The sequence below is a fragment of the Oncorhynchus gorbuscha genome, linkage group LG14 (assembly GCF_021184085.1).
Source record: "Oncorhynchus gorbuscha isolate QuinsamMale2020 ecotype Even-year linkage group LG14, OgorEven_v1.0, whole genome shotgun sequence".
Lineage (NCBI taxonomy): Eukaryota > Metazoa > Chordata > Actinopteri > Salmoniformes > Salmonidae > Oncorhynchus > Oncorhynchus gorbuscha.
The window spans coordinates 65,237,817-65,309,039 of NC_060186.1; the positions used below are offsets into that span (position 1 = coordinate 65,237,817).

General features: G+C 45.2%; 3 protein-coding genes across 6 annotated transcripts; 1 reads left to right on the forward strand and 2 right to left on the reverse strand.

Moving 5' to 3' along the window:
- Positions 1–368: 368 nt before the first annotated feature.
- LOC123995297 (actin-related protein 10-like) lies at positions 369–21,019 on the reverse strand. The gene is made up of 13 exons (XM_046298811.1): positions 20,840–21,019; positions 20,354–20,426; positions 6,909–6,991; positions 6,639–6,747; positions 6,029–6,204; positions 5,711–5,790; positions 4,666–4,701; positions 4,376–4,455; positions 4,121–4,194; positions 3,627–3,708; positions 1,884–2,085; positions 1,429–1,751; positions 369–1,093 (listed from the first exon to the last, which is right to left on the reverse strand). Exons 1-12 carry the CDS (start codon positions 20,914–20,916, stop codon positions 1,570–1,572), a joined length of 1,254 nt encoding a protein of 417 aa, XP_046154767.1. The 5' UTR covers positions 20,917–21,019; the 3' UTR covers positions 369–1,093; positions 1,429–1,569.
- A 361-nt stretch (positions 21,020–21,380) lies between these two features.
- Positions 21,381–33,784, forward strand: LOC123995298 (armadillo-like helical domain-containing protein 4). 4 transcript variants are annotated; one of them, XM_046298812.1, is made up of 9 exons: positions 21,381–21,739; positions 26,745–26,812; positions 27,074–28,365; positions 30,342–30,704; positions 30,890–31,045; positions 31,164–31,307; positions 31,477–31,508; positions 31,771–31,923; positions 32,211–33,784. In XM_046298812.1, the coding sequence occupies exons 3-9, from the start codon at positions 27,306–27,308 to the stop codon at positions 32,283–32,285; spliced, it is 1,983 nt and encodes a 660-aa protein (XP_046154768.1). In that variant the 5' UTR covers positions 21,381–21,739; positions 26,745–26,812; positions 27,074–27,305; the 3' UTR covers positions 32,286–33,784. The 4 variants fall into 4 exon arrangements, with proteins under 4 accessions (XP_046154768.1, XP_046154771.1, XP_046154769.1 ...); XM_046298815.1 differs by having other exon boundaries at positions 27,203–28,365; XM_046298813.1 differs by lacking the exon at positions 26,745–26,812.
- Positions 33,785–37,496: 3,712 nt separating this feature from the next.
- On the reverse strand, positions 37,497–42,115 carry LOC123995299 (N-alpha-acetyltransferase 30-like). The gene is made up of 4 exons (XM_046298816.1): positions 41,031–42,115; positions 39,923–40,046; positions 39,697–39,752; positions 37,497–39,367 (listed from the first exon to the last, which is right to left on the reverse strand). The coding sequence occupies exons 1-4, from the start codon at positions 41,886–41,888 to the stop codon at positions 39,230–39,232; spliced, it is 1,176 nt and encodes a 391-aa protein (XP_046154772.1). The 5' UTR covers positions 41,889–42,115; the 3' UTR covers positions 37,497–39,229.
- Between the last annotated feature and the right edge of the window lie 29,108 nt (positions 42,116–71,223).

Here is a 71,223-nt window from a genome sequence, read left to right on the forward strand (position 1 = left end):
ATGTGTTAGACTCATGGCACTCCATACCAGAGCAGCCAGTGACTGTTGGAAAAGAGATGACTTCAGAGATCTGTGTGTGCTGCTCAGCATGTTATTTCTTATAAGCATGATACAACTGGTGATTCTTTGGCCTGGTGTTCATTACTTTGAAAGTGACAGTGCTGGGAAATACACATAAACCATATTCAAACAATCCTCCTGACTGCCGTCTCACGGAGTGAACATAATTCAGCCAGTGTACTCTATAGTATGCGTTCTAGTAGTGGGAATATCTGTGTGAAACATCACTTAAAGGCTCTGGAGAGTGAGAAATAAGCCTCATGAGAGACGGGGCAGAACAACAAACAGACAAGACAGGAACGACAACATGCAACAGCGGGAATGTTTATTTAGCGCTGTTGAGTTGATGCATTACAGGATAAGAGCTCTGGGGAGATTGAAACTGATATTAATGTTTCACATGGCAAATAAAAAATAAATAAAACACTACATATTAGCTGAAAAGGAATGCCTGGGGGTAGCATTCACAAGGACTACATAAAGAGAAACTTGACAGCCAAATATCAAAACTGAACTGCAATTTAAATTGGTTGAACTACAATGTATCTGGTTGAAATGCAGTACACTTTCTTACTGACAGTTTCTATATACAGCTCAAGAGTGTTAACATGACAAGCCTCAGTTCAGCTGGAAAACCGAGTCAAATCCACACTTCTGCCTCAAGGGGATAGTCAACACATGGCCACAACTCTGTTCAAGACCACCTTGTGTACAAAGATCTGGACCCAGAACTTGCTCTCCCTGACCCCAGCACAGTACTCTCAATGCAAATGCTGACTACTGTACCAGTGCAATCCTTAGAAAAAACATCTAGTTAGCAATAGAGTGAGCAGAATCTGGAACACAGTGTGGCAGGAGTCTTAAAGAACAAGCACATAAAGACTGATAGAACTAAAAACCCCACAATCCACAGCCATCTGGGGGTTGAGATGCTGGGTGCATCTCTAGTCTAAAGTGGCTCCCTCGCCTTACAGATGAGGGGAAGGGCATGAGTAGAGGAAACCGTAACAGACTATTGAGACACACCCATAATGTGGCCATGCTCCTGCTCCAGTTTCAACTGTTCTGCCTTATTATTATTTGACCATGCTGGTCATTTATGAACATTTGAACATCTTGGTCATTTTCTGTTATAATCTCTACCCGGCACAGCCAGAAGAGGACTGGCCACCCCACATAGCCCGGTTCCTCTCTAGGTTTCTTCCTAGGTTTTGGCCTTTCTAGGGAGTTTTTCCTAGCCACCGTGCTTTTACACCTGCATTGTTTGCTGTTTGGGGTTTTAGGCTGGGTTTCTGTACAGCACTTTGAGATATCAGCTGATGTACGAAGGGCTATATAAATAAATTTGATTTGATTTGATTTGATAATGTCTGATATGTTCAAGTTATGTTTGGGGTGAGTTTTAGTGGTGCCACTAAAATGGCACCACTTTCCATATATAGTACACTATTTTTGGTTTAGGGTGGCACTGCATACGCAGACCAGGGGTAGACAATAGTGTCTGGTGGTTTATTTCTCTGTGGAGAAGGCTCTCTTCATGAGTGGTGGGGGGGTTTTCCCTGCATCATAGACTGATTCTGGCAGCGGGGAGCTGAGACAGCACCAGTCGGGGATACGGCCTGTCTGGTTGTAATAGTCGCGCGACACAGAACGACTACCCAGGATGTCTTGCAGTGCTCCAAAGATCGCTCCTACACAGGGAGAGGAAAGCAGGAGACACAGGGTTATTCAAAGCTGGTTTATACCTACCTGCATTACCACCCCCAACTGTTCCATACAGAGTCCAAGGACAAGGTTGGTTATCAGACTACTCTGTCTCTCACCTCCGAGCCATGCGGTGCAGTTGGGTTTGGCTGGAGGACTGTGCAGCCTGAAGCTCTTGGTGGCCAGGGCGTCGCGATACTTGGGTTTGTCCACCAGGAGGCGTATCTCAGCCAGGAGCCGGTGCAGGAAGCCAGGCAGCATGGCCGTGCCCCCGATAATGACCAGGTTTTCAGATAGCGCCTTACGAGTGTCAATGGGACACTGAGGGGGTTCATCAGATAGAAACACATCAGTATGTAACAATCTTTCGTATTTTCTCAAATGTACTTTTCACAAGATTAACAGTAAACTGGGCTTAAACTCCCAAGCTGCTTAAGACTGTCTATGGGACAGAAATAAGGATTTAATAAGGCCAAAAAAACAAACAAATGTGATCAGAAGAAATCTATCAGTCATTCAGATTTGTTTCATTTACTAAATCAGTTGTACTTGTTAAGTGGTTCACAGCAACCGGTGCCAAGCAGAGGCAACAGAGGCAAGAAAAAACTCCTTAAGGACTGGGTGCGACAACCTGTTCATCCACAGAAACCTATTCGTCCACAGTGCTGGTCTCTCAGGAGAGAAATCTCATTGACTGACTCTACACGGTAGAGAAGTGGACTGTTTACAAGCTTACTACACTGCCTGTCACACTTGTCCACAAAATACCAATGAGTGCTTATGGTACTGTGCTTACAGAGTGTAGCACAAGCACAAAGCATGCAAGAAGAGTCATGGAAGCTGCTCTGCCTATTAAGATGAATGGTCTGTCATTGGTCTGATCCGACTTGTTGAGAAGTTGCCTAAACATCAAGACTGTTCCCATGGATATCAGTCTGAAAAAAAATATGCCAAAAATATGCAATAGCATCTACAAGGCAGAATGTTGAATAAAATTATATTTACACTTACTTTACCAGCTGTACATGCTGTTGGTCATTTTGGCGGTAGGAGGTGGAGATGGGGTATCCACAGGGAATTGTTTACGGAACCAGTAGGTTCTTTCACTTGTATATCCATTATGCTGACGCATTGCACATGATGCACAATAGTCGAATGTAGTCAACCGAAGCACTTTTTTGTTGTTGCAATCAGCTGGAAGTGTTTGCCGTTCAGTTAGGCTCAATCATATTGTGCACATGTTTGTCACGTGCGAATTGCATCAGTATTGAAAATAAAAACTGAAATACAAACGATATACAGACCAGCATACTGAAGGTCGGGTTGATATTACTACTCTGTGGACATTTTGTCTCACATTCCTACCTGCAAAAGGACCAACTACACAGACAACAAGTAAAGTATAATTTTATTCAGCATTCTGGCTTGTAGAGGTCGTGAGAGGAAACTTTCCTGATACAAATGCTAGTTTCTGCCCAAAGTAGAATTCTATGCAATTCAACATTGGGTCTTCAGGCAAATTGAGAAGGAACCGAGACGATTTCACCTCAGTGAACTGGAGAGTCCCGGGAGGCTGGGACTGTTGCTATGGTAACAGGGTTAAAGTCTCTCCCCGTACGTGTTGGTGAAATGCGTTCGTCATTACAAAATGGAAAAAGGAATTATGAAATAGCTGACGATTTTAATTAGAAGATGCAGATGTCTGATGAAAGGTCGTTGCGAACAAAACATTGTCCAGTAATTACTGACGAAGTAACATGAATTCCGTACCCATTTTGGCAGCATCTCATCTCTTGCGGTTTGAGCAGAAAGAAACCCCAGATTAATACATTGTATTTTTCAATTATGAAAACGAATGTTACCTTGACCAGAGTGTCAAGCACTAGAGTGGCCACACTCTTCTCCTCATTGTCCTGCTCAAACAGCATCTCCATCACAGAGTCCCTTCAAAACACAACAACCCACACGTCACTCAGAGTCCCTACAATACAGAACCAACACATCAATCAAGAGTCCCTGCAATAAGTTGGCAAAAATACAGTCTTGATTTCAATTCAATTTGATAAACGTTTTTGTGGCCCAAAGGAGCAATTGTAGGTTCATTAGCCGCCCCTGAGAAGAGCATACAGACAGACATGATGAAAACCTTGCAGAGACAACCCAGATTCAATAATAGAAGAAGGTGACCCAGATATTAAAGAGGAGACACAGAACCAAATATCTAGGTTTGAAATGTTCTGGACATGAATGAAATGGACACAGATTACATCAGTAAACACAATCCTTTGGCTGTGTTTTGTAATTGTAACACATTTCAGCTGAGAAGATATATATATATATATATAAAAACAGCTACCTGATTGTTCCCTTGATATGCAGAATCTTCTCCCCATCCAATGGGTAGTCAACATCAGGGGGTGGTGTTGGTCGCTATAAGGTGGAAGAACATGGATGTAAGGGTCTCAAATGCACTGGACTATAACACTCACCAAACTAACTTTAATAAATGGCATTTACTGGAAGAACACAGCAATAGCTACTGCTTAAATATACCAGACAATGCAAATATAGAAATGACTGACTGCCCAGTTGGGGGTTAAAGGTCACTGACCTCAGCCGTGCCCTCTAGGTTAAACTTGGCCTCCTGGATCTTCAGGCCTCTCTTTAGGTCACTGACAAAACAGGTCCTGACTGGACAAGAAACAACACAAACAAGAGGGTCTATGAGAGTGTGCTACCGCCAACATATATGAATGGGGCGAAGATATCTTTTTAAAAATGGATGAGCTTTAGCTGCCTTTTGTAGCCAAATCCATTTACTTTAGCTGCTAAACTGGAATCCCAGCATTGTCTGTAATAAAGGCAATAAAAACAAGTGGTTTCAGTTTCTTTTGAACATACCCTTGATATCTTCCACAACTTCCTCTGGGATGGAGCCTAGGAACAAAATACAGGATGAAAAGTGAGATCTATTTACCAATGACCCACTTATCCTCCCTCGCATAGAGCCCTTCCTTTCACGCCAATGGTTCTATTACTGTAATAAATGATTGTGTCTCATTGTAGTCAAATGGTGTGTGTCCGAGACAAGGAGAGGACACCAGAGGTGCACTCATTGGTTGAGGAAGTATGGAGAAAGTGAAGAAAGTAGATTATATCAAGTCTTGATAAGTTTAGAGCAGTTTACTTGTCCCAATTTTAATACATACTTTTTTTTGCTTCCCTTGGATACGTTTGCTACAGTTTAGTGTTTGCTTTCACAACAGTCTCATGCCATTAATTACATAGGCTACATCAGTCATTTGACTTTAATAGTGCATTCAGTTGTGCCGTGGTACTGTAGTGGTGTGGTTCAGTAGTGCTGAGAGAGAGATGGTCTAGAATATGCCTGTTTAAATGATTTATGCCCATCAGGCCTGCCTTGCCCTGCATCAGCTAGCTAGTGAGCTACTGCTGCTCTACATAGGAATTCACTCTCGGATCAGAAAAGAACAGTACTTCCAGGATACAGTACACAAGGAGAAAAATAACTAAAATAGGCCATGTGTGTGTGTGTATATATATATATATATATATATATATATATATATATATATATATAAAAAAGACAGAGCAGGTCCTTCCCTTCTTTCACATCAGGCTATAGCAACGACTTCTGAATACAAAATGTTGCATGATTGATTCACCCAGAGAGAGCATTTATACATTCCTTCCTTCCTCTACATATAACAATAGAACACCAGCATCATTATGAAGCTAATTAGGAAAATAAATTCACAAGATTGCCAACAACAGCTATTCACAAAGCATGATATAGCCACAGCAAGAAGACAAGAGGATCCATGGGACGGCTGAGACAGTTTATACAATGACAAAGCACTGCGTGAGTTGTATGGTAAGTTGTTTATGTTTTTGACAAGTAGGTTTCTGATGTCGTGGGTCTTACCAATGACTGTAGGGAGACTCTGTCCAGTACTGGAGTCTGAGTCTACTGTACACTGTTCCACCAGGAGCCCATCCAACTCCCTGAGGGTTAGAACACACACAGCCACTTAGAACAAAGGGGGCAAGTACCCCTGAAAGCACACACATTGATACACTTGATTCTGTCAGTAGTCAAGAAACTGGGGCTTGAAACACACAGCTCTAAAGAGGTGAACAAAAGGTTGTTTCCCTGAAGTTCAGTACGTGACACAAGCAAAGTAGCACACACGGCAAAATCTTTACATAATTACACCATCTCAAACACATGCACACGACTTACTTATGAATGGCCTTGCCACCCAAAGGCAGGGCTTCCCAGGCTGACAGGATGGGGATGCACTCATACACAGGCAGCACCAGTGTCTCAGTGTAGCCACAGTCCATCACCAGGCCTGAGTTGATGCCCAGAGACATGATGGACATGAGGTGACTGGGAGCAAACAGCACTGAGGGCACCTGGGAAACACAGAGGCATCCTCCTAAACATCCATTGCCTGATCATAAAATATAAAATCCATGCCCCTTTGTGTTCCAACTACTGTCAGGTGTGAGCACTATGGAGATGGCTCCATCGAGCCTCCCTATTGGCTTAGGGGAGCATTGCATTCACCATTTAGCTTACACCCATCTAGTTTGGGTTAGGAGAAGGGGATAGCATTTTTGTACCATGTAAAGTGGTTCTACACATAATAGGCTGAGTTTACAAAGGCAGCCCATTTCTGATATTTTTTCCAATAATTGGTTTTGACCAATCACATTAGATCTTTTCACATCAGATCTTTTTCAGAGCTGATCTAATTGGTCAGAATAACAATGAGTGAAAAAAAAGAGATCAGAATTGGGCTGCATGTGTAAATGCACCCACAGACATAGATCATTGGTCTCAGTACCTCAAACTGTTTGAAGAAGACTTTGGTGAGGGTTTCTCTGAAGTGGGAGGGACAGAGGATGGACTCGATGATCAGCACTCTCCTGTCACGGGGGTTCACCAGCAGATGCCTGGGCAGGACAGAAAGGTAGTAGACAGACATTCAATCATTAATTTTATTATGGCCTGGGGTGCATCTCCAAAATGGCTGACTCCCATGGTTGCTTTAATGTTATTGCCACTGATGTGTCAGTCATTACACACACTACTAGCTTTGTCAAAAGCTCCTTACCTGAAGTAGAGCGTGTGGATGAACTCCTTGAGGTTGGAGTAGAGTTCCTCTGTGTTGATGTTGTACTGAACCACTTTGATAGACTGTGAGAAAAGACACGCCGACAGAAATGGTTATAGATGAGGCTGTCCATTTCTATACTTTGAGTCGGTATTCATGTCATATGAAGGAATTCCCCTCAACCACAAATTGGGGAAAAAATATTATTCTTTCCCATTGACCCCCATTGTAAAAGAGCCAACTTTGTAAATGATTTTATTATACAGAAATAACAAAACATGCCGAAAAGCTGCTGTGTTGTTCAGTGCCTTCGGAAAGCAGTCAGACTTTTCCCTCATTTGGTTACGTTTCAGCCTTATTATAAAATGGATCAAATCAAATGAATTCATCAATCTACCCACAATACACCATAATGACAAATCGAAGAACAGGTTTTTAGAAATGTTTGCAAATGTATAAAAAAAATGAAATACCTTATTTACATAAGTATTCACACCCTTTGCTATGAGACTCGAAATTGAGCTCAGGTGCATCCTGTTTCCATTGATTATCCTTGAGATGTTTCTACAACATGGTGTCCACCTGTGGTAAATTAAATTGATCGGACATGATTTGAAAAGGCACACACACCTGTCTATATTAGGTCCCACAGTTGACAGTGCATGTCAGAGCAGAAACCAAGCCATAAGGTTGAAGGAATTGTCCGTAGAGCTTCGAGACAGGATTGTGTTGAGGCACAGACCTGGGGAAGGGTACCAAAAAATGTCTGCAGCATTGAAGGTCCTCAAGAACACAGTGGCCTCCATCATTCTTATATGAAAGAAGATAGGAACCACTAAGACTCTTCCTAGAGCCAAACTGAGCAATCGGGTGAGAAGGGCCTTAGGGAGGTGACCAAGAACCCTGACAGCGTTCTAGAGTTCCTCTGTGGAGATGGGAGAACCTTCCTGAAGGACAACCATCTCTGCAGCACTCCACCAATCAGGACTTTATGGTTGAGTCGCCAGACGGAAGCCACTAGTCAGTAAAAGGCACATGACAGCCTGCTTGGAGTTTGCCAAAAGGAACCTAAAGACTGACCATGAGAAACAAGATTCAGACTGGAGGCGACGGTTCCAACAGGACAACGATCCTAAGCACACAGCCGAGACAACACAGGAGTGGCTTCGGGACAAGTCTCCGAATGTCCTTGAGTGGCCCAGCCAGAGCCCAGACTTGAACCAAATTAGCAATCATTTCTAAAAACGTTTTGCTTTGTCATTATGGATGATTGATTGAGGAAAATAAACAATTTAATACATTTTAGAATAAGGCTGTAACGTAACAAAATGTGGAAAAAGTAAAGTGGTCTGAATACTTTCCAAAGTCACTGTATATGTAACCTGGTCAAAAATCCCAACCTACGGTTCACAATGCTCCCATGTAGGGAAATGGAGCCTGCGAGAAGCGCCCTGTGGCTTCAGGCTATTCAGTGTGTAAGAGTGCAAAATTATGGGGACCCGGTGTCCAAGCAGGCTACACACAGCTATGTGTGTGCAAACATTTAATCACAGGTAAGACATTCAACTTGTGTAGTAAGGTCTAACTCCACCCACTACTTGTAGCATTATAGTCGGTTTGTTTGGGTGTTGGTCTTGGCTATCTTAATGATGTTCTGATTGGTAGCTAGCTAACATTCAAGTGGCTAATCTACATGAAAAGTGGCATGAGGGAAGCCCTACAATATTAGGTTTTTCTAAGTAATGAGAATACTTTTCAACATTGCCTGCCACCAAGAAATCTTTAGACATGTTGTACTTTTCTTTAATGTAGTTTTGTAATGGACTTAAACAAGCAGAAAATAAGAAAATGTTGCTTGAAAAATGTCAAGTTTTTGCTATGAGCCAATGGGGTAATCAAGGTAACCATGGGTTGTTTTACCCACAGGCAGCACTGATGCGCGTAACGATGGTGACAGGAGGTGTGCGTAATGATTAGCAGCCTGGCGACCTTAAGCGCAAGAAAGGGGGAGCGCGAGCAGACGTGATAGAATTTGTCCAGTCTGTGGCTTCAGGTTCATGCAATGGTGCTTGGAGAGCAGGCCAGCAGCGGAGAATATCCTCTCTACACTGGCAAAGCCACTGGGAATGCTAAACACCCCTTTGGCCACTCTTGCCAGGTAGAGATGCAGACTTATTTTTATTTGTCTATAGGCAGGCCTAAAGGTTTTTAGGCAAAATAATCCAATCAAAACGGAGAGCTTCTTGAACGTGGGAATATTATTGGGATCAAAATCAATGATGGCCTATTGTATACAGATAACAGAACAAAAATGAACCAAACGTTTAAGAGATCAGATTTTTTGTTTATTAATAATTTGCTATCATGACAGTTATCTACAGCAGCACAGAAGTAGACTAGAAATGCATGCTGGGCTGGGCATGGCATGAGCTAGTGAAGTGAGCGCTACTGGGAAAAATTGGAGCAGGTGAGAAGGCCGACGCTCAGCTTTTGGGAATCTTGCGCCGCGCTCCAATCAAATTGGTATCGCTCTGCTCCGCTCACATATTCTGGACCATACTGCCTGTCCAAAGTTAAAATGGAACTAACAGCATTTTAGCAACATTAAATCTTATTAAAATCTGTCATTCAAGGCAGCATGACACCTTTAAAAAAAATATTAAAAAATAAAAGATTTTGACAAGCAACCGCTTAGATATGCTCGTTTTGGGAATGTTTGGGAATGATGTATAAGGTATTTGTGAAATCAGCCATGCGTTTGGACAATTAATAGACCCTGCACTAAATTAAACATCCGTCTCATCCAGGACCAGACTCTACGCAGACTGGTGCACCATAGGCAATCAAAGCTACAGTAGGCCTTTACGCAAAAGTAATTTAATATATGCCATTTAGCAGACGCTTTTATCCAAAGCGACTTACAGTCATGTGTGCATACATTCTACGTATGGGTGGTCCCGGGGATCGAACCCACTACCCTGGCGTTACAAGCGCCATGCTCTACCAACTGAGCTACACAGGACCCACACAAGCCTGCCATCATTCACTTTGAACTGAATGTTTACAGGCAGTTCTAACAGCGCGACTTCAGATCAGTAGAATGCATTCGCCAAAAGCCACAATGCACCCGAATGGTTCTCTGCAAGTATGTAAATACCACAGGAGTTCTAGTACATTTGGAACTTTACAGTCCTATTGATCAAACAACCATGAAAAAAGGTAGGCTCTCTCTCCCTCAGTTATGCACACCAACAACTAATGCTAGCCAGAGCAAGATGAGCTAAAATCTAACGATGGCACATTAAATAAACCCTCTCAACTTTTACTGCTAGTTGGCCGTGAAAATTGCACTGATAAACGATGGGGAATTGCAGCCTACTCATCCTTCTGCAGCTGCCTTGTCCCAACCAAGCACACAAGTTAATTGGCTAAAGTTGGCTAGCTAGCTACTTCCAGACACAAACGAGAGAACGCCACACTGACCATTTTACTCGCCCTAGCAGAGCTGATGAGAGTGTTTTCATGTTAGGCTGAGAGAGGATCTCATGTCAGATGATGTGGAAACAATATGGCAACAGGTTCATGTGCCTCACCTAAAGCCTATTCTCGTAGGAAGTTGCTATAGACCACCATGTGCTACAAGTCAGTATTTGGACTTGGTGTGTGAAATGTTGGATCATGTTTGTGATATCATAAGAGAGGTATATTTTCTGGGTGTCCTAAATATTGACTGGTTGTCATCAAACTGTCCACTCAAAAATAATCTCCAATCGCTAACCAGACTGCAATCTGGTTCAAGTCAGTCAACCTACCTAAATCATCCATGTGCATTGATCAGGTCTTTACTAATGTTGCAGAAATCTGCTCTAAAGTTGTATCCACACCCATTGGATGTAGTGATCATAATATAATAGCCATATCTACAAAAAACAAAGTTCCAAATTTGAGACCTAAAATTGTGTATAAACAATCCTACAAGAGGATTTTCAATGATTCCTATGTGGAAGATTTGTTGGTCTGATTTGTGTAATGAGGAACATCTGGACACTGCACTTGAAAAATGTATGAAACTGCTTCTTCTGGTTACTGATAGGCTCCCATCAACAAACCGACTGTTAGAACTGCCAAATCCCCATGGATAGATGATGAATTGAAAAACTGTATGGCTGAGAGGGATGAGGCAAAGGGAATAGCAGATAAGTCTGACAACACTGCAGACTTGAAAACATACAGTAAATTGAGATATCACGTAACTAAATTAAACAAAAAGAAGAAACTATACTATGGAACACAGATAAATGATATAAAGTATGATAAGAAGAAGCTCTGGAGTACGGTAAATGAAATTCTAGGCAAAAAAAGCAAACAACTGCATCCTGCATTGAAGCAGATCAAATCAAATGTATTTATATAGCCCTTCGTACATCAGCTGATATCTCAAAGTGCTGTACAGAAACTCAGCCTAAAACCCCAAACAGCAAGCAATGCAGGTGTTGAAGCACAAGCAGATGGCTTGTTCATAACAGAACCCTTTAATCACTTTAATAACGTTTTTGTTGACAATATTAGTGGACTTAGGTATGACATTCAAACAACAAATGCTGAGCCTTCATTTCATGCATAATGGACCAAATAATGAAAGACAAGCACTGCAGTTTGGAGTTCCACAATGTGGGTGTGGAAGAGGTGAAAAATTGTTGCTATATATAAATAAGGACAAACCACCTGGTACCGACAACCTGGATGGTAAATTGCTGAGGTTGGTAGCGGAATACATTGGGACTCCTGTTTGCCACATCTTCAATTTAAGCCTAAAAGAAGTGTGTGCCCTTGAATAGCAGAGCACCCTTTAATGGTTAATGGAACTGACACAAATTACTGATTTCCTGAAAGAAATTGATAGTAAGAATGTTGTGGGAGCTGTTTTGTTAGACTACAGTGCAGCTTTTGATGTCATTGATAATAACCGATTGCTGACTTTTTTTGTTTGTTGCTGTTATGGATTTGGATCCTCTACCTTATTATGGATTGAGAGTTACATATCTAATAGAATACAGAGGGGTTTTCATGAACAGAAGCCTCTCTCATGCAAATTCAGTTGAATGTGGTGTACCGCAGGGCAGCCGGCTAGGACCATTATTGTTTTCTGTTTTTACAAATGACCTTCCACTGACCTTGAATAAAGCCTCTATGTCTATGTACGCTGACGACTCAACAGTATACGCATTGGCTGCAAAAGTAAAATGAATAACTGAGATAATTAACATAGAGCTTCAGTCAGTTTTAGAATGGGTAACTAGCAATAGGCTGGTGCTAAATATTTGAACTAAAAGCATAATTTTAGTGACAAATCACTCGCTCAACGCTAAACCTTGTTTAGATCTATTATTGAAAAATGTGGCTATTGAGCAAGTTGAGGAGACTAAACTACTGGGTGTAATCCAGAAATCTGGCAGTGGCTTCTGATTAAATTCAATTTTCACAGAACCACTTGTTGCAATTTTGATGAGGCTCTCTTATTCAGATATCAATAAGTGGACTGGAGGCAGGGCATGATAGGGATAACGAATCCAGTTGCTTGTGTCATCCGTTTCGGGAAAGTACCTGGCTCATTCCAAGATGGCGTAGCAGTCAGACGTCTTTGTCTTTGTCCTGTCGTGTCCCTTGTGTATATCTTTTTCTTCGCATATCTTTTAAAAATATTTTCCTAAACCTCAACTTCTAAATACTCTCCTGCAACCCGCCTCACCCAATGTGGCATGGATCTGTTTTTTTTCTGAAGTATTTCTATTTACTTCGGATCTGGAATCCCTCAACTGAAGCTAGCCAGCTAACTAGCTACCAGCTATCAGTCAGCAAACCACTGCTAGCGGTCATCAGCTAACCTTTAGCTCAGAAAGCTCTCGCCAGTTCATACAACGTGACTCAAACCAGAGCATAACGGACCTATTTTTTCTTTCCATATCCCTGGATTCCTACTTCAAACTCTGAACATTTTGATCTGGATCTTTGCAACTAGCTAACCTCAATCCCGGGTGACTACTCCTGGCTAGCGTTTCCTTCCCGGAGCAAGCACCAATTAGCCTGAAGCTAGCCCGGCTAGGGCTCCTGGGCTACCACCGAAGCCAACTCCTGGTCTACAATATCCAGACCCCTTCTACTGCCGGTACGGGGCATGGAACCCCGCCGATCCTCTAAGACTGGAATACCGACATAATCTGCCCGAGGATTCCAACAGGCCTCTCAGGCGCGACGTCCACTGAAGGCCCATTCTGCTATCAACGGCCAGCTAGCTACCTAGATCAACTTGGAACCCTACTAATCCACGACTGGTCTATCAACGTCACCGCAAGAAGAGGCAAAAACAGACTTAACTCCATCGCAACGTCCCCCAAAGGCCATTCTGCTAGCTTGCTAGCCCTGGTCTGCTAACTGCTAGCTTGCTAGCCCCGGTCTGGCAACTGCTAGCTTGTTAGTCCCGGACTACTAACTGATAGCATGTTAGCCCCGGCTTGCTAACTGTCTGAATCACCGTGTCCCCAGCCAGCCCAACCAGTCACTGGACCCATATGATCACTTGGCTACGCATGCCTCTCTCTAATATCAATATGCATCATCCATTACTGTCCTGGTTAGTGATTACTGTCTTATTTCACTGTAGAGCCTCTAACCCTGCTCAATATGCCTTAACCAACCATGTTGTTCCTCCTCCTACATATGCAATGACATCACCTGGTTTAAACGTCTCTAGAGACTATATCTCTCTCATCATTACTCAATGCCTAGGTTCACCTCCAATGTACTCACATCCTACCGTACCTTTGTCTGTACACTATGCCTTGAATCTATGCTATCGTGCCCAGACACCTGCTCCTTTTACTCTCTGTTCCGAATGTGCTAGACGGTCAGTTCGTATAGCCTTTAGCCGTACCCTTATCCTACTTCTCCTCTGGTGATGTAGAGGTTGATCCAGGTCCTGCAGTGCCTAGCTCCACTCCCACTCCCCAGGTGCTCTCATTTGTTGACTTCTGTAACGGCAAAAGCCTTGGTTTCATGCATGTTAATATTAGAAGCCTACTCCCCAAGTTTGTTTTACTCACTGCTTTAGCACACTCTGCCAACCCGGATATCTTAGCCGTGTCTGAATCCTGGCATAGGAAAACCACCAAAAACCCTGAAATTTCCATCCCTAATTATAACATTTTCCGCCAAGATAGAGCTGCCAAAGGGGGCGGTGTTGCGATCTACTGAAAAGACAGCCTGCAGAGTTCTGTCTTACTATCCAGGTCTGTATCCAAACTATTTGAGCTTCTACTTCTAAAAATTCACCTTTCCATAAGCAAGTCTCTCACCATTGCCACTTGCTATGGACAAGCCTCTGCACCCAGCTGTGCCTCGACACCATATGTGAATTGATTGTCCCCCCATCTGTCTTCTGTGCTCGTGCTACTAGGTGACCTAAACTGGGACATGCTTAACACCCCGGACATCCTACAATCAAAGCTTGATGCCCTCAATCTTACACAAATGATCAATGAACCTACCAGGTACAACCCCAAATCCGTGAACACAGGCACCCACATAGAGATCATCCTAACTAACACGCCCTCCAAATATACCTCTGCTGTTTTCAATCAAGATCTCAGCGATCACTGCCTCATTGCCTGCATCCGTAATAGGTCTGCGATCAAACGACCACCCCTCATCACTGTCAAACGCTCCCTAAAACACTTCTGCGAGCAGGCCTTTCTAAATCGACCTGGCTGGGGTATCCTGGAATGACATTGACCTCATCTCGTCAGTAGAGGATGCCTGGTTATTCTTTAAAAGTGCCTTCATCACCATCTTAAATAAGCATGCCCCATTCCAAATTTTTTAAAACTTGGAATAGATATAGTCCTTAGTTCCCTCCAGACCTGTCTGCCCTGGAACAGCACAAAAACATCCTGTGGCGTTCTGCATTAGCATCGAATAGCCCCCATGATATGCAACTTTTCAGGGAAGTTAGGAACAAATATACACAGGCAGTTAGGAAAAGTAAGGCTAGCTTTTTCAAACTCAAAAAGGTTCTGGGACACTGTAAAGTCCAGGGAGAATAAGAGCACCTACTCCCAGCTGCCCACTGCTCGGAGGCTAGGAAACACTGTTACCACTGATAAATCCACTATAATTGAGAATTTCAATAAGCATTTCTCTACGGCTGGCCATTTCTCTACCTGGCTGGCCACCTTGCTACCCCTACCCCTATCCCGGTCAACTGATGTTCTGAAAGAGATGCAAAATCTGGACCCCTACAAATCAGCCGGGCTAGACAATTTGGATCCTCTCTTTCTAAAATTATCTGCCGAAATTGTTGCAACCCCTATTACTAGCCTGTTCAACCTCTCTTTCGTATCGTCTGAGATTCCCAAAGATTGGAAAGCTGCAGCGGCCATCCCCCTCTTCAAAGGGGGGACACTCTAGACCCAAACTGCTGCAGACCTATATCTATCCTACCCTGTCTTTCTAAGGTCTTCGAAAGCCAAGTCAACAAACAGATTACCGACCATTTTGAATCCCACCGTACCTTCTCCGCTATGCAATCTGGTTTCAGAGCTGGTCATGGGTGCACCTCAGCCATGCTCAAGGTCCTAAACGATATCTTAACCGCCATCGATAAGAGACACTACTGTGCAGCCATATTCATCAACCTGGTCAAGGCTTTCGTCAATCACCACATTCTTATTGGCAGACACGACAGCCTTGGTTTCTCAAATGATTGCCTTGCGTGGTTTACCAACTACTTCTCTGATAGAGTTCAGTGTGTCAAATCGGAGGGCCTGTTGTCCGGACCTCTGGCAGTCTATGGGGATGCCACAGGGTTAAATTCTCAGGCCGACTCGCTTCTCTGTATACATCAATGATGTCGCTCTTGCTGCTGGTGATTCTCTGATCCACCTCTATGCAGACGACACCATTCTGTATACTTCTGGCCCCTCTTTGGACACTGTGTTAACTAACCTCTAGACAAGCTTCAATGCCATACAACTCTCCTTCCGTGGCCTCCAACTGCTCTTAAATGCAAGTAAAACTAAATTCATGCTATTCAATCGATCACTGTCCACACCTGCCCGCCCGTCCAGCATCACTATTCTGTTCTAGAATCGGCTTCCTATATCGCAACAAAGCATCCTTCACTCATGCTACCAAACATACCCTCATAAAACTGACCATCCTACAGAGCCTCGAACTCGGCAATGTCATCTATAAAATAGCCTCCAACACTCTACTCAACAAATTGGATGCAGTGCCATCCATTTTGTCACCAAAGCCCCATACAGTACCCACCACTGCAACCTGTACGCTCTCGTTGGTTGGCCCTCGCGTCATACTCGTCGCCAAATCCACTGGCTCCAGGTTATCTACAAGTCTCTTCTAGGTAAAGCCCCGCCTTATCTCAGCTCACTGGTCACCATAGCAGCACCCACTCGTAGCACGTGCTCCAGCAGGTATATCTCACTGGTCACCCCCAAAGCCAATTCCTCCTTTAGCAGACTTTCCTCCAGTTCTCTGCTGCCATTGACTGGAATGAACTGGAAAAATCACTGAAGCTGGAGACTCATATCTCCCTCACTAGCTTTAAGCACGAGCTGTCAGAGCAGCTCACAGATCACTGCACCTGTACATAGCCCCATCTGAAAACAGCCCATCTATCTACCTCATCCCCATACAGTATTTATTTATCTTGCTCCTTTGCACCCCAGTATTGCACTTGCATCTTCTGCACATCTACCATTCCAATGTTTAATTGCTATATTGTAATTACTTTGCCACCATGGCCTATTCATTGCCTTAGCTCCCTTATCTTACCTCATTTGCACTCACTGTATATAGACTTTTTGTTTTATTTTTTTTCTACTGTATTATGTATGTATTATGTATTTGTTTATTCCATGTGTAACTCTGTGTTGCTGTATGTGTCGAATTGCTATGCTTTATCTTGGCCAGGTCGCAATTGCAAATGAGAACTTGTTCTCAACTAGCCTACCTGATAAATAAAGGTGAAATAAAAAAATAGTAATTGGGCACCCAACTCACTCAGGTGCTTCGCTATATCACATTTGACATTGTCTGTAAGCTTGACTTCATTTGCACACAAAAAAATATACAATGATGGAAAGACCTGTGTGTTGTCCTTCTTAATGCATACAGAAGAGCTCCAACTTCTCAATCATGGCCTCAATTTTGTCCCACACATTGAATATAGTTGTGGAGAGTCCCTGTAATCCTAGATTCAGATCATTCAGGCGAGAAAAAACATCACCCAGATAGGCCAGTCGTGTGAGAAACTCGTCATCATGCAAGCGGTTAGACAAGTGAAAATTATGGTCAGTAAAGATAACTTTAAGCTCGTCTCTCAATTAAAAAAAAGAAATGTGTCAATACTTTGCCCCTTGATAACCAGTGTACTTCTGTATGTGGTAAAAGGGTTACATGGTCGCTGTCCACATCATTGCATAGTGCAGAAAATACACAAGTTCAGAGGCCTTGCTTTAACAAAGTTAACCATTTTCACTGTAGTGACCAAAACGTCTTTCAAGCTGTCAGGCATTCCCATGGCAGAAAGAGCTTCTCGGTGGATGCTGCAGTGTACCCAAGTGGTGTCGGGAGCAACTGCTTGCATGCACGTTACCACTCCACTATGTCTCCCTGTCATGGCTTTTGCGTCATCAGTACAGATACCAACACATCTTTACCACCAAAGTCCATCTGGTGTCACAAAGCTGTCCAGTACTTTTAAAATATCTTCTCCTGTTGTCCTGACTTTCAGTGGTTTGCAGAAGCGGATATCTTCCTTAATTGACCCCCCATAAACGTAACAGACATATACCAGGAGCTGTGTATAGCCTGCTACGTCTGTTGACTCATCCAGCTGTAATGCATAGAATTCACTGGCTTGTATGCAAAGCAGTAATTGTTTCAAAAAATCTCCTGCCATGTCACTGATGCGTCATGAAACAGTGTTGTTTAATGAAGGCATTCGTTTTTGGGGCCTTTTCCCCCAGCCATATCCGCAGCAGCAGGGATATTTAAGTCCTCCACAATAGTAGTGGAACAAACTCCCTCACGACGCCAGGACAGCGGAGTCAATCACCACCTTCCGGAGACACCTGAAAACCCACCTCTTTAAGAAATACCTAGGATAGGATAAGTAATCCTTCTCACCCCCCCCCCCCTTTAAGATTTAGATGCACTATTGTAAAGTGACTGTTCCACTGGATGTCATAAGGTGAATGCACCAATTTGTAAGTCGCTCTGGATAAGAGCGTCTGCTAAATTACTTAAATGTAATGTAAATGTAAATAGTATGAGACCTGACTGTCCTAGCCACTCGGTAGCTCACCATATAAGACGCTTCTAGCCCCTTCTTATTAATGGTATCGGTTGCTTTTATACATGTCTTAGTACTCGAAAGTCATCTTAATTCTTGCTCAAAAAATCCAGTGGCCAATTTTCCAAATTGGCATGTTTTTTTCTAAATGTCTGCACAAGTGTGAAGGTTTCATCAAGTTGTGAGATAGTACTTTTGCACATATAACACACTGTGGCTGAGGAAAGGCACTACTCCCAATATAAGTGAACCCCAAATCAATATAGTTCTCATCATATTCGATGGTCCAATTTCCCTGTCTTTTATTTTGCTGCTTTCCCGGGTAAGGGGGCAGTAGCTCTTCGGCTGCATCAGATTCACAACTGTCAGTGCCCATGCTAGCTGGGCTAACAACAAATATAGAATTACTGATGCTAGCATTGGATGTGCTCGTGGAAGCAGAACAATTTGTGTCGTCAACAGGTGCAGTACTGCTGGTAAGTACTTAAAAAAAAAAACATTTATCAATTTCCGAGTAAACGGAATGAGCAGCAGCTACTTTTGGCTACATACGGACCGTTAGTGGAATTACCGCGAGAGAGTAACGGTTGAGGTGATTGGATGTTAATTATTTGACTAGGATACCTGTATTTGACATTGTGTTGTTATTTCGCTGAACACTAGATGGTTTAATTTTCTTTTTGGCAGTGAAATGAGGCTACTCAGGTGAGAAAAAAAACTCACCCAAATGTATAGCCCCATTGGAAAATATAAATGTACTGTATGAAAATGTGGGGGAAAAATGTAATATATATATTAGCAATAAAACCAGTTTAAAAAAACAGATAAAATAGCACCTTACTGCACAATGGGGACTGTGAAGAGACACATCCATTTTATATATATATTGTATTGTAATTTGCACTGTACTATGCATTAGACCTAGATATTGTGTGTATGTACTGATATGTAGGCTGTGTGTGACATTATAAAATGTATTTCAGTCCTTGACTAATAATGTTCCCTACTATGTATTATGTCATGTTTCATGTGGACCCCAGGAAGAGTAGCTGTTGCAAAAGCATCAGCTATGGGGACCCTAAAAAATACTAAATCTAGGACATTCGTGACTCAGCAGATGTTGCATGTTTGTAAATTAAACAGTTATTCTGCGCTCTGGCAAACAGGTGAGAGTGCTCTGAAATTGGAGTAGCTAGCCAGAGTGAATTTGTGAACGCAAGAGATATGATAACTGTATAATACAGTGGTTCAGGTTCTTGCTAACTAACAAAATGACACCTGCATCTCTAGCTGTGTATAGCCACCGAAAAACAATGATTGTGAGAAGTCACTCACCCACCCCTCCAATGACATGATATCCTCCTAGCAGCAAGCTAGCTAGCTAACGGTATGCTCAATGTTTTTATCTTGCTACATAAATAGATACCCTAGCCTATTAGCACATTATGACTGACTTTGCCATTATACTGATCATTGCCATTGCTAGTTTGATTATATTGACATTCCCAATCTTAGTTACATTCGCCCATTTTTGTCAAAAATATTGAGTAATTGAAACAGAATCAGTGCACCCCGGGTGGAGGCAGCAAACAATGTACAAGGCCAGCTGGGATTTACAACCTGATAACCTTTGGACCACCAAGTAATGTATTGGTGAATTATATTAATCATGCACTGAACTGCATCCATCTAATCTATTCTGCCAACAATGCCTTAGTGTTCGTCATGGAAAAAACTTTTATAAAGTTGGTTTTGTAGCATAATCTGGGAATTTGATATATTTTACTGATATTATGATTGTCTGTTTTGTTTCATATCTGAAAAGTAGTTATAACGCTGTCAGTTCCACTTTAAAGAGCACTAGCCATTATTTATCTCTCTCTCTCACACACACACACACACACACACACACACACACACACACACACACACACACACACACACACACACACACACACACACACACACACACACACACACACACACACACACACACAGAGAAGAGATAGTCGATTTCAATAATGCCTGTCCATAAGTTAAAGAGCACTTGTCATTCATTAATTCGCTCACTAACCTGCTGTTGTCCCGGCTTCTGTATCTCACTAGGAATGATGAACCTGGGCCCCGTTTCTCCAGCAAAGCCACACCTGCATCATCATACAAAACCATTTAGTTTGTGATGAGTGAAATCATTGACACTTGTCAGAGAGTGCTCAATGCCAATGAATGTATATGTAATGAGTAAAGGGCCTTAGTGTGTCCGATTCTCATATGATCTTCCCCAGCCCAGGCACTAGACTGCTGCTGTTCCATACATCGCTAGCTAGCTAACATTAGCCAGCTAGCTTTCGTTAATATCGCTAGCCCTTTTTCAGAAAAACACATATTTAACACATAGTGACCAACTATGACGTGCTTTAAACATTGGATAGTCGGTTTATATTTGCTTACATCTCTGATGTTCAGTACTTAACATGTGTGACTGGTAGTGGCCAATGTTGTTAGCATGTAAACGTTAGCTCTGCTAGCTAACGACATATCTAGCTAGTTAAATACTTACTTTGTGTAGGCTGCTCCTAAATCAATGACGACTGCAGTTTTTTCCCCTCCACTCCCCAACCCTTCAAACAAGGGCATTTTATATTTTATATTTACTTAATCGTTTCCAATATACAACATGAAAACGCAAATAAATGATTTCCTGCTGGGTTTGGCAGGGTCCTTTCTTTCAGTTTGAGGAATAACGTCTGGGGAACTCGCCTGATTAAAAATAGTTTGTCCCTGCTGTAAAATAGTTTATGCAATTAAACTTGTATGTTATAAATCAAACGCAAAATAAAAATACATCACGGTCTATACTAGTCATATCCAAACATTTATAGAAGTAATTTTTACACACCAGATATGGACTGAGAATTTGAACGATCTATAAAGAACATGAAATTGTTTGGGCAATATTTTATGCAATCAATTTCATGTTCTTATAGATCGTTGAAGAGTAGACATGAAAGGATGAAAGGAGAGAAATTCGGCGTTTGGAGCTGTCCATTCAGCACCGCCTCGGGAAAAACAAAATCTGAGGTTCAAATAGAATTTGAAAACATTTTCCCACACTAAAACAATGGCCTGTTATGCAACGCATTGGACATAAAATATTACTGAATGTTCTACATAAATCATATCTCTACACGCGCTCAATCACAGAGCAGATCGAGGCACTCTGCCAGTTGAGGCGCGCGCATGCACACGCACTCCGAAGCGTAGTCTACATTGTGTGATCAGCACATTAATAAAGACTAGGCTATTCCTTAAGCTTGCTTCCGGATCGATATTGGCAGCTTATTGATATGATATTGGTACAGTTGTAATATACACCCGTTATTTAAAGGAAAGGCTGGGGAGAAATATATACCGCCCTGTGCAATGAGGTGAACATCATTCCCGTCTACGACTCCGGCAGGTAAGGACAATGCATTATACAGTGCATATTTTTTGAATGACTTTTTATCTAACATAACCCATTTGTTTAAAATGTAAAACATTATATATTGATAGACCATAGAATATGGTTAATGACAGGCTTCTAAGATGAGAAGCGCCGTCTCTACTGTAGCCTATGTGGCATAGTCACACACGCACATATGAATACACGGATTTGAATGCACTAGAAGACGAGGCTACTTAGATCTCTTGGCATTGAATCTGTACACTAAAGCGGTTTATGCCTGCGCCACAGCGGCGTGGCGTGGATGTGGATCTGGATGATGATGTTTGTTTACCGGATGGAGGTCTATTTTAATCCTCATAATTGGTTCATAACTGGTATTGTGAGTGTCAAGCAGCAGGCGGCTCTCTTGGCTCATGTGTACATTGATTAGCGATGGTCAGCTGGGGTCGGTAGTGTTTGTTAGAGTAAGAAGGTGCGTGTGCGTGTGCGTGTGCGTGTGTGTGTGCGTGTGCGTGTGCGTGTGCGTGTGCGTGTGTGTGTGCGTGTGCGTGTGTGTGTACAATGCACTAACTGGAAGTCGCTCTGGATAAGCACACATGTTACTAAAATGTAAAATGTGTGTGTGTGTGTGTCAGGTTTTGACGTTGATGTCTGTGAAACGCCTGTCTGACGTCTGACACCAACCTGCTCTCAGAGCCTTTTGTATTATTGTGTACGTAAATTAGCGACTCCATTTAGTATGATATGTTATGTTTTGTATGGTATGTATTCATTTTTGGATGGCTGTAATCCATTTAGTATATGCTACAAATTACAAGTGGTATGATATGTTAGGAATATGCTAGGTGGCTAACATTAGCTAGACTAGGGGTTGGGGTTAAGGCTTAGTGTTAAACTTAGGGTTAGGAGTTAGGTTAAGGTTACGGGAAGGGTTAGCTAAAATGGTTAAAGTTAGGGGAAAGGTTAGCTAACATGCTAAGTAGTTGCAAAGTAGCTAAAAAGTAGTAAATTGTGCTAATTGAAAATGTGCTAATTGTCTAAAATGCTGAAGTTGGTAGTGATGAGATTTGACACACAACCTTTTTGTTGCTAGACTTTTGGATTATAAGCCCACGCCCACTTCGACCAACCACCTTTCTTTAGTTTTTGCCTTACGTAACTTTTTGTCTTATATAACCATACCTAACATATCATAGTAATTTGACTGAACTGGATTTACATTTACTTTGTTACGTCTAGCCTATGAGACCAGGCTGCTGACACACTGCAGCAACGCAGGGAACCTGAGGGAAGCAGGGTGTCTTCCAGGCAACCCAAGGGAACAGAATTCTCTGTTTACAAGTCAACTCCATTTGCCAAGAAAAATGCCCCTTGCAGATTACCAAAGTATTTGTGCTTCCTCACTTGATATTTAAATATGTTCTTTCTGTTATTATAATGGTATTATCTATTTGTATGGTCCATTTTACAAAGTGTACTGTGTGTGTGTGTGTGTGTGTGTGTGTGTGTGTGTGTGTGTGTGTGTGTGTGTGTGTGTGTGTGTGTGTGTGTGTGTGTGTGTGTGTGTGTGTGTGTGTGTGTGTGTGTGTGTGTGTGTGTGTGTGTGTGTGTTAATTTCGTCAACAAAGTGTTAATTTCGTGACACAAATATTTGGCAAACACTTGTTTTTCAGTGGCAATTGCCGAGACTATAACTGACTAAATAGACCCAGAAAAACTATAACTAAACATAAATTATTTTTAATTTCAGTAGACTTGTCACGTTCTGACCTTTATTTCCTGTGTTTTGTATTTAGTTAGTATGGTCAGGGCGTGAGTTGGGTGGGCAGTCTATGTTTGTTTTTCTAGGTTTTGGGAATTTCTATGTTTCGGCCTAGTATGGTTCTCAATCAGAGGCAGGTGTCATTTAGTTGTCTCTGATTGAGAATCATACTTAGGTAGCCTGGGTTTCACTGTGTGTTTGTGGGTGATTGTTCCTATCTCTGTGTTTGCCCCAGATAGGACTGTTTTGAGTTTTCACATTTATTGTTTTTTTTTGTAGTCAGTTGTTCATGTGTACCTTAACGTATTAAAAAGAACCATGGACACTTAACCACGCCGCGTATTGGTCCTCTGATCCGTTTCGCCTCTCCACTTCGGAAGAAGAGGAGGAAATTCATTACAGAATCACCCACCCAAATCGGACCAAGCGGCGTGGTAAAGGACAGCGACGACAGCAGCAGCAGCATCAACAACAGAGGCAAGCATCACAGGACTCCTGGACATGGGAGGAGATACTGAACGGAGAGGGACCCTGGGCACAGGCTGGGGAAAATCGCCGCCCCAAAGCAGAGCTGGAGGCAGCGAGAGCTGAGCGGCGGCAATATGAGGAGCCAGCACGGCAGTGCGACAGGTACGAGAGGCAGCCCCAAAACACTTTTTTGGGGGGCACACGAGGTGTGGTACTAAGCCAGGTAGCAGACCTGAGCTCACGCCTCGTGCTTATTATAAGCAGCGCATTACTGGTCAGGCACCGTGTTATGTGGTTAAGCGCACGGTGTCGCCAGTGCGTGTCCATAGCCCGGTGCGCTATAGGGCAGCCCCCCGAAAGTGCCATGCGAGTGTGGGCATTGAGCCAGGGCGTATGGTGCCTGCTCAGCGGGTCTGGTCGCCGGTACGCAGTTTTGGTCCAGGTTATCCTGCGCCGGCTCTGCGTGCTGTGTCTCCGGGGCGCTGGGAGGGTGCAGTGCGTCCTCTGCCTGCGCTCCGCTCGTGCCGGGCAACTGTGGGAGTGGAGCCTAAGGGAGAGGTGCGTGTAGTAAGCACAAGATCTCCCGTGCTTACCCACAGCCCGGTTCAACCTGTGCCTGCACTCTGGAGGGTCCGGGCTAGAGTAGTTGTCCAGCCTGGGGAAGTGGTGCCAAGGTTGCGCACCAGAGCTCCAGTGCTCCCCCACAGCCCGGTCTTTCAGGCTCCTCCTAACACCAAGCCTCCTGAAGGTCTCCCCAGCCTGGTGGTTCCTGTGGCAGCCCCACGCACCAGGCTGTCTCTCTGTCTCCTCCCTGCAGGTGCTCCCGCCTGTCCGGCGCGTCCCGCCTGTCCGGCGCCGCTGCCGGAGCGTCCCGCCTGTCCGGCGCCGCTGCCGGAGCCCCTCAGCCCAGAGGCGCCGGAGCCCCTCAGCCCAGAGGCGCCGGAGCCCCTCAGCCCAGAGGCGCCAGAGCCCTTGCCCCTCTGTCCCAAGCTGCCCCTCTGTCCAGTGGGGTCATTGAGAGGGGTTGCCATGGTGAGAAAGCCACGGAGGCGGACAATAAGGCGGACTAAGACAATGGTGAAGTGGGGTCCGCGTCCCGCGCCAGAACCGCCACCGCGGACAGACGCCCACCCAGACCCTCCCCTATAGGTCAAGGTTTTGCGGCCGGAGTCCGCACCTTTTGGGGGGGGGGTACTGTCACGTTCTGACCTTTATTTCCTGTGTTTTGTATTTAGTTAGTATGGTCAGGGCGTGAGTTGGGTGGGCAGTCTATGTTTGTTTTTCTAGGTTTTGGGAATTTCGATGTTTCGGCCTAGTATGGTTCTCAATCAGAGGCAGATGTCATTAGTTGTCTCTGATTGAGAATCATACTTAGGTAGCCTGGGTTTCACTGTGTGTTTGTGGGTGATTGTTCCTATCTCTGTGTTTGCACCAGATAGGACTGTTTTGAGTTTTCACATTTATTGTTTTTTGTAGTCAGTTGTTCATGTGTACCTTAACGTATTAAAAAGAACCATGGACACTTACCACGCCGCGTATTGGTCCTCTGATCCGTTTCGCCTCTCCTCTTCGGAAGAAGAGGAAATTCATTACAAGACTAAAATGAGACGAGACAAAATTATCTCTGTGACCTGACTACTAAGTGGACTGGACAAGAGTTTTTGGAGAAATTGAGAGCTTTTCAGTGATAACATATTTAATATTAGCAGCACAGATGCACAGCGCAGTTCTGTTCAGCAGTGGGAAGGATGCACCATGCCCGGCACACACAGCCCACATCAGCTGGAGCAAGCAATGTGTGTGGACAGACAGACAGACAGGCTCCGCCTTCGTTTATACACATCGGGCAAATTACCCTCTTGCTTCCACATAGCTAACCAGTCACCCACCAGCCTTCTCGTTAGCTACCCTTTGCCTGGTTAAGAAACACAAGCTGCCGTACGAAATTAAAATCAATAGCAGCATTGAGTTTAATAGTAAAACCACAGTGTAGCTATGCTTTTCTCTCCATTGAGTATAGAAAAGAAGGCTGTCTTTCAATTTGTAATCTCGTTCAACCCTCTTACTTTCTCCACTGCATTTCATTGCCAGGCGCTACGTTTTTTTTCTTTCGTGTATTGGTGGGCCACATTTTACATTCATAAAGCATATTGCAGGCCAATTCTAAAACTAGGCTACTTGCGGACCGGACCATTAACCATTTGTTTAGGTTACATCTTGTTCAGTCTTTTTACCTCATAAGCTAGCTATAGCTAACAACCTAGGGTGCATTCAGCAGGACTTAACGTTTTGGAACATTCAGATATGAAATATGTTTTGTAGAACTAACAAATGTATTTTGCGTTAATGGGGACCAAATGACTCAGACTTGAGCCCTTGGATCAGGACTACTGTACAAAAATGTGTGACTCGACCACATCACTGGGCGAAACAGTCATTAGCCCCCATTCTAGTGTTAGACACCAATGTGGCTGCGGTGTCAGTGAAACGTGGATGACCATGGCAATGACATGACCGAGTGACGGATGTGCAACCAATAATTGCCAATACTTTCTCTCTTTCTGTCTCTCTATGTCCCTCTCTTTGTATCTCTCTGTCTCTCCGTGCTTGAGAATTTACATGGACAGATCATTCTTATATATTCTTATATACTGTATGTTTGTCATTTTTCTGCTGTTGGGAAGAGAATAGGATGTTATTCAAAAAGTACAAGGCTATGTATTTTTGTGCAAATTTTGTTACTTTATCCCTCAAACTCAACTTTTTTCATTATTCCCATCTAATCAGGGAATGATTTAGACCTGGGACACTAGGTGGGCGCAATGAATTATCCGGCAGGCTCTGGACCTTGTAGGGTAAGAGTTGAATACTCCTGCAGGGTTAATGACGCAAAACAAATGTGATGTGACTACAATGAAAGGGCATTTAGTTGACTGAAATGGCCCACTGTTGTCGTCATTTTGACAATAACTAAGTCATTATTCAAATGACAAAATGTGATTAAGACTTAATTATATTTTAGTCAAAATGACTAGACTAAATGTAATACTGTATAAAAAATAGTCACAAAATTAACACTGGTGTGTGTGTGTGTGTGTGTGTGTGTGTGTGTGGAGGAATGGAGTAGAAGTACAACAACCGGAGAGAGGGCTCAAAAGTCCACATTTTCCACAAAACTGCCAGACTGCAACATCAAAGGAAAGGCTTACACAAAAGCTAAATAAGTGGTGAAATTCTTTCCTCAGCTGAATCGCCATACCATCTCCATACCTGCCCCCGTCATCTGACCACCCCATTCTAGCCACTGCGACCCTTCTCTACGTCTCCATGTTTACTTTGTGGTGAGAGATGGGAAAGATGCTCTTCCCTGCAACTCTCCATCACCTCCTATTGGTAGGGGTCTGTCTCTGCGTCTACAGCACCCCAGTCCCGCCCCTCCACGACTACGCACCCGCCTCACAGGACAGTGGCTGTGATGGACAAGCTGGGGAGCCAATGGAGGGAGAGGCCTGTGTAACACCAGCAACACCTGCCAGTGTTACATCAACAAGTGTCCAATCTGGGCCCTCTGATCCTGGCAGACTGTCCTATGGGATGGCAGAACACATGACTGGCAGCTGGACTGACCTATCAGAGAATGTTGGAGCAGGCGGAGGCACTGGCCCTGATGTGATGGGACGCAAACCAGGGGGGATAGAGCCGGTGATGCAGGCACGAAACGTGGACAGTCATGAGGGTATATCTGGACCGGGAGGGGCTAAGAGCCACGGGAGGGAGGCAGAGACAGGGGTTGCCTCTGAGAGCTTCTCTGAGGGGAAGGAGACTCACAGACTGCCTGTAGAAGCTCCAGAACTCTACACAGACAAAGAGATGAAAGTTGGGCCCGAAGAGGATCCTATGGAGGATGTACCTACTATCACCACTGGTGCCATGATAGCTTCCCTAGGAGAGAGGCAAGGGATGACAGTGGCCATGAAAACACTCAGAGTTGCTCTACATGGTGCTTCCACAGCAGCCAGAGCCCCAGAACCAGATAGCCAGACAGGGATGCACCTTGCTGGGGATAGAAGAGACATCATCCTGGAAGAGAGGCCAGATCTCCAAGGAGGAAAGGAAGGGGAACTCAGAGAGAGCTTGCCCGACCTCGGAGCTCCTCTTCTGGGGCAGGAGACAGACTCCCCATTGACCTCGATCCCTCCGTCAGTATGGAGATCCAGCAGAGACGCTTCATCGCTGCCCCCTAGTAGTCTTGAGGCCGCTGGCCCTGCATCTCCACACCCCCAAGATGGAGCGACAGCGTTTGCTCTCCCAGACCCCCTCCTGCCTGACCTTGGACCAGCCCTGACAGGATCCTCCAGACAGGATGACCCTGACAGCCTCTGGACTGAACCACTACAGCAAAATGGGGGTGAGTATGCAGTATGCTATGGTCCAATGAGTACATACTGGATATGTTAGAGAAAGCCACTGGGATCTCAGCCACCTGGACTGAGTCTACTCTACAGATGCACTTGAGGGCCACATTCTATGTTGAGTTTTTGCACATGCACACACCAACACACTTGCTCTGCCTCACAACAAGGTAAGGTGCTGCTCTAGCTGTTGTTGTGTCACACCATAGAATTCCATTACACGGGTTGCCTGTTTGCCTTTCGCTGGGTTTCAATAGGTTTCATTAAAAAGGGAAGGGAAATGAAAGTGACATGTCTAGCTGCAGAGATCTCCTTTGATGATCGGGGGGGATGGTGAATGCTTGGTTTTCCACGCTTCACTTTGAACCTTACCAGGCAGGGTTCCAGGGAAGCAGTCTAATTACTTTCTATTTCTGACGGTGGAAATAAACCTCACATGACTGCCAGGAGACAGCAATGACAGGGACTGTTATACAAGTCTGGGGAATTCACTCATCCTTTATCTCTATCTCCCTCCCTCCATCAGAGAGGAAAAGTAAAGACCTGGGCACTGGCAGGGCCAGCCAGGCAGTTTATTACTGTGTGATGCAGTAGAATAGAGGAGTCTGTCTGAGCCAATATGTGTTCCAGACTGTTCCTGCCTGTCCGGCGTCCCTCTAAGGATCGTCTGTTAGCGCTACAGGCAGCCTGTTAGCATCCATCAGGGATGTGTGCGTGTATGTACATATACGTATGTGCGTATATTTGTGTGTGCGTGTTCCAGCTTCTCTTTGGGGACCTAAAGCTTCCCTACAAGGGAAACCAGGCTACCTTGATGAGTAGTATGTAGAAGGAAGGATTTTATTTTTGGAACACCCTTTTCAAGATGAAAAAAATAAATAAAACTTCATCAAATCAAATGTATTTATATAGCCCTTCTTACATCAGCTGATATCTCAAAGTTCTGTACAGAAACCCAGCCTAAAACTCCAAACAGCAAGAAATGCAGGTGTAGAAGCACGGTGGCTAGGAAAAACTCCCTAGAAACGCCAAAACCTAGGAAGAAACCTCGAGAGGAACCAGGCTATGAGAGGTGGCCAATCCTCTTCTGGCTGTGCCAGGTGGAGACTATAACAGAACATGGCCAAGATGTTCAAATGTTCATAAATGACCAGCATGGTCAAATAATAATAATCACAGTAGTTCACAGTAGTCAAGGGTGCAGCAAGTCAGCACCTCAGGAGTAAATGTCAGTTGGCTTTTCTGGGACAGGTAGCACGTCCGGTGAACAGGTCAGGGTTCCATAGCCGCAGGCAGAACAGTTGAAACTGGAGCAGCAGCACAGCCAGGTGGACTGGGGACAGGAAGGAGTCATCATGCCAGGTAGTCCTGAGGTATGGTCCTAGGGCTCTGGTCCTCCGAAAGAGAGAAAGAAAGAGAAAGAAAGAATTCGAATTAGAAAGAGCATACTTAAATTCACACAGGACACCGGATAAGACAGGAGAAGTGCTCCAGATATAACAGACTGACCCTAGTCCCCCGACACATAAACTACTGCAGTATAAATACTGGAGGCTGAGACAGGAGGGGTCAGGAGACACTGTGGCCCCATCCGATGATACCCCCGGACAGGGCCAAACAGGCAAACAAACATGACTGAAAGAGATGCAGAAATAAACATTTTGATTGAATCTTCATCAACAATTACAAGAATAACCTGTCCCAGAAAGCTGCACCATATGGTGGATCCCTTCCATGGTTATGTTATATGGGATTTATACCTTTTTTTGTGTGTGAGCAGAGCAGTTAGAATGTAGTTGTGAACTGGAAGCAGAGCTGTGGGTCTAAAACTCCTCTCTCTTCACCAGTACATACCATCATGTTTCTAGTCACAGGCTGATATCTAGCAGTCACTGAGCCTATACGAATTGCCTATGGACCATCAGTGAGTCCTGAACCAACATCTGTCGGTGTGTGTGTATTTTACTAACAGCCGTGGATGCCAGTGCCCCTCCCTTGCAGGACGCGTCCACAGAGGGCACAATGTCATCGGAGGACCTCCCTCTCATCTTCGAGCCCTTTGATGATGTCACACCTGAAGGGGCGGGGGTAGCGACAGCCGTTCTCGCGGCCGGCAACTCACAGCTGTCTGTCTCCATGTCTACCACGGGGATGCTACTGTCAGAGGTGGAGTTCGACCAGGTGGACACAGGTGACACGGGGCCATCCCGTGTCCCACCACTGGTGCTACCAGATTGGACGTCACCATGGCAGACATCCGGGGCTGAGATCTCTGAGCCTATCTGTCCTTCTGGTCCACCCATAGACCCCCACCCTTCAGAGACAGAACAGCCAGGTGAGACATCTTTCTTATTAATCTTCCTCTTCATTATTCCATTCGTCCTCTTCATCTTTTCACCATGTTGCTTACACTCATCCATTTAGATCTAGAAGTTTCTACAGTAGTATCTAAGGACTAGATGTTGATGTTATACTTCACTATATCCACTATAATGATACAGCCGTGATGATTATATTTAGGTGGTAGTGAGACCATACAGAACCCAGAGGAAACCCCGCCCACCTCCGAACCCAACCCTACAAGCATCGCCTCCCAGCAGATCAACATGACAACGGTCACCAAGACAACCAATCTGCCTGTGGTCAAATCAGGTCTGGAGGAACTGGAGTCTGAAGGTAGGAGTCACACTAACACATAATGCGCACACATTGTTTACATAATGTAAAGATGAAAGTTCACAATTCAAATTGAAAGGAAGTTGAATCAGCTGTTTTCCTTCTTTTCATCCTGTAGAGGAGCCAGAGGTGGATGAGAACACAGAGGAGTCAGAGGACAGCGAAGAGGAACAGAAGGAGACCCCTATCCCAGCCCCCACTCGACCTCCCTACAGCCTCATCCCCCCGCCTCCTGTCTGGGTGCAGCGCAATCAGGGCCTGAGTGAGAGACACATACACGAATGCATGCGCACATAAAACTAACTTTGGCTCTTTGTGGCCATCAAATATGAGATATTTTCAATTAGGAAAGAAGTGTAATTGAAATAGTGGGTGACAATCTTGTGTGGGTTCAATGTGCTTCAAAGCCGCTATTCCTCCCTTTTTTTCAGTGCGTAGCTGGGTGGAACTGATCAGAGAAAAGGTAAGATCGCCATTAATGGTCATGACAGAACCATTCTATCCTCATTATAGGAAAGTGTGGTCCTTTAGGCTGTTTGGTTATGTAGCAGAGATAATATTGACCCCTATTACCCTTAAATTAGTCAAAAAACATAAACTGGAAGAGTTGTCTCTAAGACACTCTGGTCTACGAGTGGTCTGTATTTCCTGTGTGTGGCTAGTTTCTTCTCCCTGCTCGTCCCTCACACAACCCTATCGTTCACCTCTGTCCCCCCTCCCTACAGGCAGGGTATGTGTCTGGGATGTTGGCCCCGGTGGGCATTGGCATCATGGGGGCCCTGCTCATCGTTGGGGCCCTCTACAGCATCAGGATGATCCACCGTAAGAGGAGGAACAGCTTCAAACACCAGCGCAGGAGGAAGGCCAGGCACACGGAGGTTAATAAGAATATGCTCACTAGCGCTACACTATTCCTAAAGGATGCATATATCAGCTTGTGGTAGAAATTGCCATTAACCAAGAATGTGTCATTAACCAGTAGTTTAAAGTGGCTTCCTCATCTCTACACCTTCATCTGTACTGATTTAAAGACATTGGACAGTTTCTTTCACATCAGTGCAGATGAAAGGAGATGGAAGAGATTTTGGACTTATTGAGCTTTATACAACCTTTAACTCCATGTAATGAATGTCCTGACTTTTGATATTTGCCGTCTTGTCTCCAGCAACCCAGGGAGCCAAGCAGCAACGGCCAGGACCAAGCCATGCTATTGGCTGACAGCTCTGAGGACGAGTTCTGATCCTGCCCACAGCGCTGTGCCTGTAACTGATGAGACTTGGCCCGCGTCGCCCGCGTCGTCGTCATCACATCTCCATGACTACCACATCTCCAATCACTGTGGGACGATTGGCTATAATTCATCAGAGAGTATTTGACTGTCTAACCAAAAAGACGGGTGGGTATTTGACATGTAAAACAGGGTTGAACATTTTAACACCTATGTAGTTACAGGTGCATAGAGGGAAAACAATACAATATTTGAAAAATAAACTCTAGGCTATTGACATTCTTGTATGATCCAAAATGTGTTTGAGATCCTTTAAACCAACAGTGTGTAGAGCATACAAGAATGACCGTGTGCTGAAGCCTCTTTTTCAATTACTTTCTATGTAATAAAAAGGCTAGAGCAGAATCCATTTAATAGGATCTCTGTTTATGTAGCTGACGAAGAGTGCATTTCAATAGTATGAAGTGGCTTCCTCTTCTTGTCTCCTTTCCTACATTTAGGAAGCCACTTCAGAAATGAAGCCACTACAGGCTATAGAGATGCACTCACAGTTACTGGAGTAAGATTGTCACACACTATTGAGCTCATAACACATCAGACACTGAAAAAAACGTAAGCTGTCAACACCAGTGTGCATTAATGCACTTTAGATACTTTCATAGACAGCCATTGCTTGATTCAGCCTTGTCGACTGTTTAAGGCCAAATGAATATCATCCTCCTTTAAAAGCATTCAGCAGGAAATCAGCTCTCTCTGCGTGTAGTTACAGGAAACTGATAATTCTATTGTTTCTCCTCCTGACAATGTTTTTCCTCCAGTGCGTGGCAGGCAACCTCTTTTATGAATGTATATACCAGGCTAATACTTATTTAATCATCTCCATATCATTTACTATTAAATAGCCGACTCTACAGAAAAGTCCAAGTCATTCAGAATCATTACATCCCATAGCCATGCCGAGGGATTTTTTAAAGGGAGACTACTTGTATTTTCACTCAACCTCTCTCTTCTGTACAGTTGTTTCTCCTAATTGCCTAACAATCCACTTTTCTTATTTTGCACTGGGACCTGAAAGAAGTGAAAGCCAAAACTCTAAGGAGAAACAGGACGCTTGCTGCTAGTGTACACACTTAATGTTGACAAAGGTTTCCATTCCCCTGGTTGATGTCGTTGTGATCCAAATGTATATATTTATTCATTTCTGTGGTTGATGCATCTAGTGTCTGCATTTTAGCACTAAATATTAAAGGTGTTTTGAAAAGTCTAATTCAATGTAATTGAGTAATCTTGCATTGTATTGTAGTCATTCAAGTTTGAAATGTGTCACATTTTGCGTGACCATCCCCTGGTAGGTTGCTTGAGATACATCGCCTGTGAATATGCAATAGTAATGTAATGTACGGGTTCTTCTGTAAAATGATGGCCACATTTCGGGCTTTCGTTCTGTAGATACTAAATGTGCAGTGCTACCAATAAAGCTCTCTTACCCAGAAGGATCTCTGTTTGTGGGAAGGGTTCACTATTTTTGTTTCTATTGCTAAACACAGTTGGAAGACAAAATGCCTAATCATGAATGAATCACATGATGCAATGTAAAATACTGCAGTCTTTCAGATGAATGAATCACATGATACAATGTAAAATACTGCACTCTTTCAGATGAATGAATCACATGATACAATGTAAAATACTGCACTCTTTCAGATGTGCCGTTTGCTTGCTTTGGAACCAAGATAACCATCAGACAACCAATCCACTTTACAGCATAAAAAAACCTAATAATTTATTTCTGTGTACGATTCCCACATTAAATAAAAGATATCGTTGGACAGATTGAAATCAAAGAGACAGAGGAAGAGGGGCAGGGGAACAAAACTCTGACATGCAAAAATACTGTTCTCTCTTCCCTTACCACACCTTACAGATCACAGGGGTCCAGGGCTAGTCACTACAAAAAACAGAGACCCCCCTTTAGCTGGTCCTGGTGGGGGTTGGGGGGCACAGTGTGTGGGGTCCCCAAGTGGAGTGGTAAGAAGAGAGTAGATGCCCACTGAGCTAAGGTCCGTTTGCATCCCCCATCTGTAATGGTGAAGGTTAGGATTTGGACAGGGTAAGCTAATCCTAGATCGGTGTACCAAAATAGAGAATTTTAGCCAGAGCAAGAAACCAACTGGAATATCTAATAAAAAGCTTGACACCTCTTCCTCTCGTACAAGGAGATGGGAGAAGAGCGGTTGGTCTCTGGGGTGAATGGTAGCTAGGCAACCAGTGGGATGGTGGCCCTCCAAGACCAGTTTAAGTAGCCTTGTCATGTTCTTTGACCCCAAACTCTGAAATGGCAAGACAACTTTTGATTTCTCTGTAGTGAAGACCATTCATTGACTTACTTTGAAGCCACAAGGGATGGGAAGGTATCAGCTAACCTGGATGCCAGTCTGTTTCTTCTTTAGCTCACTCCTTTGTCAAAACAGACCAGAGCCATAGATATACATTACATAGATGTCAATGTCTTTTGAAATCACACCAGACTCTGGCCACAAACAGACTGACGAGGAAGCCCTTCAACTGGGGTGCATTCAATGAGGTGCAAAGTTAAGAACAATGCAGCCAGAAAGATTTATATCTAACAGGACACCCTCATGAATAGACCTCCGGTGTAGATGGTCAAACGGAGCGGTCTAGCCTAACATGGCAGGCAATAATGTCCATGGTCCCTACTGGCACTGCCAGGGGTTCACACTTTGAAAAACTAGGGGAGAAATAAAGACGTTCTATGAGAATGAGGAAAGCGGGTTGGACCAAAACAAAGACCAATTTAATTTGAAATGGGACAGGAGCCCCCTCACACCTCTAGACTGAAGCAGGATCAGAGTGATGTCAGAAAGAGTCAAGATTCAACAGAAAGTGTATCTGCACAGAGAGCCAAATGGAAGTCTTCCCAGTGAATGGAACAGAGTGCCATTGGAACAGTTCAAAGCAGTATGGCTTTGGAACAGCTAGCCTAGCTCCCATCTGTGCTTCCGGATCTCTGATGACATCGTTGCTGTCCAATCCTTCATTCTTATTCTAGTCCTAATAGTCTGGATCGGTGAAAATAAATTAGCAGAGAAAAGAAACAAAAAACCTAACTAATCAATCCCTCCATAAACACAATACACAAAAAAAGATGCCCTCGGATGTCAAATGAATAGAGCGCAAACACTCTGTATACAAATAGTCAAAAAAAACAAAAGGTCATCTGATCGGTGTTTTCAAACGCACTCACACACATACTATAACCACCCACACAGCAGCCTGTGTAAAGTATCTGTCGACATCCCTTCTCACTTCCTATTCTGCAATGTTAGCCGGTTGAATTGAAGAGACGTTGAGTAACAGCTCCTAACTGTTTGCATCGGTTTTATTAAAGCTGCAAACTCTGAAATAACAGCTGCTAAAACTTTACAGAGATGCAGACACTGAGTAAACCTGGCCCATAATGTGTTGTGTTTGCTAGTGTACACCTCTTATAGCTGCTCTCTCAGCCTATGGGACTTCATCACAGCTCAGCAGTACAGTACATTAGTGTCTCTGCTAGACAAGCAGCAGATCTTTAGTAACTACTACCACCACCACCGCCATTACTACTACCACCATTACTACCACCACTGCCATTACTACTACCACCATTACTACCACCACCGCCATTACCACCACCACCGTCATTACTACCACCACCGCCATTACCACCACCACCGTCATTACTACTACTACCACCACCACCGTCATTACTACTACTACCACCACCACCGTCATTACTACTACTACCACCACCACCGTCATTACTACTACTACCACCACCACCGTCATTACTACTACTACCACCACCACCGTCATTACTACTACTACCACCACCGTCATTACTACTACCACCACCACCGTCATTACTACTACTACCACCACCGTCATTACTACTACTACCACCACCACCGTCATTACTACTACTACCACCACCACCGTCATTACTACTACCACCACCACCGTCATTACTACTACTACCACCACCGTCATTACTACTACTACCACCACCGTCATTACTACTACTACCACCACCACCGTCATTACTACTACTACCACCACCGTCATTACTACTACTACCACCACCACCGTCATTACTACTACTACCACCACCACCACCGTCATTACTACTACTACCACCACCACCACTGCCATAACTACTACTACCACCACCACCGTCATTACTACTACTACCACCACCACCGTCATTACTACTACTACCACCACCACCACTGCCATAACTACTACTACCACCACCGCCATAACTACTACTACCACCACCATTACTACTACTACCACCGCCGCCATTACTACCATCGCCACCATAACTACTACCACCACCACCGCCATTACTACTACTACCACCACCACCGCCAATACTACTACTACCACCACCACCGCCATTACTACTACTACCACCACCACCGCCATTACTACTACTACCACCACCACCACCGCCATCATTACTACTACAACCACCGCCGCCATTACTACTACTACTACTACAACCACCGCCGCCATTCCTACTACTACAACCACCGCCACCATTCCTACTACTACAACCACCGCCACCATTACTACTACCACCACCACCGCCATTACTACTACCACCACCATTACTACTACTACCACCCACCATTACTACTACCACCACCACTTCAACCACCATTATTACTACTACTACCACCACCAACACCACCATTACTACTACAACCACTACTATTACCACCACCACCTTCTATACCTAGCTCCTGGTGTCCCTGTGTCTTTACTATACTTCAGGGTTATCTAGAGCCTGAAATAACCAATTTTACACCATCAGTCAAAACACACACAGCCGACCTATGTTAATTAACTCTGAAAAAGAAAATTATATTTTTTAATTAATTTTTTAGACAAAAAGCAGCCACAAACACATATTGTCTTTGCATTGATTGGAGTAGATGGGAACTGCCTGGTGTGCCTGTCTTTCCCAGACAGAGGAGCTCTCAAATGTTACCGGAGTGTACGAGGGGAGTGAGTGTATGAGTGTATAATACACAATCTAAATAAACTTAGAGAGCAAACAGGAAATAAGTAAACTGCAAACAATACCTTTGCCCTCCTTTAACCAGAGGTCAACCAAAGATCAACACACGGACTCAAACACACACACAGAGCGAAGCCAACAGGAATCCAACATATTTAATAACACTATTACTCCAGCCTGACACTTTGCCATACTGAAACAGGACTCCAGTGCTCTGCATGTTGTTAATTCATAGACAACTGTGATGATTGAAAGACAGAGGGGTGCTTGGAAAAAATAGTCTCCAAGTTAGGAGGAATTTGAATGAACAACCTGCAATAGAGAAATAGTTTCCGAGCCCAAACAAACTTCTCCTTTGTCAATAATTATTTATCTTTCTCAGGAGATTTTTGAGCAATGTTCCAGTGGCTGGCAGTGCATTTTGGGAAAATTAGCTTTGATCTGCAAAAAGGGCCAACACAAGTGCCCAATCTCAAATAGGCCCCTCATTCTTACCCCTCTAAGCACTTACCAAGTATATCTGAAATTATTGAATAGGTTTTACTAAAATGGAAATAGCTCCACCTTTCCCTCTGACAGGGAGGAAGAATTTGCACCATATTGCTTACACCTATCCAAACCTTTCAGATATACACAAGTGCCTAGGAGTTAGGACTATGGGTCTGTTTGGAACTGGGCAATGTTCCGAGTGTTAATCAACACACACTCATCACTCATACCACCACTCTTGTTAAAATAAATGCATGCATATCTTTACAGGCTCCAGCTCTTGGTCTGGGGCACGGGGTGAAAACTGAGCAGCAAGCATCTGGCGTGTTCGTCTCACAACATAGGGTTAATGAAAACACAGACAGGGGGAGAAAAGCACACTAACACGCACAACTCATGATTCCCACCAAGCATGCGTGCGCACACACCCATCCACTACATTACTTCACATCCCTTACTTCACGTCCCTTACACATGTACACAATAACCTAAACACTTCCTTTTCCAAACCCCTAGGGAAAACACACACTCTCACGAACACACACACAATAGCTTTTCCAACCCCCTGTTGAATCATGAGATTAAAAAATATACACAAAAAATAAACTCCACAAATATTTCCTTCGAATCTGTCGTTTTCCCACCTTCTTCCTTATTTTCACCCTGTGTTTTTATTCTTCTTCTGTTTTCCTGTGGGTGATTTTGCGTGATGCATCGCCCTCCGGGGGTTTGTGGGTTCACCCTCGACATCATGCCTTAGATACTGCTCGTTGGAAGGGGGAGGGCAATGTTCTGAGGTTAAAGGTCACCAGACCACATCACACACTCCTCTTCCTTCCCCCTCTCACAGGATCCTACAGCTAACAGGGCAAGGGCCTCTTCATTAAAACATTGTGGGATTTCTGTCTGTCCAGTTTAGTCTTGAGCTGTTTTCCAAGATGTCAAAGATCAAAAAGGGAGGGTTGTATGTACTGTGTGTGTACTGTGTATGAGTAGTGTGCATGTGCGTGTGTCTATGTATATGCAAATGTAGGTGAATCTATGCTTGTGGGTGTATGACGATGTGTGTGTGCATATGGGTGTATGACTGTGCGTGGGTGTAACTGTATATATGGGTGTGTGTGTGTATGTATGTGTATGCACACACACACACACACACACACACACACACACACACACACACACACACACACACACACACACACACACACACACACACACACACACACACACACACACACACACACACACACACACACACACACACACACACACACACACACACACACACGTGTGAGACAAGGGACCAGGGCAGGGTTGAGAGTGAGACTGGAGCTGCTTCAGTAAGAGGGCAGCACCTGTCATGCTCCTTCTCCTCTCTCTAGCGGAGCCACAGTTTGAGCCTCAGTGCGTCCACACCGTTCAGGTAATATCTGAAGAGCCGCTTGTCTCGGACAAAACCAAGGTTCTCATACAACTTTAGAGCTGACTTGTTAGTGATCTCAGTCTCCAGAACCACCTAGGAGTGAGCGAGAGAGAGAGAAGAGAGAGGGAGGGAAGGAGAGAGGGAGGGTGGGGAGAGATACTGCTTGTCAGAGCTGAAGCAATACAAGTAGTCTTTGTATCATTTTGTGGGGGTTTGTCATAAGATCATATTGTTATATTATATCCCCATGTTATTCACTAGAGCACTTAATTTTCTATACTAGAGTCCACCTAGTGTGGATATATAATATGTGGTTAATACCTCAGCCAAGTACAGTCAGGGCCACTAGCTGAGTGAAGGCCCCAGAGGGACAACAGGGCCTTCGGACGTCACCATCAGACAGACAGTACCAGTCCGCTTACCTCATCACAATCCCCCTCCACCATGGCATAGATGGCCTTCTTCACCAGGTTAGTACCTGCAACATACAGGCAACAGAAAATCAATTCAGCGGGATGGTACGCATAGAAGTTTGTAGAGGTAAAGAAAATGGAAGTACTTTGAGATCAAATATTTTTTTGCAAAAAGGGCTATTAATAAAATGTGATTGGTCGTCATGAGAAAATGAGAGAGCATGCTGGTTCTCACCAATGCTTTTCCTCCTGTGTTTCGAGTCTACAGCCAGCATGGCGATGTAGCCACGACGAAACATCTTCTTGTGCATGTCCAGCTTACAGACAATGGCCCCCACACACTCCTGCTCCACCATGGCCTGGAAATTAATAAACAGTGAGTCATGTTAGTGCTGTGTCCAACCTAAAGCTTTTGAAGCCTTCTTAAGACCAGACATAACCAAGGAGTAAACAAAATCCAATGCTTCTAGCCAATGAGCATCAAGAACACATCTACCCTGACCTCTAGTTTGATTACACTGCACATAGCACTTCCTCCTTCCTATAGGTCACTGAGGGCAGTAGACTGAGAAATCATATTGAATAGTAAGTATCATGGTTACAATGATGAATGGCTCATTCCGTTATGGAAAGGGAGACAGATCAACAGCAAGGACTTCATTGAATTTGTGGACACAACTTGTTTCGTATTAGCCCAGTTCACCTCAAAATACCAAATTAATTATCAAGACTAGAAATGTAAAAAACTTGACACTTGCAAGTGTTTCAGTCAGCAAGCCTCAGAGGTTGCAACACTATGCTAGGGTTAGGCTGTCAAAGGGGGTTTATTTGTGTGTGTGTGTGTGTGTGTGGTGTGCAAGCGCATGTACATGCCACTTCATGTTCAACTGTATCTGTGTGACACCTCCAGATGATTAAATATAGACATAGTGAACAAGTCTACACTAGCAGTCACACCAAGACTAACCAACCCTTTTAGCCCAACTTAAAAACTAGTTTCACTGTCAGACAAGACAACAGGGAGGAATAAGGGTGTGTTATTGTCTGGATCTACCTAAAGAGAAGCCTACCCTTTACCTAGAACTTTAGGAACATCAAATGAGCAGGTCTGCTATACAGAAAGATAGGAAAAAAACACAATTGAAGCAGACACTAACAGTATCTAGGCCTAAATCAAAACGGTGGTAAGAGACAATACTGGCCTCTTAGGGTCAGCGGCAACACCCCCAACAAACTCGCGTTGTTGCCCCAGAAGCTACTGCCCTCTTTTTATTTTGCTAATGTTCGCCAACCAAAACCAAGTCAAGAAGGTGTTTTACTAGATAGCGCTATGTCATACTCACCAGAAAGCAGAGCTGAGGCCAGTTGTGGATGAAGTACCTATAGGTATAAATGGAATACGGCTCAGACAAGTCCTTGGTGATCAACCTCATGATTCCTGGCATCTGTAACTCGGACTCGTAGCGGACATAATGAATCCCCTGGCTCTCTTCCGCTTCTCGGTCAGGCGAACAGTTCAGATCCAGCCTCGCTAATTCTGACACCGGCGGCTGGTGTATGACGTCGGGTTCACTTTCTACTCCAGCCCGGTGCTCGCCAAGGCCTTCGCAGTCTGGGGGCTGCTGGCTCGGTGGTCGAGGGGCTTCTGTGGGGTCACATTCCCTTTTCCTAGCGTTACCACCGGGGCTGTGTCCGGTTACAGTGTGGCTTTGGAAAGCCTCAGTTCTTGTGATAGTCAACATACCGTTCATGCCATTGTTGTTCAAGTGAGGGTGGCGGCTGCCTTTCGAACACGGACTGTGGTCCTCATGTTGCCAGCAATGGTCGCTATTATTTTTGTCACTCGGGTCGTCTCCAAAACTGCTGCTGTCACAGAGCTCCATGGACGGTCTCGGACTGTCGGATCGGTTTTCCGTTGTGTGGTTGTAGATCTCACAGTCTTCAGACGGACTGACCAACCCGTTCAGCTGCTGTTCCTGTGGGGCCTGCGTTTTGAGGTGTAGCGCAGCCGGGTTAGCATGCGATAGCATGTTTTTCTGTTTTTTCTTACTTGGCCGTTTGTCCTCGCTGACCCGCTGCTCCTGTCGTGTTACAGAGCCCTCCCAACCGCAGCCGGGCTGCTCCCCTTCCCCGGGGAAGGGAGAAATTTCAGCCGGGGATGCTGGCAATGCGCTGCTAGGCCCAGTCGGCACTGCAGCCATCCCACCTCATCAAGGGGGCAATGCACGTTAGAAAAAAAAGCTCTAAATATAGTTTCGTCAACGGGTTTATAAACAAAGCTCACTTCACTAAGGCGATAATTGTATAAATCCGAGGGTTTCCGAAACAATTTCGTCTTTACTTCCAACGCCTGTCGTTGCTTTCTCCTCCGTTTCCCCGCTGCCGGAAAGTGCTGTCGCAGCAAACGCCATTGCAGCCGAAAGATGGTTGTCATTACTTACTACAGCCACAAAGTCAGAATTGGATTTAACGTAAAAATTAATGAAAACAAAATTTTGCTTTTTGGTATTCATTTAAGGTTAGGGTTAGGAATGCGGTTAGCAGTATGGTTAAGGTTTAAAATTATATTTTAAGAAGCTAAATTGTAGAAATAGGCGGGGTTTAGACAAAAATATGAATTTGTGGCTGTGATAAGTAGTGACTACCATGAAAGCGGGTGCCGCTTTACGACAGTGATGAGAAGCATAATCTATGCGCGGTTTGCACAACTTTTTTTGTGTCTCTCCCTCGAGCATCAGCGAAACTCACAAATTAATTTGAGTTAATCGACGGTGCATTATTTGGTGTATCTAGAGACCGCAGTTTTAGGCATAAATAGACAATTCAAACCTCTGCAAATCTATTAAAATTATGAATGGGCTGGCTATTACCAAAGTAAATAGTGACCAAATAAAAAATCTAGAATTTTGACGTTTTACAAATGTATTCCCTTTCACACCTTTAAATCAAATTCATAAATTACGCAGGCCATCTCCGGATCCAATACTCTCTTGCCAGCAGAGGGTGCTACTGTTATGCACATTGCAATATGGTGCAAATGTCCAGTTTCTCCCCAAGTATTATGCATTAGGCTCTAATAGTGAAGTAATGTCAAGTGTAGTGCTTGACTTGAACTGAAATAGGTTCCGGTGCTAATTTTGGGTGCCTGTACCATTTATATAGTATTTAGGTGCAGGAGCTGCTCCACAATATCTTTGAGCTAATATTCAATAAGAAGAACAGGAGCTCAAGCAGTAGAACGTTTGAGGTGCCGGTACTCAGCTCCAGTGAGCTCCTGCCAAAGTCAAGCACTGATCAAGTGTGTAACGGAGAGAGAACTATAATATACAGGTGAAAAATAATAAACAAAAGTAATATCTCTGCAAATGCGTTAACCCTAATCATAACTGCTTGTAATATTATTTTCATTGACAGACAGTGACTCTATGTGCATACACACACTGCTGGACTCCTAACACCGGGGAAGACCTTGGCAATGCTAGGCAGCAGACGGGGCACAGAGTGGATGTAGTAAAGGGGAAGGGGGTACACACTCCAGCTGGAGCACGGTTAGGGGGTGGCAGAGCCCAACTGGGCATCAGAGGGGGATGGAGCACTCCCAGCCGAGGGCAATAAGGGGGAAGCTGGGAGGCGTATGTGTGTTTAGGGGGTGGGGGTGTGGCCTGGACTGTTTGGATGTTTGAGCAGGTGGAGGGATTAGATGAACTGGAGAGGCTGGATAAGGGTTCACCAGATTATGATGTAAACACACACAACCAGAGTTCCACCCCATTCAGCTGAATTCCTGTCAGATGGATTGGACATGGAATTCTCTCCAGGAAAATAATTCAACTCTAGAATTGACTGGAAATTAGATTGTGTTGACATCAACTCTGGTACAGGCACACACGCATGCACTTACTAACTGGTTTGTGTAGTGCTCTTTTAAAATAGACAGGTGGCAGTGTTGCCCTATAACTTTGTCAACTCCTATCTCTCCAGCAGCCACGTACTGGGGCTATGGATGGATATGTACATACAGTTGAAGTTGGAAGTTTACATACACAGTAGCCAAATACATTTAAACTCAGTTTTACACAATTCCTGACATTTAATCCAAGTAAAAATTCCCTGTCGTTGTTCAGTTAGGATCACCACTTTATTTTAAGAATGTGAAATGTCAGAATAATAGTGGAGAGAATGATTTATTTCAGCTTTATTTTCTTTCATCACATTCCCAGTGGGTCAGAAGTTTACATACACTCAATTAGTATTTGGTCGCATTGCCTGTAAATTGTTTAACTTGGGTCAAACGTTTCAGGTAGCTTCCCACAATAAGTTGGGTGAATTTTGTCCCATTCCTCCTGACAGAGCTGGTGTAACGGAGTCAGGTTTGTAGGACTCATTGCTCGCATATAATTTTTCAGTTTTGCCCACAAATTCTCTATAAGATTGAGGTCAGGGTTTGTGATAGCTACTCCAACACCTTGACTTTGTTGTCTTTACGCCATTTTGCCACAACTTTGGAAGTATGCTTCGGGTCATTGTCCATTTAGAAGACCCATTTGAGACCAAGCTTTAACTTCCTGACTGATGTCTTGAGATGTTGCTTCAATATATCCACATAATTTTCCTCCCTGATGATGTCATCTATTTTGTGAAGTTCACCAGTCCCTCCTGCAGCAAAGCACCCCCACAACAAGATGCTGCCACCCCCGTGCTTCACGGTTGGGATGGTGTTCTTCGGCTTGCAAGCCTCTCCCTTTTCCTCCAAACAAATCGATGGTCATTATGTTCAAACAGTTCTATTTTTGTTTCATCAGACCAGAGGACATTTCTCCAAAAAGTACAATCTTTGTCCCCATGTGCAGTTGCAAAACGTAGTCTGGCCATTTTATGGCAGTTTTGGAGCACTGGCTTCTTCCTTGCTGAGCGGCCTTTCAGGTTATGTCGATATAGGACTCAATTTACTGTGGATATAGATACCTTTGTACCTGTTTCCTCAAGCATCTTCACAAGGTCCTTTGCTGTTGTTCTGGGATTAATTTGCACTTTTCACACCAAAGTACTTTCTTCTCTAGGAGACAGAACGAGTCTCCTTCTTGAGCCGGTATGACGACTGCATGATCCCATGGTGTTTATTCTTGCATACTATTGATTGTACAGATTAACATGCGTTTGGAAATTGCTCCCAATGATGAACCAGACTTGTGGAGGGCTACAATGTTTTTTCTGAGGTATTGGCTAATTTCTTTTGATTTTCCCATGTCAAGCAAAGTGGCATTGAGTTTGAAGGTAGGCCTTGAAATACATCCACAGGTACACCTCCAATTGACTCAAATTATGTCAATTAGCCTATCAAAAGATTCTAAAGGCATGACAACATTTTCTGGAATTTTCCAAGCTGTTTAAAGGCACAGTCAACTTAGAGTTTGTGAACTTCTGACCCACTGGAATTGTAAGTGAAATAATCTGTCTGTAAACAATTGTTGGAAAAATGACTTGTGTCATGCACAAAGTACATGTCCTAACCGACTTGCCAAATCTATAGTTTGTTAGCAAGAAATTTGTGGAGTGGTTGAAAAACGAGTTTTAAGGACGACAATCTAAGTGTGTGTAAACTTCCGATTTCAACTGTATAACTAGGAATAAAGTGACTGATAATAAACAGTAGCAGCAGTGTATGTGATGAGTCAAAGAAGTTAGTGCAAATAGCCTCAATTTAGATATTCCGGGTAACTATTTGGTTAACTATTTAAACACCCATTTAGCAGTCTTATGGCTTGGGAGTAGAAGCTGTTCAGGGTCCTGTTGGTTCCAGACTTGGTGCATCCTTACTGCTTGTTGTGCGGTAGCAGAGAGAACAGTCTTGGGTGGCTGGAGTGTTTTACAATTTTTAGGGCCTTTCCCTGACACTGCCTGTTATAGAAGTCCTGGATGGCATGGAGTTCGGCCCCAGTGATGCCTTGCGGTTGGATGCGAAGAAGTTGACATATTATGAGGTGATGCAGCCAGTCAAGATGCTCTCAATGGTGCAGTTGTAGAATTTTAAAGGATCTGAGGGACTATCCCAAATTTTTTCAGCCTCCTGAGGGGAAGAGGCATTGTCGTTCCCTCTTCAGCTTAGGTTTGGTACTTTTCCTTGTTCAAAAAGTCAAATTATGGTCATTGCATGCAAGGTCAGGATTTTATGAAAAGCTATTAGCAAACAGCAGCTAATTCACTTGAAAGTGCCTACGAGTGTGAATTAAAATCTAATCAAATGTTATTGGTCACGTACACATTTAGCAGATGTTATAGCGGGTGTAGCGAAATGCGTGTGTTTCTAGCTCCAGCCGTGCAGTAGTATCAAACTAAATGCTTGTGTACCTAACTCCAGCAGTGCACTAGTATCTAACTAAATGCTTGTGTTCCTAGCTCCGGCAGTGCGGTAGTATCTAACTAAATGCTTGTGTTCCTAGCTCCAGCAGTGCGCTAGTATCTAACTAAATGCTTGTGTTCCTAGCTCCAGCAGTGCACTAGTATCTAACTAAATGCTTGTGTTCCTGGCTCCGGCAGTACAGTAGTATCTAACTAAATGCTTGTGATCCTAGCTCCAGCAGTGCAGTAGTATCTAGCTAAATGCTTGTGTTCCTAGCTCCAGAATTTCAGTAGTATCTAGCTAAATGCTTATGTGCCTTGCTCCAGCAGGGCAGTAGTATCTAACTGAATGTTTGTGTTCCTGGCTCCAGCAGGGCAGTAGTATCAAACTAAATGCTTGTGTTCCTGGCTCCAGCAGTGTACTAGTATCAAACTAAATGCTTGCGTTCCTAGCTCCAGCAGTGCACTAGTATATAGTTAAATGCTTGTGTTCCTAGCTCCAGCAGTGCTGTAGTATATAGTTAAATGCTTGTGATCCTAGCTCCAGCAGTGCAGTAGTATCTAGCTAAATACTTGTGTTCCTAGCTACAGCAGTGCAGTAGTATCTTGCTACATGCTTGTGTTCCTAGCTACAGCAGTGCAGTAGTATCTAGCTAAATGCTTGTGTTCCTAGCTCCAGCAGGGCAGTAGTATCAAACTAAATGCTTGTGTTCCTGGCTCCAGCAGTGCACTAGTATCTAACTAAATGCTTGCGTTCCTAGCTCCAGCAGTGCACTAGTATCTAACTAAATGCTTGTGTTCCTAGCTCCAGCAGTGCACTAGTATCTAACTAAATGCTTGTGTTCCTAGCTCCAGCAGTGCACTAGTATCTAACTAAATGCTTGTGTTCCTAGCTCCAGCAGTGCACTAGTATCTAACTAAATGCTTGTGTTCCTAGCTCCAGCAGTGCACTAGTATCTAACTAAATGCTTGTGTTCCTAGCTCCAGCAGTGCACTAGTATCTAACTAAATGCTTGTGTTCCTGGCTCCAGCAGTGCAGTAGTATCTAACTAAATGCTTGTGTTCCTGGCTCCGGCAGTGCACTAGTATCTAACTAAATGCTTGTGTTCCTAGCTCCGGCAGTGCAGTAGTATCTAGCTAAATGCTTGTGTTCCTAGCTCCAGCAGTGCACTAGTATCTAACTAAATGCTTGTGTTCCTGGCTCCAGCAGGGCAGTAGTATCTAACTAAATGCTTGTGGTCCTGGCTCCGGCAGTGCACTAGTATCTAACTAAATGCTTGTGTTCCTAGCTCCAGCAGTGCACTAGTATCTAACTAAATGCTTGTGTTCCTGGCTCCAGCAGTGCAGTAGTATCTAACTAAATGCTTGTGTTCCTAGCTCCGGCAGTGCACTAGTATCTAACTAAATGCTTGTGTTCCTGGCTCCGGCAGTGCACTAGTATCTAACTAAATGCTTGTGTTCCTAGCTCCGGCAGTGCAGTAGTATCTAGCTAAATGCTTGTGTTCCTAGCTCCAGCAGTGCACTAGTATCTAACTAAATGCTTGTGTTCCTGGCTCCAGCAGGGCAGTAGTATCTAACTAAATGCTTGTGGTCCTGGCTCCGGCAGTGCACTAGTATCTAACTAAATGCTTGTGTTCCTAGCTCCAGCAGTGCACTAGTATCTAACTAAATGCTTGTGTTCCTGGCTCCAGCAGTGCAGTAGTATCTAACTAAATGCTTGTGTTCCTAGCTCCGGCAGTGCACTAGTATCTAACTAAATGCTTGTGTTCCTGGCTCCGGCAGTGCACTAGTATCTAACTAAATGCTTGTGTTCCTAGCTCCGGCAGTGCAGTAGTATCTAGCTAAATGCTTGTGTTCCTAGCTCCAGCAGTGCACTAGTATCTAACTAAATGCTTGTGTTCCTGGCTCCAGCAGGGCAGTAGTATCTAACTAAATGCTTGTGGTCCTGGCTCCGGCAGTGCACTAGTATCTAACTAAATGCTTGTGATCCTAGCTCCAGCAGTGCAGTAGTATCTAGCTAAATGCTTGTGATCCTAGCTCCAGCAGTGCAGTAGTATCTAGCTAAATGCTTGTGATCCTAGCTCCAGCAGTACAGTAGTATCTTGCTACATGCTTGTGTTCTTAGCTCCAGCAGTGCAGTAGTATCTAGCTAAATGCTTGTGTTCCTAGCTACAGCAGTGCAGTAGTATCTTGCTACATGCTTGTGTTCCTGGCTCCGGCAGTGCACTAGTATCTAACTAAATGCTTGTGTTCTTAGCTCCAGCCGTGCAGTAGTATCAAACTAAATGCTTGTGTTCCTGGCTCCAGCAGTGCGGTAGTATCTAACTAAATGCTTGTGTACCTAGCTCCAGCAGTGCACTAGTATCTAACTAAATGCTTGTGTTCCTAGCTCCGGCAGTGCGGTAGTATCTAACTAAATGCTTGTGTTCCTAGCTCCGGCAGTGCGGTAGTATCTAACTAAATGCTTGTGTTCCTAGCTCCAGCAGTGCGCTAGTATCTAACTAAATGATTGTGTTCCTGGCTCCGGCAGTGCAGTAGTATCTAGCTAAATACTTGTGTTCCTAGCTACAGCAGTGCACTAGTATCTAACTAAATATGCTTGTGTTCCTAGCTCCAGCAGTGCACTAGTATCTAACTAAATGCTTGTGTTCCTGGCTACGGCAGTGCACTAGTATCTAACTAAATGCTTGTGTTCCTAGCTCCAGCAGTGCACTAGTATCTAGCTAAATGCTTGTGATCCTAGCTCCAGCAGTGCAGTAGTATCTTGCTACATGCTTGTGTTCTTAGCTCCAGCAGTGCAGTAGTATCTTGCTAAATGCTTGTGTTCCTAGCTACAGCAGTGCAGTAGTATCTTGCTACATGCTTGTGTTCCTGGCTCCGGCAGTGCACTAGTATCTTGCTACATGCTTGTGTTCCTTACTCTGGCAGTGCACTAGTATCTTGCTACATGCTTGTGTTCCTAGCTCCTGCAGTTCAGTAGTATCTTGCTACATGCTTGTGTTCCTAGCTCCTGCAGTGCAGTAGTATCTAACTAAATGCTTGTGCTCCTAGCTCCAGCAGGGCAGTGAACACCATCCACATGACCAGATGTCCTTACTGGATGCCATGGATGCGAGGTGTGGCGACACTTCTCCTGAAGACTGCCCGGGTTGGATATGATATTCCAGAAGATACTTCCCCAGAGAAAACATAAGATGTGATGTTGATGAGAACTTGTGGTCAAATGCAGGAGAGAGGGAGAACGAGAACACTCACAGTACTTTGCAGTATGAGGGATTCTACTATACATGTTGTTGATGGGTTTTTTTTTCAATTATTGCAGCCCTGGAATTTGTTTTGTTTCAGCTTTTTGTTTTTCACAAGTAAATTATTATATGCAAAAATATAGAAAAAATAAAGGCTATTGAAGCAAATTGCTACATTTCTGATGAATTATTGTTACATACAGTTGAAGTTGGAAGTTCACATCCACTTAGGTTGGAGTCATTAAAGCTTGTTTTTCAACCACCCCACACATTTCTTGATAACAAACTAGTTTTGGCAAGTCGGTTAGGACATCTATTTTGCATGACACAAGTAATTTTTCCAACAATTGTTTTCAGACAGATTATATCACTTACAATGAATTATATCACAATTCCGTTGTCAGAAGTTAACTTACACTAAGTTGACTGTGCCTTTAAACAGCTTGGAAAATTCCAGAAAATGTTGTCATGGCTTTAGAAGCTTCTGATAGGCTAATTGACATCATTTGAGTGCCTCTTTGCTTGATATCATGGAAAAATCAAAAGAAATCAGTCAAGACCTCAAAGAAAATTGTGGACCTCCAAGTCTGGTTCATCCTTGGGAGCCATTTCCAAACGCCTGAAGGTACCATGTTCATCTGTACAAACAATAGTACGCAAGTATAAACACCATGGGGCCACGCAACTGTCATACCGCTCAGAAATGGGTTGAGTGGTAGTCGTCTGGTGATGGTTATTGAAAGACTGAAAAACAGCTTCTATCGGTCCCAGCTTTGATGCACCTGTTCTGACCTCACCTTCTGGATGATAGTGTGGTGGTCAGGTGGTGGATGTCCTTGATCTTTTTTGCCTTCCTGTGACATCGGGTGCTGTAGGTGTCCTGGAGAGCAGGCAGTGTGCCCCCGGTGATGCATTGGGCAGACCGCACCACCCTCTGGAGAGCCCTGCAGATGGGGGCAGTGCAGTTGCCTTACCAGGTGGTGATACAGCCCCACAGGATAAACGGGGAGTACAGGAGGAGGCTGAGCATGGGGCCCCTGTGTTGAGGATTAGCGAAGTGAAGGTGTTATTTCCTACCTTCACCCCCTTGGGGCGGCCAGTCAGGAAGTCCAGGACCCAGTTGCACAGGGCGGGGTTCAGACCCAGGATCCCGAGCTTAATGATGAGCTTGGAGGGTACTATGGTGTTGAAGGCTGAGCTATAGTCAATGAACAGCATTCTGACATATGTATTCCTCTTGTACAGATGGAATAGGGCGGTGTGCAGTGTGATTGCGATCATCTGTGGATCTATTGGGGCTGTAAACAGATTGAAGTGGGTCTATGGTGTCAGAGAAGGTAGAGTTGATATGATCCTTAACTAGCCTTTCAAAGCACTTCATGATGTCATTCGGGAGTCTCAACTTTTTCAACGGGACCTCCCTATGTGTGAAATGTTTTATACTAAAGACATGTAATTTAACTGTAAAAATGTATGACCTTTTAATGTGTCATGAACACAACCAGTCATGATTGTCATCTGGTTGTCAAACAATTCACTTAAAAAAGTAGGTTAAGTAATAATAATAATAATAATAATAATAGGCAGTAGGTTACCTGCATAAGTTCTTCTACTCCAAAATAAGTCCAGCATCCGATTAGTGCCCCCCATTTGAATGGAATGGGACATCTATTACAAACACCATATGTGTAGTGACATTCAACCTACAAAGTGGTGTATATTCCTGCATGGCAAGGGAAGCCAGGCTTACCAAAAAATGTTTACATTAAAAAAAGAAACAAATATATACAAGTTATTTCTCGTTCTTGTCTATCGTTTCATACCTTTAGTTCAACTCGCAAGAGGCTGAACCTATTTCACCAGAGAAAGCATCTGAGCGAGGCAAACAGTGACCCTCTTTCTTAGTATCTGTAACAAGTATGAATAAAGTGGTTTGGATTTAGAAAAGAAAACCGAGAGAGAGAGAGCGAGAGAGAGAGAGCGAGAGAGAGAGAGAGCGAGAGAGAGAGAGAGAGAGAGAGAGAGAGAGCGAGAGAGAGAGCGAGAGAGAGAGAGCGAGAGAGAGAAGCGAGAGAGAGAAAGAGAAAGAGAGAGAAAGAGAGAGAGAGAACCAGTCCTTTGAAAGCTATAAGCCTTGGGACTGAGAACTCTCTGAAGAGCTGGAATCAGACGTGCACAATCAGTTCCCCTCTTAAATCTCCTTTCCAGACCCATCTACTTCAACATTCTGCTCTTAATTACCTTCTATATCTTCTATAGCAGGGTCACAGCCAGTACTACCATCCGCCATCTCTATCTATCTGTCTGTCTCACTGTTTCTCCATCTTTCCACTCTCTCTCACTTATTCTGTCTCTCCTGCCTTGCAAAAGCTGCATCATATTCTGACTGTATAGGTAAGGGGTTAGATTGGTGGCGTAAATGCAGTGTCTCCCCCTCCCAAACAAAGCAATCATCTGCTCTTAAGAGGCCAATCGTGCATGGCTGCATGCTGAATGGGCTGCAGAAAATTAGCCTCTCCACACACCACTCTGTAAGCAACTGTGTGTTCAGAACACAGTAATTAAAAAACAATGAGTTTCACACAAAGCCTCCAGAGAAAGCCTGCCTCCTCTGCCTAGAGACGCCAGCCACTGCCAAATGCATTTACTCCGCTCCTCCCATCCCTTTGCTACACCTTAGCTCTCCCAAAGGAAAAAAATGCATCTCCTTTCAAACCCTGAGCACCTCTCTCTGTCAAACCCTCTCTCCTGCTATCCTTCTCTCTCTTTTCCTAACCCTCTCTCCTACCCTCCTTCTCTCTCTTTTCTTCCTTTTCTCCCTCTCTATTTGCCTCTCTATCCCTCTTTCCAGTCTAGGCCAACTGTGTAACATCCTGCACCTTTCCTCAGAAAACAATAACCTACAGCTCTCTCTCACCCTCCTATTCTCCAGTCTTTTTTAGGGGCCAGGGCCTCAGTGGGAACACTGTTTCCGTTTCTCCACTCCTGTCTGTTACTTTGGCTTGCTCCCTGCTTTCTCTCTACCTCCGCTCCACTCTCATCCCTCCTTCCCTCGCTCCCTTTGTTTGGTGCCTGGTCCAGAAGAGCTGGGTTTAATTAGTTTCTGTTGGATTAATTAAGGGGGAAAAGTTAGGGGGTTGGACGGGAACAAAAGCAGGTCAGACTGGCTGGACGGACGCAGTTGCTCGGGAGCGGTTGCCAGATTCCAGCGTTTAGATTAAAATGGCCTCTCAGCGCCTGGAGTGGACCTAGCTGTCAGACAACCAGAAACTCACTGTCTAGGGACAGATTTCACTGCACATGTAATGGTAACCCAATGTAGAAATGTTAGAATAGATTTTGGGATTTACTTTTAGACTGCAGTGGATGGAATAAATGATTATGATGAAGTATTTATTTTAGAAACATGGCATGTTGAAGAAACGAGCTACAATGTCTCTATTTTTCCACAGCTACTTTATAAACAAGTACAAGTAAAAACACAGAGTCACTATAGCTGGCTAATTTCTTAATTTGAGAGTGCCCTGTGTTTCTCTTTTCTCTTTCTCATTTCTCAAATGCTGGTTCACATCTCTCTCTGTCAAGAATAGGAACTGCCTCCAAGCCATTGTGAATACCTGCTCTAAAATCACCGGGGTGCCTCTCAGAAGTTTGGCCTCGTTCTTTGAGCTGCAGGCCAGGAGGAAGGTCAATGACATCCTGGTGGACAGCACCCATGTCCTCAACCCGCAGTTCAAACTGCTCTTCCTTGGACGCCTCCTGCGCTGTCTCAAGTGCTCCACCAATAGGTGCAGGGCCTTGTTTGTGCCCGAGGCCATCCGCCTGGTTAACAGAACCATCAAGGAAGATCTAGGGACTACTCTAGAGATAGTTTAGACCTGAAATTAACTAAGAACTGTGGCTACCATTAACTTTCTTAAATTGCACCATGCACTTTTAATTGATGCCTTAAGTGTTCATATTACATTTTTTCTACTGTCTGTCTGTGTGTTTGTCCTATTGAAGCACCCTATCAGCCCTGAAAGAATTGCCCCTCATGGATGAATTAAGTTGTATTGTTTCTTATTTTCTCCATTTTTTTCTTTTTGTTATTTGGAGTTTATGTGCATTGTTTTGTATTGCTAGGTATTACTGCACAGTTGGAGCTAGAAACATTTTGCTGCACCTATGATAACATCTTCAAATCTGTGAACTCAACCAATAAACTTTGATTTGATTTGGAGGCAGGTTGGCTGGAATCAACTGTATCTAGTCTTTCCTGGGGTGCTGTTTTATGTTTATTCGTCTTTGGATGCTGCATTAGTTAGTGATGAGCCAGTAGTGCTGTGTTTGCCTGGTTGCCAGTCTTCTTCAGCTGTAGCCAACTCTTCTGTCTTTTGCTGTCTTGCCGACATGGTGCTGTGTTCATGCCCAAGTACTGCAGTAAGACCAAAGAAAGATCATTCTCATACATTCATTATTTTTCCCATTCTGCAAGGGGTGTGATGCACACATCAAACGATGAGAGTTAGGACTACAAACTGTATTTGCCAGTGTAATTATTCAAACAGGACTGCAGGATATCCTCAAAACATCACATTCTCTTTTAACACATGAGAAATATGACAAAGCAAGTATTGTACTGAATCCATGACCTTGAACACCTTGGCCTTGAACGGGAATGAGATGAAGAGATACAGTGGCTCCTTTTGACACATCTTGTGGAGTCAGGCTTTAACTGAGAGGAGGAAGGAGAGGGCTTGGGTGAAGTGATACGAGTCATATGATATTGAAGTGGAGAGAAAGGGATTGGCATGATAAGGAGATGACAGAGATGAATAAGAGGAGAGGAGAGGAGAGGAGAGGAGAGGAGAGGAGAGGAGAGGAGAGGAGAGGAGAGGAGAGGAGAGGAGAGGAGAGGAGAGGAGAGGAGAGGAGAGGAGAGGAGAGGAGGAGAGGAAACACATTTGGTTTAATATACAGTAGAGATGTAAAATATACATATATGTAAAATGTGTTGGAGAGGAAAGATGAGGAAAAAATGTAAAGTATGACATGGCGATTTGAGCCGATATGGAGATGAAAACGAGAAGGATGAGAGGAGGATGGAGGAGAGCAGTGCAGTGGGCAGCTCTGGCAGTGTAGCGGCCCCTCACAGTGAGACGGTCCCGGGGCCCTTTAGACAGGCGCCAACACAGCAGGGAGGAGAGACACGTACAGAGATGGTGGGATGGATGAAGGGGGAGAAAGGATGGAGGGAGAGAAGGAACACTGAAAGAGGGGGTGGAAAAGGAAGAGAGGTGAGTGGGAAGGGGAAGGGGAGAGTAAAAGGGAAAGAAGGGTGACATTGAAAAAGAAAAGGAAGGGAAGGTATGGTATGGGTGAGAGAGAGAGAGGGGGAAACAGAGTGAGAGGGAGAGGGAGGGAGAGAGAGGGACAGAGAGAAGGAGAGAGAGAGAGGGGGAGAGAGAGAGAGAGAGAGAGAGGAGAGAGAGAGAGAGAGAGAGAGAGAGAGAGAGAGAGAGAGAGAGAGAGAGAGAGAGAGAGAGAGAGAGAAAGAGAGAGAAAGAAAGAAAGAAAGAAAGAAAGAAAGAAAGAAAGAAAGAAAGAGAGAAAGGGTGTACTGGCTAGTCTTTATCAGCACTCCGAATCGAGGCGTGTGAACAGTGATCCAAGTCAACCATCTGCTGAGGACAGATAAGCCTGGGAGAGACGGCCATTGAGCTGTCACTCAGGGTGCAGGAGAGAAAAATAAATAAAGAGAGAAAGAGAGATGGAAAGAGAGAGAGAGGGGAGGGGATAAAAATAGAGAGAATTGAAAAAGTGAGTGGGAAAATCAACAAAAAGGTAGAAAACAAGGGAAAGACAGGGTGAAAAAACAGAAACAGTCATTATAAGGAGGAAGCTGGACGAACCGTGGCATGATGATCATTTTCATTATCAGGGATCTAAATATCAGTCAGTCAGGCAGAGGAAGTCTTATCTCTCCCTTCGTCTCACCTGTTTATCATGTTATCATCCATACATTATCCATATGTTATCCATATGTTATCCATGTCCTCCAAAACTGGTACACTACTGGTCCCAGTCTGCAGACGCAACAGAAGAGAAGTGTTGATACACTCAGTAAGCATATGTGTTCCGACCCACTGACCTTAACCCTAATTTATTACACCCTAATACCCTCTCTCTACACACAAACACACACATATAAAGCCCATACACTTCTCTTTGTAACAGAATAATGATGGCAGGTTGGTCTCAGCCCAGGGGAGTATAACTAGCTAACCAGCGCTCCCTTGAAAAAGAGATTCATATCTCAATGGGACTGACCTGTTTAAATCGAAAGGTTGCTGGATCGAAACCCCGAGCTGACAAGGTAAAATTGTGTCGTTCTGCCACTGAACAAGGCAATTCACCCACTGTTCCTTAGTAGGCCATCATTGTAAATAAGAATTTGTTCTTCAGGATTGGTGGGTCCCCTGCGGGACAGTTGAGCTAACGTAGGCTAATGCGATTTGCATGAAGTTGTAAGTAACAAGAACATTTCCCAGGACATAGACATATCTGATATTGGCAGAAAGCTTATAGTCTTGTTAATCTAACTGCATTGTCCAATTCACAGTAGCTATTACAATGAAATAATACCATGCTATTGTTTGAGGAGAGTGCACAGTTTTAAACATGAGAAATTATTAATAAACACATTAGGCACGTTTAGGACACAACATTTTGAACAGAAATGCAATGGTTCATTGGATCAGACAAAAACTTTGCACATACACTGCTGCCAGCTAGTGGCCAATATATAAATTACACCTGGACTGGAATAATACATTAATGTCTTTCTCTTGTATTTCAAAGATGATGGTACAAAAGAATTTAACAAAAGTTTTTTATTTGTCTTATCTTTTACCAGTTCTAATGTGTTATATTCTCCTACATTCCTTTCATATTTCCACAAACTTCAAAGTGTTTCCTTTCAAATGGTACCTAGAAAATGCATATCATTGCTTCAGGGCCTGAGCTACAGGCAGTTAGATTTGGGTATGTCATTTTAGGCAAAATTGAACAAAAGGGGCCGATCCTTATTAACTGACTTACCTAGTTAAATAAAAAATATATATAATAATTGAGGATGAATACAACCAGTCATATCTGAGCTGCAGGTTGATATGGGATACATCCCAAATGACACCCCGTTCCCTACATTAGGGATGGGCAACTGACGGCCCACAGCCTCCCTTTTGAAGTCCCTCGAATCAAAAAGTATATACAGTACCAGTCAAAAGTTTGGACACACTTACTCATTTAAGTGTTTTTCTTTATTTTTTAAAACTATTTTCTACATTTTAGAATAATAGTGAAGACATCAAAATTATGAAATAACATATATGGAATCAAGTAGTAACCAAATCAAAAAAATCAAAATATATTTCATATTTGAGATTCTTCAAAGTATCCATCCTTTGCCTTGAGTGACAGCTTTGCACACTCTTGGCATTCTGTCAACCAGCTTCATGAAGTAGTCACCTGGAATGCATTTCAATTAACAGGTATGCTTTGTTAAAAGTTAAGTTGTGGAATTTCTTTCCTTCCTAATGCGTTTTAGCCAATCAGTTGTGTTGTGACAAGGTAGGGGTGGTATTCAGAAGACAGCCCTATTTGGTAAAAATCGCAAGAATAGCTCAAAAAAGCAAAGAGAAACAACAGTCCATCATTACTTTAAGACATGAAGGACAGTCAATACAGAACATTTCAAGAACCTGTCACTCCCTGACATTAGAGATCCTTTTTATGTCTCTATATTGGTTTGGTCAGGGCGTGAGTTGGGGTGGGCATTCTATGTTTTGTTTTCTGTTTTCTATTTCTTTGTGTTTGGCCGGGTATGGTTCTCAATCAGGGACAGCTGTCTATTGTTGTCTCTGATTGGGAACCATACTTAGGTGCCCTTTTTTCCCACCTATGTTTGTGGGAGGTTGACTTTGTTTAGAGCACTTTGCTTGTGAGCTTCACAGTTGTTTTTGTAGTGTTTATTGTTTTGTTTGGCGTCATTTGGATGAATAAAGAAAATGTACGCTCACAATGCTGCACCTTGGTCCGCTCCTTCCAACAGCCGTGACAGAACCTCCCACCACCAAAGGACCAAGCAGCGTGGTGAAAGGGACTCCTGGACAGGTGAGCAGTGCTACCTGGACTATGAGATAACCTGGGAGGAGATAGAGAGGTGGTCGGTCGACCCAGGGAGAGTGCCGGAGCCCGCCTGGGATTCTCTAGAACAGTGCTAGGAGGGATACCGGAGAATGGAGTTGGCGACATGAAAGCCCGAGAGGCAGCCCCCAATTTCTTTGGGAGGGGGCACACAGGGAGTGTGGCAGAGTCAGGTAGTAGACCTGAGCCAACTCCCTGTGCTTACCATGGCGAGCATGAGACTGGTCAGGCCCCGTGCTATGGGGTGATGCTCACGGAGTCGAGGCGGAGCATTCACAGGCCGGTGTGCTCGGTGCCAGCGTCCCACATTTGCAGGGTGGAAGCTGGCATCCAGCCAGAACGGATGGGGCCAGCTCTGCGCTTGAGACCGCCAGTGCATCCGGTGCCTCGGCCAAGGAAGAGGCCTCCTGGATGTCTCCCCAGCCTGGTTAGTCCTGTGCCTGCTCCCAGAGCCAGGTCTCCTGTATGTCTCCCCAGCCTGGTGAGTCCTGTGCCTGCCTCCTGTCCGGCGCTGCCAGAGTCGCCCTCCTGTCCGGCGCTGCCAGAGTCGCCCTCCTGTCCGGAGCTGCCAGAGTCGCCCTCCTGTCCGAAGCTGCCAGAGTCGCCCTCCTGTCCGGCGCTGCCAGAGTCGCCCTCCTGTCCGGCGCTGCCAGAATCGCCCTCCTGTCCGGAGATCTGCCAGAGTCGCCCTCCTGTCCGGCGCTGCCAGAGTCGCCCTCCTGTCCGGCGCTGCCAGACTCCCCTCCTGTCCGGGGCCTGCGGCAAGGGTCTCCAGTCTGGGGTCGGACTGGAGACTGGCCCGTTCCAGAGGCGCCACCTAAGTGGGTCAAGCCTGAGGTGGAGCGGGGTCCACGTCCCGCACCAGAGCCACCACCGTGGATAGATGCCCAGGAACTTCAGGAAAGAGTGCTGGCAGACAATATCACTTTTGGGAATGTGAATATTGTCAGCACAACAACAATTGCCAGAGTACGCATGCTTAGCCCGGTGCGGTACATTGCAGTGCCTCATATCGGCCGGGCTAGAGTGGGCATCGAGCCATGTGCCATGAAGCCGGCTCAGCGCATCTCCAGTGCGTCTCCTCGGGCCGGTGTACATGGCACCAGCCTTACGCATGGTGTCCCCGGTTCGCCAGCACAGCCCAGTACGGGCTATTCCACCTCACCACACTGGCCTGGCTACGGGGAGCATTCAACTATGTAAGGTTGGGCAGGCTCGGTGCTTAAGAGCTCCAGTGCGCCTTCACGGTCCGGTCTATCCGGTGCCACCTCCACGCACCAGCCCTCCAGTGGCAGCCCCCCGCACCAGGCTGTCTCTCTGTCTCCTCCCTATAGGTGCTCCCGCCTGTCCGGCGCTGCCGGAGTCTCCCGCCCGTCCGGCGCTGCCGGAATCTCCCGTCCATTCGGGACCCATTACTAGGGTCCCCAGTCTGAGGTCGGCGGCGAGGGTCGCCGTTCGAAATAGGTCACTTAGAAGTTTGAGGAGGCGGACACAGACTAGAGTAGAGTGGGGTCCACGTCCCACGCCAGAGCCGCCACCGCGGACAGACACCCACCCAGACCCTCCCCTATAGGTTTAGGTTTTGTGGCCGGAGTCCACACCTTTGGGGGTACTGTCACGTTCTGACCTTAGTTCCTTTGTTATGTCTTTGTTTTAGTATGGTCAGGGAGTGAGTTGGGTGGGTTGTCCTCCGATCCTTCTCACTACTCCTCCTCAGAAGAGGAGGACGAGATCCGTTACAGAAACACCCACCACCAAAGGACCAAGCAGCGTGGTCAGAAGAGGAGGACGAGATCCGTTACAATAATTCACTGTATCACAATTCCAATGTGTCAGAAGTTTACATACACTAAGTTGACTATGCCTTTAAACAGCTCGGAAAATTACAGAATGTCATGGCTTTACAGATGTCATGGCTTTAGAAGCTTCTAATAGGCTAATTGACATAATTTGAGTCAATTGGAGGTGTACCTGTGGATGTATTTCAAGGCCTACCTTCAAACTCAGTGCCTCTTTGCTTGACATCATGGGAAAATCAAAATAAATCAGTCAAGACCTCAGAAAAAAAATTGTAGACCTCCAGAAGTCTGGGTCATCCTTGGGAGCAATTTCCAAATTCCTGATGGTACCATGTTCCTTATTGCAAACATTAATACACAAGTGTAAACTACATGGGACCAAGCAGCCATCATACCACTCAGGAAGGAGATGCGTTCTGTCTCCTTGATACTTTGGTGTGAAAAGTTCAAAGGACCTTGTGAAGATGCTGGAAACAGGTACAAAAGTATCTATATCCACAGTAAAACGAGTCCTATATCGACATAACCTGAAAGGCCGCTCAGCAAGGAAGAAGCCAATGCTCCAAAACCGCCATTAAAAAGCCAGACTACAGTTTGCAACTGCACATGGGGACAAAGATCATACTTTTTGGAGAAATCTCCTCTGGTCTTATGAACAAAAAAACAACTGTTTGGCAATAATGACCATCGTTATGTTTGGAGGAAAAAGGGGAGGCTTGCAAGCTGAAGAACACCATCCCAACCGTGAAGGACAGGGGTGGCAGCATCATGTTGTGGGGTGCTTTGCTGCTGGAGGGACTGGTGCACTTCACAAAATAGATGGCATCATGAGGTGGAAAAATTGTGGATATATTGAAGCAACATCTCAAGACATCAGTCAGGAAGTTAAAACTTGGTCGGAAATGGGTCTTCCAAATGGACAATGACCCCAAGCATACTTCCAAAGTTGTGGCAAAATGGCTTAAGGACAACAAAGTCACGATATTGGAGTGGCCATCACAAAGCCCTGACCTAAATCCCGTAGAATATGTGTGGGCAGAACTGAAAATGTGTGTGCGAGAAAGGAGGCCTACAAACCTGACTCAGTTACACCAGCTCTGTCAGGAGGAATGGGCCAAAATTCACTCAATTTAATGTGGGAAGCTTGTGGAAGGCTACCCAAAACATTTGACCCAAGTTAAACAATTTACAGGTAATGCTACCAAATACTAATTAAGTGTATGTTAACTTCTGACCCACTGGGAATGTGTTGAAATAAATAAAAGCTAAAATAAATAATTCCCTCTAATATTATTCTGACATTTCACATTTTTAAATTAAAGGGATAATCCTAACTGACCTAAAACAGGGAATTTTTACTAGGATTAAATGTCAGGAATTGTGAAAACTGAGTTTAAATGTATTTGGCTAAGGTGTATGTAAACTCCCAACTTCAACTGTGTACTTTAGTACAGTCAATGAAGTGAAAATGTGTTATTCTTATTCTATAATGAAATACTGATTTATGTGAAAAATCATTCAAACTTCAAAGAGAAAAGTTCATCATTTTGTAATAAATGATGTTGTTAGTGTTCTTCAGCTCAGTGTGTTATGAGTGATAATGTATGCTGTCTGAATGAGAATTGTTGCCAGTGTTTTGGTTAAACAAGCTTATTTTGAGACATGTATGAAGTATTTTGGTGGTTTGAGTGAGTTTTGGAGGTGAGATTAACTGTTTGGCCAAAATGCATGTTGGTAATGCAGACTGTGTGAAGAGTTTTGAAAAAGTGGCTTCAGTATCGACCGATGCTTGTTTGCAATTTAAAAAAATTGTAAAAACAGCTAAGTCTTCTCTCCGCCCTATGGCTCAACGTGTAGAATTGAAGCAAACTTGCTTTAAAACTGCAGCATTTACACCTGCCCTATATAGTGCACTACTTTTCACCAGGCTCTGGTCAAAAGTAGGGTAGTGGAGAATAGGGTGCCATTTGGGACGCAAAATGGGCTTTAAGGATGAATCCTGCTGGTGGATTGGCTTTAGACTTAGCTCAGGTGATTACCTTAAACCACTTAAAAACATGCACCACTAAACCCGCTCATATCCTCACAACACACAGGTAATAGGGTGAGCCGTGTGTTTGTGTCAGAGGCATATTCGCAATATGTAGGGCTCTCTCTTTCTCTCTCTGAATGTTCAGATGAGAGATTTGGTGGTATCATGGAACTAGGTTAGGACTAAGACTGGGGCTGGTGCGTGGGCTAGAGTATAGAGGCTGGGATATAGGGATGGGGTTGGGGTATGGGGCTGGGGCTGGGGTATAGGGCTGGGTTATAGTGCTGGGGATGGGGTATAGGGCCGGGGTATGGGGCTGGGTATAGGGCTGGGGTTGAGGTATGGGGATGGGGCATAGGGCTGGGGTATAGGGATAGGGCTGGGGTATAGGGATAGGGTTGGGGTATGGGGATGTGGCTGGGGTATAGGGCTGGTGTATAGGGATAGGATTGGGGTATGGAGATGGGGCTGGGTTATAGGGATGGGGTGTATGGCTGGGGATGGGGTATAGGGATCGAGATGGGGTATATGGCTGGGGTATAGGGATGGGGTATAGGGCTGGGGTAGAGGGCTGGGGTTTAGGGATGGGGTATAGGGCTGGAGATGGGGTTTAGGGATGGGGCTGGTGTATAGGGATGGGGTATAAGGCTGGGGATAGGGTAAAGTGCTGGGGTATAGGGCTGAAGATGGGGTATAAGGCAGGGTATGGGGTATAGGGCTAGGGATAGGGTATAGGGTATATGGCTGGCGAATAAGGCTGAGGCTGGGGATGGGGTATGGGGCTAGGGTATAGAGCTGAGGCTGGGGTATGGGACTGGGGTATAGGGCTGGGGTATAGGGCTGAGGCTGGGGTATAGGGCTGGGGATAGGGTACAGAGCTGGGGTATAGGGATGAGGCTGGGTATAGGGCTGGGGCTGGGGTATAGGGCTGGCGTGTAGGGCCGGGGCTGGGGTATAGGGCTGAGGCTGGGGTATATGGCTGGGGAATAGGGCTGGGGTATAGGGCTGGGGATGGGGTATAGGGATGGGGTATAGGGCTGGGGTAGAGGGCTGGGGTTTAGGGATGGGGTATAGGGCTGGAGATGGGGTTTAGGGATGGGGCTGGTGTATAGGGATGGGGTATAAGGCTGGGGATAGGGTAAAGTGCTGGGGTATAGGGCTGAAGATGGGGTATAAGGCAGGGTATGGGGTATAGGGCTAGGGATAGGGTATAGGGTATATGGCTGGCGAATAAGGCTGAGGCTGGGGATGGGGTATGGGGCTAGGGTATAGAGCTGAGGCTGGGGTATGGGGCTGGGGTATAGGGCTGGGGTATAGGGCTGAGGCTGGGGTATAGGGCTGGGGATAGGGTACAGAGCTGGGGTATAGGGATGAGGCTGGGTATAGGGCTGGGGCTGGGGTATAGGGCTGGCGTGTAGGGCCGGGGCTGGGGTATAGGGCTGAGGCTGGGGTATATGGCTGGGGAATAGGGCTGGGGTATAGGGCTGGGGATGGGGTATAGGGCTGGGGATGGGGTATATGGCTGGGGTATAGGGATGGGGCTGAGGTAGAGAGCAGGGGTTTAGGGATGGGGTATAGGGCTGGAGATGGGGTTTAGGGATGGGGCTGGGGTAGAGGGCTGGGGCTTAGGGATGGGGTATAGGGCTGGAGATTGGGTTTAGGGATGGGGCTGGGGCTTGGGTATAGGAATGGGGTATGAGGCTGGGGATGGGGTAAAGTGCTGGGGGTATAGGGCTGAAGATGGGGTATAAGGCTGGGTATGGGGTATAGGGCTAGGGTATAGGATATATGGCTGGAGAATAAGGTTGAGGCTGGAGATGGGGTATAGGGCTAGGGTATAGGGCTGAGGCTGGGGTATAGGGCTGGGGTATAGGGCTGGGGTATAGGGCTGGGGTATAGGGCTGAGGCTGGGGTATAGGGCTGGGGATAGGGTACAGAGCTGGGGTGTAGGGATGAGGCTGGGGTATAGGGCTGGGGCTGGGGTATAGGGCTGGGGTGTAGGGCTGGGGATGGGGTATATGGCTGGGGAATAGGGCTGGGGTATAGGGATGGGGTATAGGGCTGGGGATGTGGTATAGGGCTGGGGATGGGGTATAGGGCTGGGGATGGGGTATAGGGCTGGGGATGGGGTATAGGGCGGGGGTATAGGGCTGAGGCTGGGGTATAGAGCTGGGGTATGGGGCTGGGGTATAGGGCTGGGGATGGGGTATAGGGCTGGGGATGGGGTATAGGACTGGTGATGGGTTATAGGGCTGGGGTATAGGGCTGGGGTATAGGGCTGAAGCTGGGGTATAGGGCTGGGGTATGGAGCTGGGGTATAGGGCTGTGGATGGGGTATAGGGCTGGGGATGGGGTGTAGGGCTGGAGCTGGGGTATAGGGCTGGGGATGGGGTATAGGGCTGGGGATGGGGTGTAGGGCTGGGGATGGGGTATAGGACTGGGGATGGGGTATTGGGCGGGGGTATAGGGCTGGGGCCTTGGGCTGGGGTTTAAGGCTTGGGGATCGGGTATAGGGCTGAGGTATAGGGCTGGGGATGGGGTATAGGGATGGGGTATAAGACTGAGGTATAGGGCTGGGGATGGGGTGTAGGGCTGGGGCTGGGGTATAGGGATAGGGTTGGGGTATGGGGATGTGGCTGGGGTATAGGGCTGGTGTATAGGGATAGGATTGGGGTATGGAGATGGGGCTGGGTTATAGGGATGGGGTGTATGGCTGGGGATGGGGTATAGGGATCGAGATGGGGTATATGGCTGGGGTATAGGGATGGGGTATAGGGCTGGGGTAGAGGGCTGGGGTTTAGGGATGGGGTATAGGGCTGGAGATGGGGTTTAGGGATGGGGCTGGTGTATAGGGATGGGGTATAAGGCTGGGGATAGGGTAAAGTGCTGGGGTATAGGGCTGAAGATGGGGTATAAGGCTGGGTATGGGGTATAGGGCTAGGGATAGGGTATAGGGTATATGGCTGGCGAATAAGGCTGAGGCTGGGGATGGGGTATGGGGCTGGGGTATAGGGATGGGGTATAGGGATGGGGCTGAGGTAGAGAGCAGGGGTTTAGGGATGGGGTATAGGGCTGGAGATGGGGTTTAGGGATGGGGCTGGGGTAGAGGGCTGGGGCTTAGGGATGGGGTATAGGGCTGGAGATTGGGTTTAGGGATGGGGCTGGGGCTTGGGTATAGGGATGGGGTATGAGGCTGGGGATGGGGTAAAGTGCTGGGGGTATAGGGCTGAAGATGGGGTATAAGGCTGGGTATGGGGTATAGGGCTAGGGTATAGGATATATGGCTGGAGAATAAGGCTGAGGCTGGAGATGGGGTATAGGGCTAGGGTATAGGGCTGAGGCTGGGGTATAGGGCTGGGGTATAGGGCTGGGGTATAGGGCTGAGGCTGGGGTATAGGGCTGGGGATAGGGTACAGAGCTGGGGTGTAGGGATGAGGCTGGGGTATAGGGCTGGGGCTGGGGTATAGGGCTGGGGTGTAGGGATGGGGCTGGCGATGGGGTATATGGCTGGGGAATAGGGCTGGGGTATAGGGCTGGGGTATAGGGCTGGGGATGGGGTATAGGGCTGGGGATGTGGTATAGGGCTGGGTATGGGGTATAGGGAGGGGATGGGGGGATGGGGTATAGGGCGGGGGTATAGGGCTGAGGCTGGGGTATAGAGCTGGGGTATGGGGCTGGGGTATAGGGCTGGGGATGGGGTATAGGGCTGGGGATGGGGTATAGGACTGGGGATGGGTTATAGGGATGGGGTATAGGGCTGGGGTATAGGGCTGAAGCTGGGGTATAGGGCTGGGGTATGGAGCTGGGGTATAGGGCTGTGGATGGGGTATAGGGCTGGGGATGGGGTGTAGGGCTGGAGATGGGGTATAGGGCTGGGGATGGGGTATAGGGCTGGGGATGGGGTGTAGGGCTGGGGATGGGGTATAGGACTGGGGATGGGGTATTGGGCGGGGGTATAGGGTTGGGGCCTTGGGCTGGGGTTTAAGGCTTGGGGATCGGGTATAGGGCTGAGGTATAGGGCTGGGGATGGGGTATAGGGATGGGGTATAAGACTGAGGTATAGGGCTGGGGATGGGGTGTAGGGCTGGGGCTGGGGGGATTCAGGCCTTGGGGGTTGGGGGTTGGGGAGAGGATTAGCCAGGGCCAGTTGGATCATTTTACAGCCGGCGAACCCCCCAGTCTCCTGGACAATGAGGATTAAACTTCTCTTGTTCTTCAACTCTGAAAACGGCAGGACAACAAAGACACTATTCCTCATGGGTCTCTGGCTGGGAGCTCGGAGAGAGGGGGGATGAAGACAGAGGGGAGGAGGGAGAACGGAGGATGGGGAAGAGATGGAGTATTGTGTCCATCCCAAAATTAATCCCTCCACAATTTCCTCCGGGTTGCTAAAGTGAGATATGAGTCAGACGTGGCTAATGAAACGCTGAAGTCATCTTAAAAGGAGGATGATAAAAGCAGACATTAAACTAAGTGAGCTCGTCATTAGCTGTTTCATTAAAGGGGATCGGGGAGTCTGTGTGCTCCTGTTGCAATCGGAGAGGGAGATTAATCAATTAATTACGTTCCAATAATGCTCCTCTCACACCCGAGTCTTCTTGTTCTTATCCAACGAACAACCTTTTGGATCAAGTACTTCTTCATGTGGGCTGTAAGTGTAGACTACCACTCAGGACCTCTCAGGGGACTCTCCTCTTTCGTGCCACTTTAGGTGTGACAATTACGCCAAGGAGAGACACATGCGTAGGTGACAAATCAAAAATAGTGGTATGGTCACTGATACATACAGTATGAAGGAATCTGGAAAAGTCACAGTTTTAGGACAAATACAGTCCTCACTTTCTCACTTTGCCAGATTCCCTTTCTCACCAGGAAATATAAAAAAGATACCAGTTTTTTATTTTACTAGGCAAGTTAGTTAAGAACATATTCTAATTTACAATGACAGTTTAGGAACAGTGGGTTAACAGGCTTGTTCAGGGGAAGGACAACAGATGTTTATCTTGTCAACTCAGGGATTTGATCTAGCAACCTTTTGATTACTGGCCCAGCACTCTAACCACTAAGCTACCTACCACCCCAACTGTCTGTTGTGCAGTATATTCTTGCAGCCTCCTGTAAACAATAGGTATTATACGATTAATAGATCCAGGATTATTCATGGTCGGGGATTGGTACTGAGACTAAGTATTGAGTGTGGTCATAGCCTGAGGGGTGCTGAATTGGGCTCGCTATGTGGCAGGGTGTCAGCCTAAGGAGCAGCTAGTGGGCTCAAAATGTTGCAGGGTTTAATTGCCTTCTTCTTCTTCTGCTTCTTCTCATCGCCTTGTGCTACAGTTGCATAAACGCTTCTTTGTCTAACGATTTGAATTTGATTTAAATTGAGGGCGAGAAAGAGAGTGATTGAGAGAGGGAGAAAAAATACAGGGACTGTCTCTAGGGATTTCATCTCCATCTTGGCTCCTGTTCTGTTTCTCTGGGAAGACAGGAGGGAGAGAGGAAAGGAGAGGGGGGTGAGACTGAGGACGAGTTCAGGGTTGGAATAGGAGAAGGGTTAAGGGAGGGGTCTATCTGCAAAAAGGCCTTTTTACTTTTCAGAGGGCGAGACAAATAGCAAAAGAAAAGAGTCTCCTGGCCTCCTGGATGCAGTGTCAACCCTCATCAGTGTCTGGTCTGGCAGCTCTGCTCGTACTGCAGGCACCAGCTCACAATGGAGGGCAGCAATGGCCGCCACACCTCTCACATCTTATCAACGTCCTCCTGGACAGGACCAATCAAGGAGCGGGCAGTAGCAGGTTAGAGGTGCTCCAGGTTCAGGAGGCATTTTTGAGTGGGCGTGAATTTGTTGATCAATGAGTTATAGGAATTGTTTGATTCTTGATTGGGAATATTTCAGTACAGATTTGACTGAAATGTTGATATTTCAGCATAGAGACAGTTTATGATATTTGTGCGGTAGAATTGTAAGATTTTATGAGGTTATGTGTTTATGCAAGGTGTTTTTTAAAAGATGGTAATAGAAGGGACCAACAGTTGGGGATATAGAGGAATTATATTTTTGTAGACAAACACATATAAACCGCTCAACGAACGTGAGGAACAAGCCATGATCCTCGAAGTCACTCACTAACAAACGTGAGCAACAAGGCTTGATCCTTAAAGACTCCGCCAGTCCCCCAAAAAATCCAGACTCTGAATAGACACCCCCTAAATCACATTGTTGAACAAATCCTGTATTAAAAGCGAAGAGTTAGTCTGCATTTATTCTTTCTCTTGAAGACTTTAGTTAAGCTAGTGCCTCCGCCACTTCGGAGGCTTCTTCTTCTATGTCTGAGTAATCCTTTTCTTGATGCTGATTGGCTGAAGCCAAGGGGGCCATCTTTTTCACACGCTTCCTTACGGAATCCCCCCCCAAGCCAGTGTTTACCCGTCACCAGACAATGGTCTGCTACTGGCAATTAAACAGCATTTTCGGAGGAATCCGTGGCACTGGCCTAATGGCATTACTGTTGGACGATTCAATCCCTGAATAGTCAACAGGATTTTGCCTCTCACCGGGAAAATACTGCTTCATCGAATTAGCCGTATTACATAGCTTTACCCAGGCTTATGATTCAGGGTTCACAGAATACTGCCCCTCAAAAGATGGCGGGAGAAAAGAGTTGTAGGCCGGAGGAGTGATATATGTGTGTGTGTGTGTGTGTGTGTGTGTGTGTGTGTGTGTGTGTGTGTGTGTGTGTGTGTGTGTGTGTGTGTGTGTGTGTGTGTGTGTGTGTGTGTGTGTGTGTGTGTGTGTGTGTGTGTGTGTGTGTGTGTGTGTGTGTGTGTGTGTGTGTGTTGGGGGATGACTACTAGACCTTAACAAGTAAGCAAGCCTGGATCCTCAGAACCAAAATGTCTTCCAAGAAAGCATAATTCAGACCCTTGTTTGTGCATTAAACACACTGGTCACTGGTCCATCTCATTATTATTTGTTCTGGGTTTGGTTTGTTCACTGTTTTGAAGGAAATTCTTAATCAGTTATGAACATTTTGGATGTGATGAGGTTTGAACAGTGGAGACAAATGAACAACCTATGCGAGCTGCCCACTCCACTCCCTCTCTTCTTACACACAAACACACCTTTGCAACACCATGCCAACTCAACTACACCAAGTTTGCCTTGCAGAGAAGGTCTCGTTAGGACACACCCACCCACAGACACACACACCGTACGCACGAGGCAAACCGCACATGGTGACCTCTGACCTTTAGCGGGTCAGGTCGTCCGGGCCGGGCGGCTCGTAGAACCGGGAGAACCGGCCAAGTCCATTATCTCACAATGAAGGGCTAATTAGTGTGTTAGCAAGCCTCAAATCACACAGCAACAGACTGCCTGGCTGTCTCTGTGCTCCTCTCTCTCCTCCCACCCAACATCCTAATTACTCCTTTATTCTCCCTCTGTTTCTCTCCCTCCATTTCACTCTTCCTCTCTCGTTGTCGTTCCTAACTCTCTCGTTCTCTGCCTCTGCCCATTTCACACATAAAAGCTGGATGCTAATTGCCTGCTATGGAAATATTGGGCATGTGATTAACAGTGCAGTGTGCCCACACTGTGTTTGGCTGGTCTGGCCTGGGTCTTGCTGGCTGTACGGGGTGGCATGGAGCCAGTGTACCAACCAGGAGTCTTGCTGGCTGTACAGGGTGGCGTGGAGCCAGTGTACCAACCAGGAGTCTTGCTGGCTGTACAGGGTGGCATGGAGCCAGTGTACCAACCAGGAGTCTTGCTGGCTGTACAGGGTGGTGTGGAGCCAGTGTACCAACCAGGAGTCTTGCTGGCTGTACAGGGTGGCGTGGAGCCAGTGTACCAACCAGGAGTCTTGCTGGCTGTACAGGGTGGCGTGGAGACAGAGTACCAACAAAGAGTCTTGCTGGCTGTACAGGGTGGTGTGGAGACAGTGTACCAACCAGGAGTCTTGCTGGCTGTACTGGGTGGTGTGGAGACAGTGTACCAACCAGGAGTCTTGCTGGCTGTACAGGGTGGTGTGGAGACAGTGTACCAACCAGGAGTCTTGCTGGCTGTACAGGGTGGCGTGGAGCCAGTGTACCAACCAGGAGTCTTGCTGGCTGTACAGGGTGGTGTGGAGCCAGTGTACCAACCAGGACTCTTGCTGGCTGTACAGGGTGGTGTGGAGACAGTGTACCAACCAGGAGTCTTGCTGGCTGTACAGGGTGGTGTGGAGACAGTGTACCAACCAGGAGTCTTGCTGGCTGTACAGGGTGGTGTGGAGACAGTGTACCAACCAGGAGTCTTGCTGGCTGTACAGGGTGACGTGGAGCCAGTGTACCAACCAGGAGTCTTGCTGGCTGTACAGGGTGGTGTGGAGCCAGTGTACCAACCAGGACTCTTGCTGGCTGTACAAGGTGGTGTGGAGCCAGTGTACCAACCAGGAGTCTTGCTGGCTGTACAGTGTGGCGTGGAGACAGAGTACCAACAAGGAGTCTTGCTGGCTGTAGAGGGTTGACACTGTTTCTTAAGTCATTCATATCTTGGGCAATATTCAGGGCAGTCATACTGGCAAGTCTGATAATTCATCAAACCATTCTGCTCAAAATATGTGCTATTAGCAGAAGTGTATGTAAAGTGTTCTTTAGGATGACTATACAAATGCATATGCCCCATATACATTATTTTCCTAATTAAAATTGGTGGCCTATTACCTTATTAAACATAGACCATCAAATATTAGACAAAGCATTGGTAGTGTCATGGCTTTAGGCCGTATGGGTATTAAATGCATACTGAAAATCTTCTTGTGGCCTCTATTCAAAACAAACACTTTTCTGTTTCGATTACTATGAGGAAGAAGAATCTATATGAAATTTCGATCAAGCAATTATCAGTTCCGTATTTTGTAGTAATAGCGGGAAGTCTGGCTATGTATTGAAAGAATTGTGGATAAATGAGTTCATGATTGCTTAAAATAACATTATTTTATGATATGGATGTATAGTTGAGCTCAGTTGGTAGAGCATGGCGCTTGTAACGCCAGGGTAGTGGGTTCGATCCCCGGGACCACCCATACGTAGAATGTATGCACACATGACTGTAAGTCGCTTTGGATAAAAGCGTCTGCTAAATGGCATATATTATTATTATTATATTATGAGTAGTGTGGGGAGACTTTTATTAACCTACATCTGTTTTTTTCTCCTCACTTCTCCAACCCCCCTTTCTCAATATGGCAGTTATTTAAAAGTAATGAGAGGACATGCATTTTTTTTGACAAGACAGGACATTATTATCTACTAACTAGGCATTTAACAACAAGGGTCAACATTAATAGACTTCTAGGATCACAATAAGATATGTTAATGTGTATGTAAATGAGGCCTAATGTGAACTGGGAGAATTTCCATCTTTCCTAACCCCGTAGCATGTCTCTACATCATTTGCCCTCTAACCCTTTTCTACTTCTCTATTAAAACAGCAAAGGGCTTCCTGGGTCAGTTGTATTTTTCATCACAGTTTCTCCTTCTTTCTTTCCCTCTGCATACATATGCACTTGCTTAACCCTTCGTTAATTTCCTTTATTTTGCTATTTCTATGTCTTTGCTGATAGTTTTCAGAATTATTTTTTAAATAGAGTTACTCAATTTTGAATATTATCTTGGTAGTTACAGAAAGCTAAACGTATTGCCAGTGAAGAAACTTGATATAATAGTGCCCAAAATTCTTGGAAATATTTTTCCTTAATAAATTATCTAGTTCTGACCTCTGCCTTGTTGTTGGAGTGATCCAATCAACTCTTGGAGGATCTCGCAATAAACTCAGACATCTTTCAAAGACTTTCAGTTTGCACTGGGTCCCCTCTGCGCTTCGGCCGAACAGTTGGATAAAGAGTGAAGTCTGGTTTTCCCAATGGTGGGAGCCTTGAATGTTTGGGTAGTG

What these genes read in the sequence shown, in the direction of transcription:
- LOC123995297 (XM_046298811.1), bottom strand. Translation starts at nt 20,916, where the DNA reads ATGCCCTTGTTTGAAGGGTTGGGGAGTGGAGGGGAAAAAACTGCAGTC. An exon ending in ACCTAGAGGGCACGGCTGAG is followed by an intron (nt 4,195 to 4,375) that starts GTCAGTGACCTT and finishes TCCACCTTATAG; the next exon opens with CGACCAACACCACCCCCTGA. An exon ending in TGCTTGACACTCTGGTCAAG is followed by an intron (nt 2,086 to 3,626) that starts GTAACATTCGTT and finishes GAACCCCCTCAG; the next exon opens with TGTCCCATTGACACTCGTAA.
- LOC123995298 (XM_046298812.1), top strand. Translation starts at nt 27,306, where the DNA reads ATGGGAAAGATGCTCTTCCCTGCAACTCTCCATCACCTCCTATTGGTA. An exon ending in GCAGCGCAATCAGGGCCTGA is followed by an intron (nt 31,308 to 31,476) that starts GTGAGAGACACA and finishes CCTTTTTTTCAG; the next exon opens with TGCGTAGCTGGGTGGAACTG. An exon ending in TGGAACTGATCAGAGAAAAG is followed by an intron (nt 31,509 to 31,770) that starts GTAAGATCGCCA and finishes CCCTCCCTACAG; the next exon opens with GCAGGGTATGTGTCTGGGAT.
- LOC123995299 (XM_046298816.1), bottom strand. Translation starts at nt 41,888, where the DNA reads ATGGCTGCAGTGCCGACTGGGCCTAGCAGCGCATTGCCAGCATCCCCG. An exon ending in GGCCTCAGCTCTGCTTTCTG is followed by an intron (nt 40,047 to 41,030) that starts GTGAGTATGACA and finishes ATTAATTTCCAG; the next exon opens with GCCATGGTGGAGCAGGAGTG. An exon ending in TGGAGGGGGATTGTGATGAG is followed by an intron (nt 39,368 to 39,696) that starts GTAAGCGGACTG and finishes GCTCACTCCTAG; the next exon opens with GTGGTTCTGGAGACTGAGAT.